The sequence below is a fragment of the Amphibalanus amphitrite genome, unplaced genomic scaffold (assembly GCF_019059575.1).
Source record: "Amphibalanus amphitrite isolate SeventyFive unplaced genomic scaffold, NRLGWU_Aamphi_draft 000090F_arrow, whole genome shotgun sequence".
NCBI classification, from domain to species: Eukaryota; Metazoa; Arthropoda; class Thecostraca; order Balanomorpha; family Balanidae; genus Amphibalanus; species Amphibalanus amphitrite.
In genome coordinates this window covers 594,721-663,501 of record NW_024881586.1, presented here as the reverse complement: position 1 = coordinate 663,501, position 68,781 = coordinate 594,721, and the positions used below count along the sequence as shown (strand labels likewise).

The following is a 68,781-nucleotide window of genomic DNA, read 5'->3' as shown; positions in this document are numbered from 1 at the left end:
ACAACATGTGTAGAATTGATGCATTATAAGGTGTACCAAAAACGGCGGCGCTCCGCGCCGCCGTTTTTGAGATATTCGCGAAAAACCACAAGGGGGGGGTGTTCAAACACCCCCCCCCCCCCAGCAGGGCGCGGGTTAAGCTAAAAGCCTTGCAAACAAAAACAACACCCAGCGATTCACAATCAAGTTAAAAGTGTCAGATCAGCATGTGACCTCTGAGGTCAGGTCACGTGCACAAGTGCAGGGTGTTCATTAGCGAATGACGTAAAGTAAGCCCCCGCTGGAGCCCCAAATGATCGCCGGCCATCGTGTAGACGAAGCCTTCGACGACTCACGGCAGCGTTCAGTTCATCAAGGGTCTTGGACTCTTGAGTTCGCTCAGCAATTTGAGTTGCTTGAGGTTAAACGGTGAAGTCCAAGCAGGAAAAATCCAGACTGCAGAGTGACCAGGGCGGGTGCTGGGATCTTGTTCAGTTGCTCGAAGGTGAAGAGAGTCTAGCAATTCTTCAGTAATCTGTCCAGTATTCACGTTCACAATGGCTTAAGAAACCTGGGAAGGCATTTTTAATATATGGACTTGTGATGTCAATTACAGAAAGTCGTGATACCGATACCAAACCAAATACCAACAGGAACCGTGGGAAAATACCGAAACCGAGCCGACTTGGGAATATCAGGGAAATGCCAATTTTTTACCAAAGTCACAGTCTCTTTTACAGTAGCGAGGATTCACAATACCAACAAAATACCAAATGTGTTAGCCTCGAAACGCCAAATACCAAGTTGGTATCGGTTTGGTACCTATCGGTATGCCAAAAAGTTGGTAGTTTATTGACATCTCTAATATGGACATCATCCACAAGAAGAAACTGAACTGGAAACATTATCGTCCGATCCTAATTACCGTCATCTCCCCTGACAGCATGGTGTCGAGGCTGGAAGCGTGCACCTTTCGGCGCACGGCTCAGTGAAGCGGAAGAATGGTTCGAAAGGGTGATATTGAGTGACGAAAAGTGGCTCGCGCTACAGCAAGCAACCGCAAGAATAATACAGGCTCCTTCGCCGAAGAATCCACAAAAGTTGATTCCATACAAGGATGTGCACGGAGCAAAGGTCTTGGCCGAGGTCTGCCGCACGGAGAAGCAAGTTTTCTTCGAGCGGCACAACTGATTTCTGTTTGTGCTATGTAAAATGTCTAAGATTTATCATTCCAACGGTGAGCTGTTTATGCAATATGTCGTACGCCTTTGGCGGGGCTGACTTTATGTCATCTTTTAATGATGACCCTGTAATTTAGAGGATAGCGCGTGGATGTTTAAATGCGGTTATCCCGCACCGTAGACAGTGTTTACAATTGCTTCACGTGCAAAGAGCCAAAGAAAGAAACTTATCAGATGTGGTGTAACTGATTTTTTAAACGTCTAGACGATTAACAAACTGTTAAACGTCTAGTAAACATTTCGTCTAGTCTGAAATATGTCGTATTTTTATATAAAATGTATTCTTTATCATTAAGCGCCCGAAAGATATCGGCGGTACGGGATAACATTATTTAACCGCTCGTAAGTAGAAAAATATTTCAAACGTCTCGCCTAACCGCTCGACGTTTAAAATATTTGTTCTACCTACTCGCGGTTTAATATATAACCACCTTGTATTTCAGTTGGAACGGTAGTATTTCAGTTGGAACGGTAGTATTTCAGTTGGAGCGGTAGTTAATATATATTAGGTAAACCGCGTTAAACGTCGAGTCGATAGGCGAGACGTTTAAAATATTTGTCTACCTACGAGTGGTTTAATAATTTTATCTTTCTAGTTGAGGTTTATTTGCCATTGGGTCTACAGTGCAGGGATATTTCTATCTCGCACTCCTCTGAGATGCAAAGATAAGAATTTGTTATCTCTGCATCCCTCTGAGATGCAAAGATAAGGTCTCGAGGGTTCATATCGAAAAATCAAGAGTTCAAGTGATGATGGGTCAACAACCGAACGACATTGTTAATGGATGAAACTTACCAAATACCTAAGAACAAACTACTCTGAATCTATTTTTACATAGATGAATGCATTTAAATATAACATTTTAGTAATTAAGAATAAACCTCAACATAGAAAGATATAGGATTCCTCATGGCTCACTCGTGGAAGATCGGATATCTTTTCCTCGCGTGTTACAGAAAAACCTCGCTCCTTCGTCGCTCGGTTTTCAGTAACCCGCTTGGAAAAGATATCCTTATCTTCCACTCGGAGCCATGAAGAATCCTCTATATCCCGTACCGCCGGCATCTTTCGGTCACCTAAGTTAAAAAATACATTTTATGTAAAAATACGGCATATTTCAGACTAGACAAACTTCTAGACGTTTCACAAATCAGGTAAACGACATCTGACAATTTTCTCTCTTTGCACGTGAAACAGTTGTAAACACTGTCTACGGTGCGGAATAATGACAACAAAAAAAAAACTCCAATATCTATGTAACGTCGTTTATGACGTTGCACATGGTTCACAACGCAAAAGTTGAGCATCGATCTTGCAAGGAGTTCAGTGAAGCAACACGAGCACGACTCCATGTGCAAACGATAGTCGTAAATCATTTTTGTCATCAACATAAATTTTAATATTTCCTTTGTTGAATTATGATGGTGAGGGAGGTCACGTCATTGACCTAGCTTTACGTGAACTTCTAGAAACCAGTAAAACGCCTTTTGGGCGAAGAACGAGCGAGCGAGGTAGTGAGCCCTGCACGTGCGGAAGAGCGAGAGGGTGCTTCCAATGGGCTTGTGCAAAGCACCCTTCTAACCGGTCGCTAGCGGTGTGCCAAATTTAAACGCAATCGGCCCAGCCGTTCCTGAGATCTGGAAGCGGCATTTTGCACGTGCGCACGTGCAAACGGGGTCCAAAATGACTTTTGCACGGCACCCTACTAACTGGTCCCCAACCGTGTACCAAATTTGAGCGCAATCGGCCCAGCCGTTCTCGAGATCTGGAAACGCCCCCTGCACGTGCGCACGTGCAGTAGCACCCTAACCGCAACACATGGGAATGCATTGCCTGGTGGGTGCCTACCTGTATGCCAAGTTTCAGCGAAATCGCCCCAGTAATTACCGGGTTACTGAAATGGGAACAAATTTGGCACCTCTTATTGTTGTATTTTGCACGTGCACTGGGGGTGACCCACATACATCGAGAGTATCCTATTTTGGGTAGAAGGGATGCTGCTACCCTACAAAAATTACCGCAAGTCAATCGCCCAAGCGGCTGCTGAGATATGAGCCTCTCAAAATCACTACTTTTGCAAAACAGCTTGAACACCCTTGACTATTCACGTGGCACGTGCCACGACGGTCACTGAGATGCATCAAAAGTAGTCAATTACGGGGTAGAAGGGATGGCGCTACCCAACAAAAAAGACCGCAGGCTAATCGGTCCAGTGGTTGCTGAGATATAAGCCTCTCAAAAGCGTTACAGGCCGGGCCGGGCCGGGCCGGGCCGGGCCGGGCCGCTCATACTGAGATTTTTCCGTTATATTGAAAAGACTCACTTCGCTCGCTGCGCTCGCTCGCTCGTAATTACGAGACATAAAAGTTGCATGGTCTCGGAAGAATATGAAGTCCTGTGAGTTTTATTTATCTGCAGAAGTTGACCTAGCAATGGCGGAGCTGCCAAGCCGCAATATTTTGGGACCGAGTGAAGTCTTTTATGACGTCATAGGTCAGTGACTCGACAAGAATTGAAAATGTAATTGGTCGTTGGTGTCACCAGAGAATCGGCTTGAATCAAATCAGGTGTGCTATTTTTCAGCTTTCAGGTTTCCTTGTTGAGAGCAATCGCAAGAAGTCTGGGGTAGGTAACACCCGTCACCCTCATCTATGGAAAGTAATGCTTTTGCGGAGCGACCTTCAAAGCTAGTGCGCCCCATGCACTGTCGTGTTTTCAGCTTGCTGTCGGTTTTCCAATATATGGAAGCCAGTTACAGGCGTCTCTTACATAGTCTCTCATTGGTCAATCGCACACACCACGTGTGGTTCATCAACGACCAATGAGAAGATGAGAAACGCCAGCAAACTGACAGCATGCTGATTTGGTGATCAAACAGCGCCCTGACCACACCCCTCCCCATCTATCGCTGACACCCTGCTCGGTAACTCGTCTCGAGACGCGGCTGAGCCAGGCCCTTCGACCGGCTACCGCCGCCGGCATAATTCCGCCTGATTCCGACTGCACCGCTGGACACCACACTGCGGCGAGCGACCCCGCTGTCAGACTCGGGCCGAACGCACCCCCTCCCCTACCCCCACTCCAGCTGTGGCGAGGGTGAGGGTATTCACCGCATCAAACCTACAGGCCGCCTGGACCCTTATCTTGAGACCAATAGTACCTAACGTTGTATTGCGTCTGAAATAAAAGGGCACAGAATCGCCCATCATTGTGCTATTTCATGCAGCAATGGACAGCCTGCCCAGCATGCCATTTTTTTTTTATTAGCCTCAGACGGCGAAATTATGAGGTTGCACGGGGTATTGACAATATTGTAGTGTCAATAAATTTATTTCATCACGCTATACAGAATACATACCATTGCGTGAAAATCCGTCACGTAACTTGATCATCATTGATGAGTCTGTTACAGAGAACAGCGGCATTGACATAACAGCTGCCGTTGCGATTAAATATCAAATATCGATGGAAAACGTTCCAGTATATCATATACCGGGAGTTCCTAAATAAACAGACGAATTTAATTTCCCTCTGGCGGTGGCTGTGATTAAAATTATGTTAATAAAAGTGTACGTGCTGAAAGCACGTTCATTGCTTTTTTGTGTGATCCAGTTTCAATCACTTGTCACCATGAAACCATACAGTACAGACGAAAAAACAAAAGTCATACGCTTATATATTGAGACAAAATCTATCGTCGGTACACAACGTAAATATCGGCGGTTTTTTAAGACCCGGAAAGCACCATCGAGAAATGTTATTTTGAGTTTGGTGGAGAAGTTTCTGGCCCATGGCAGTGTTGAGAACCTCAGGAAGGGTCGATGCGGCCGAAAGAAGACAAAACGAACACCTGACAACGTGGAAAAGACCCAGAAGGCTCTCCAGCGGAGTCCCAACAAGTCCCTGAGGCGGCTGAGCCAGGAGCTGGGCTGCAGCAAGACAACGGCTCAACGGCTGCCCAGGACTGACTGTCAGCTGTTTTCTTATAAGGTGTCTGTTCACCAAACACTGACGGAGTCCGACAAACAGGCATGAATGCTGTACAGCGGCTGGTTTCTGAGGAACTGCGACGACGATAGCTACTTTCTCCACCAGATCTGGTTCACTGATGAAGCGAATTTTCACCTCGATGGACGTGTTAACTCTCAAAACTTTCGGTTCTGGTCGACCGACCTGCCAGATGTCGTCGCTGAAGCCCCTCTGCACAGCGCCAAGTGCACTGCGTTTTGTGCGATCAGCAGCAAGGGCGTGATTGGCCCTTTCTGGTTCGAGGACAGCGCTGGGGCCACTGTAACGGTTAACGCACAGCGGTACCGGAAGGTCATCAGCAGGTTTTGGACTGCGCTGAGGCGGAAGCTGGGCGGCGCTACACAGCAGCTGGACAGCCAGTGGTTCCAGCAGGACGGCGCCACCGCGCACACGGCCGGCGCCACCCGGAAATGGCTGCGCGACCGCTTTGGTCAGAGGCTGATCTCACGGGGAGAGGTGCACAGCTGGCCCGCGCGCTCACCCGACTTGACGCCATGTGACTTCTTCCTCTGGGGTCACCTTAAGGACCAGGTGTACAGGAACAACCCGGGAACCTTAGAGGAGCTCAAAGAAGCTGTGACCTGTGCAGTCCGCCGAGTGCGACCCGAGATATGCCGGGCCGCGCTGGAGTCGGCACGGAGCCGCGCCGTTCTGTGCCTGGAGCGGAAGGGAGAGCATCTGGAGCATGTGCTCTGCCGCCATCAGTGAGTGGCCAGTGAGACAGTGACCAGACCAATATAAAATAGCATTGACTGTGCTATACAACAGTTATGGTTTTCATTGGATTTTGTCATTGGAACTGGAAATAAATGACTTTTAAAATCGTCTGTTTATTTAGGAACTCCCGGTACATATATTCATATCTGGATTACTATAGCTACTCCAAAATGCATCCACTATCCACCATTAAATCACTTCACATTACTGTTAACATATTGCGGGCTAGATCCATCGAGCTAATGGCGTCCACTATGGCCTTGCGCCCACTACTCAGTACTCAATGCCTTCAACGTTAGGTCAAATGGTTGCGAAAGTGACAAAATAGACGTTGTGATGCCACTGACATTAACGAATGCCGGGATACTGAGAAAAGCTTCCTTTTACGCAGAAGACCCTCTGCCAGCATAAAACAACTTTCAAGACATTGCAGAAGCTCCCTTAGGAGAATGAAAATCGACCTCCACTTGCAATCATCATCATCCCAAACCTCTCATATAAAAGGGCAGTGCTTCAAGCAAATTTTCAGTAAGTCACAACAGAATAAACATTACTGCACCCCTACAAAAGCGTCCCCAAACCACTATACCCGGATCAGTCCTCCCTACCCAGTGCCCACCTCGCACAGCTCATCAACCACTTACTTAGCTGTCGGTGAACTTGGGCTTGCGCTTCTCAACAAATGCCGTCATGCCCTCGCGCCTGTCGTCTGTGGCAAATGTGGTGTGGAATAGGCGCTTCTCGAAGTGGAGTCCCTCCTGGAGGGTGGTCTCGTAGGCAGCGTTGACGGCCTCCTTGCACATGGCCACCGTGAGTTGCGAGTGCGAGGCGATCTTGTCAGCGGCCTGGATAGCGGCATCCACCAGCTCCCCCACGGGCACCACGCGGCTCACCAGGCCCGCGCGCTCGGCCGTCTGCGCGTCGATCATGTCGCCCGTCAGGCACATCTCCATGGCCTTGGACTTGCCGACGGCGCGCGTCAGCCGCTGGGTGCCGCCGGCGCCCGGGATCGTGCCCAGCGCGATCTCCGGCTGCCCGAAGCGGGCCTTCTCGCCGGCGTAGATGATGTCGCACATCATGGCCAGCTCGCAGCCGCCGCCCAGCGCGTACCCGTTCACGGCGGCAATCACCGGCTTGGAGCAGTCGGCCACGCCACCCCAGAAGGCCAGAAAGCGTCCGCGGTACACGTCGGCAAACTTTTTGTCCTGCATCTCCTTGATGTCGGCGCCGGCGGCGAACGCCTTGTCGCTGCCGGTGAGAACGACGGCACCGACGGCCGGGTCGCGCTCGGCGGCCGTCACCGCCTCCAGCAGCTCGCTCATCAGCGGGCTACAGAGCGCGTTCAGCGACTTGGGCCGGTTTAGCTGGATGAGGGTGACCCGGCCGCCGTCGCCGCGCTGCGAGACGATAATGTGCTCATAGGCGGGCGGTGCAGAGCTGGCCAGGCGCCGGGCCGCCGAGACAGAAGCAGTCAGTGGCCCCAGCCGACTGGCTCCCAGACGAGACACGTGGCCCAGTATGAAAGACATGACTTCTGGATGGTACCTGCGGGGCCGGGGACAGAGAATGGAGATAATAAAGGCTAATTGCCTCACATAGAATGAGTCGCACCAACAATGAGTGGTTTTTCATAGTTTTATTTTATGATTTCATTGAAGAAACACAATAAATAAGTTGTGTTAGTGTTTAATATAAACAATGTAATGAAAAAAAATAATAGGTCAAAATACAAATATATTTCAATTTATAGCAACAATCTACACAGCATGATACTGCGGTGCTCGTTTAATAGCACTATCTGGGAAAAACCTGCCTCAACGGTCTGAGGAATATTCCCTGATGGAGAAAAAACAAAACAGCCCCTCCAAACTCAGGCAATTCTGCACATCATGCCAATGCTTCTTTGACTAACGACGCAAAAGAACCCTTAAAATCAAATAAAAATTAAAGAACTTGTTATTTTATATTGGCTTGCGATAAATAGGGCTCCAGTGACCAGCTCAGCCAATAAAATTAAAACTTGAACATAAGCCCCATGGGATGCTGTGGGAATGGCTTTGGATATTCTAAGAATTAGTCATTATAGCCCTTTCAATTTTCAGGTCAACGTGGCGGCGTGGCCGTCTGCGGTGCATTGGTATTTATTTTCTCGTGCGAAGCATTGCACAGAAATGTAATGCAAACGACGTACGTATAAAACTAGAAAACGGAAACAAGAATTATTTTAACTAACGTTTTCAAAATCAACTTTTATCGTAGGGTGAAATCAATTATAATCATGCAAAGTACCCTGTATCACAAGCTTCACCGCCGCGACGCAAAAGAGAGTTTAAACGGACTTGAAACGGACGACCCAAGGACGACCAACACGGCCGAGAAGAAACACACGCGCAGGAATAGCCGCACTGCGCAGCATTGAGAAACCTTTTCTATTGGGATACGCTCACTAAATCAAAACTTTTCGCATGCATTGCACAGCATCGAGCGACCGAACGATAGGAGTGTCCAAAAACGAGACGAAATGATCATAGTCCAAATCATATCAGCATCTACTATTCCACGCCCAAAGATTCAGAACCAAATCCGTCAGAACGACCAGTGGCTATTCCAAGAACACCGGCCAACCGTCCACAGGCTCTCCCGATAGCTCTACAGGGTGCTCTCGTCATAGCCTTGCTTTCGCCACTGTCGCAAGGATCTGCCAGATGCTCGAGTCCACCATAGCGTATATTTAAAGCGATTCAGAGAGAGTTGGAGGACGTCAGCCTCAGCAGCAGTCTGGTAGGCGCGTGTGCGTCCCCAAATCACCTTTGAGCTCAATTCAATCATATTGGAGCTGATCAGTCTGACACCGGTCGCGGTGGGCGACACTATCAATCACAGTAGGTGAAAGAGGCGTCACTTTGGACAGGTAAGTCCTTCAGTCGCGGCAGGTGACTCCGCCGCTCACCTGACAGGTGACGTAGTTCCTGATGTTGGGGTTGAGCATGTTGGCATATACCCCCGGGATGCCGGGCCGGTTGCAGCCCTCGCCCCAGCTGACCAGACCAATGATGTGGTACCGTTCGGTGGCTTCGTTGTACCACATGAGCGGCCCGCCCGAGTCCCCTTGACAAGTATCCTCGTCATCGCCGAGCGCGCAGAGCTGCCTGTCTGTCAGCGGCAGCGGGTACCGCCGCAACACCTGGCGCATCGCCGGCACCCGCGAGCACTCCTTGTAGTCCATGATCTTGAGCGTCTTGGAGGTGCGTTTCACCTTGTCCGGCTGCCCACCGCCCTCCACGAAGCGTCCCCAGCCGGTGAGCACGCCCGTCTTCACCTTGGCCAGGGTGAGATCGGCCGGGGGCAGGCAGATGGGGTAGGCCGTCGGGTTCAGCTCCACCGGCTGCTCCAGTTCCATAATCGCCACATCGCCCTCGGGGATGTGGCCCTCGGCATAATCGAACGTGCTGATCGGGCGACCCTCATACACCTTGACGATCTGTGAGCGGCGAGCTGTGAAGCGGTCCGTCCAGTCCCAGGCGCCAACCAGGGCGTACGTCGTGTCCGGGAAGAGACCCGAGTGGCGCAGCAGACAGTGGCCGGCGGTCACCACGTGTCTGTCCGTGATGAGCGAGCCGCCACAGATGGGCGCGCTGCTGTAACCCTTAGTGCGCGTCAGGCCCACGAACCAGGGGAACTCTTCAACGCGCGCCGGCTGGCCGTTGACGATCCGCGTGGCTATGTCCCACTTCTCGCCGACAGGGTACATGGGCACGCCGCAGGAGCAGTTGTGGTAGCGAACGCCGCCTAGAGGTCCCAGCGCTGAGGCGACCACATCGGCGACAGCCAATGGGGGAACCAGCAGCAGAAGCAGGGTCAGTAGCAGGGCCGGCAGTAGCGTCGGACAGTGAAACGAACTGACGATACGCTTCGCTGGGCGCCATTTCAAAGCCGCTAGGTGACATCCACTTTGTCTGGCGTTGATGCCTGTCTGATTGTAAAGGTGAAAACTAGGGTAAAAGAGACTAGCATTTTCGTTCATTTGTGGAGATTTGTTACTGCTGTTCCATGTTGTAGATAAACGATAGCGCAATGTCGAGATTGCAGAAATAATTTATTTTTGGCAAGTTTCAATAGAGAATAGCCATAAAACTTTTCCAGGTGCGACATATGCAATTTTTAGGGGAATAAACCAAGGAATAAACTGCAGGCCACGCAGGCTTGGCAGGCGGTGAAGAAAAATTTATTTTACCTTCTTGAATTAAAATCCCGGTAGAAACGTGAGAAGCATAACGATATGCTTTCGACGAAGAAGTTCTCTTACGACACATCCCTGCATTGGATGTCTTTGTTTATGTACCAGGACACTGTCATCACATCGCTACAGACTCGTTGTTATCAAAGATTTATTGCATGCCTCTCATTCATAACAAATATATCTTTATGAATATCAATATATGTTAAGTATACGTCTAGCGTACCTACCCGTTAAAGTTCTTTGAAAAGTTGTGTCAAAAGTAGGCAATTCGGCACATGGAATTATGTCATGGAATGCGCGTTATCCGAGGTAACATACATAAACCATGTAACAAATATATAATGAGCATTTGTTCCTGTAATACGCCTACACCCGAGTCCGGGACAATATAATCGTTAATATTTGCATTCGTCTACATTTACACAGTAGGTAATAACATCATTGAGCAGGGTCATAACTGGCCCGTATAATATCAACGATTCAACTCGCACTGAGTGCGTTACTCTTATGACATTTACCCTATCACTGCTCGCAGTGTCGCACTACCTTCTCAACAATGCGCCCGAGTGCGCGCTCCGTAGTCGACTCCGGGCCGAGGCAGTTGTGAGCCGATCCACTCTCGCAGCGGGTAGCCAGCGCCGGGTCGAGGGGCAGCGTGCCGAGCAGGGGTATGCCCAGATCGGCGGCCAGTCGCTCCGCGGCGCCCGTGCCGCCCAGCACCGGGTAGCGCTCCTGGGAGCAGGAGGGGATAATGTGAGAGTACAGGCTGCTCTGAATCCAACGGAAATTACATTACGTGGATATGATAAATGTCTGAGCTTGTTCGCATGCAATTCATAAAAGTTACAGCACTCGCTGGCAAATCTCAAGCTGTCAACAGCTGAATGAGAGCTAAATGTTTTCTAAAACACAATTTTACGTATAAAATGAAACACACTTTATAATACCGAGGGGTGTTCACGGGCGCCGCAAACTGCTGAGTGCGGTGTGTGCGGTGTGTGCAGCAGGCGTGGGGGTAGGGGATGGGTAAGCGGTAATGACAACAGGTTGGGTGTGGTCCCTTGTGGCCGGTCCTGGCCGACCACAGCGATCGCTGTGTGCGATGACGGAAGGATGACGTAGGGACGCAGTGGGCGGAGCTTACAGCCTGTGTACGGTCCGACCGCACAAAGGGCCCGTGAACAGCCCTCCGGTGTCGGCATGAACACAGAACCACAAAGGTTTTCATTCTCCCTCACCTTACAGCAGGGACACTCGAATTCGGCCATGTTCTCCACCATGCCAATGATGTTCAGACCGACCTTGCGACAGAACGTCACCTGTCTCCGTACCACGCCTGTGGTGGAGGTCACACGCTCAGTCGGACAGGACAGGCCTGGACAGTCACGGTAGCCGGACAGGACAGTCCATGTGTTATCCAGACAGGACAATCCACATGTCCGCTGGATAGGACAGCCCATAATATAGCCGGACAGGACAGTCCACACAAAAGCCGGAAAGAACAGTCAACAAGGAAGCCAAACAGGACAGCTCACCAAGGCCCAAGCGGTCGGATAGGACAGCCAACACTGCAGCCAGACAGAACAGGGCAGTAACTAGACTGGACAGCAGAAGCCTCGGCACAGTGGTGGCCCAAAAACCTCTGATAGGGACTCAAACCCGATCCTGAAAAAACATGTAAAAAAAAAACACTAACGTTGAAGAATGCCTACACAAGCAAACCTGCCTAAAATATTGATGCTACTGAAAGCAGGCCTATACACCTGCATTCAATATCACACTAGGAACGACGCGGTGGGGGTACTGACCGCAGACCAGATCCTGGGGAGTGGTCACCAGCACAACTCCGTCGGGCCGCGTGTCTCGCAGAAGTCTGGCCAGGCTCAGGTGCTCGTCACTGGTACCTGGCCGAGAGGAAGGCGGTTCTCAACGGTCGGAAAATGACAGAACACACATCACTGGTTGTCGGCTCGCGATTAACATTCAGCGGTCAATTTTGCCACTTTCACATCACCAGACTGGACATCAGGTCAACAGACTGGTCTATATACATCCGGCATGACAGGTTACAGTTATGTGAACAGGTAAGCTGGTCAGTGGTGGAGCAATATGGGCCACAAGAGACGGAACCCTTCGGTAGATTAGAAGCTCATCCCTGACTTTTCGACAGGAACTTAGTTAGACACTCACCGGGCGGAGTATCTATAACCAAGTAGTTCAGGCGTCCCCAGAGCGTGTCCCTCAGCATGGATCGCACCAGGTGAGTTTTTCGCGGACCGCGCAGAGCCACTGCGGCGTCAGCACTGGGCAGCATTGAGCCAACCGAGAGCACCTTCACACCGCAGGGCGACCTGAGGGGGAACGAGACATATTAGACTGAAGACCTGAGGGGGAACAAGACATTAGAATGGAGACCTGAGGGGGAACAAGACATGTTAGAATCAAGACCTGAGGGCAGTGGCGTATCTAGGATTTCTCTCAGGGGGGGGGGGGGGGGGGTCCGCAGTCAAAAGGGCCCTTGACTGACTGGGTTGAAAGGGCCCTTAAGTGGCAAAAGGGCCCTTGTAGCCTGAGTTGAAAGGGCGTTCAACCCGCGTCCCGTGGGGGGGGGGGGCGAAACGGCCCCCTGTCCTCTTCCGTAGCTATCTCCTAAATGACTGCAGATATCCCCACCGAACTTTCAGGACCTCTACGGGCATCCATTTTACACATTGTGACCAATTTTTTTTTCCAGAGGCTATGATAGGTTGGCCGCAAATGACGCCATGTTCTGCCATTTTCGACCCAAAAAAGGTTTCGCAGGAAGAGCTGTCAGCCCTACAGAGCTGTAGAAACGTAAAAATGTTCCGAGATAAAAGGTGTACAATTAACAGGCCTAGGTCAAATCTGAGCACAGTTTAGCCCCGCCTTGGGTTGGGCCCAGGCTGGAGCGTTGACCCTAGGTCAAAGCTGAGCACAAATTACAGAAAGAGTGTCAAAAGAGTTTTGTTTGTTTTGTTGGGCTATACCCTTTCGGTCTGACCAGACCATTTCAGGGCCGGAAGGATGATAGGAATTGAGGGAGACATTGGTCTGGGCGGGCACCTTGGTGAGTCACCGGGGCTGAGCCTGTTCAACAGGACAGGCCGACCAGCCCCAAAGTGCTCACTGCACCCGGTTACGAGTGTGCTTCCTTAGGAGCTGCAGTGCACTCCAATGGGAGCCGCCCGCATGGTATAAAGTTGCCCGTCCAGGTCCAGCCTGGATCATGGGTTGCGGCATGGAGGAGAAGGATTTGAATGTCCTGAGGATGGAAACGGCGAAACGGGTGTTAACTGTTAACCCGCGCCGGGCCGGGGGCTGTTTGAACACCCCCCCCCCCCCTGCGGTTTTTCGCAGATATCTCAAAAACGGCGGCGCGTTTCTGGCACACCTGTTTTTGCATCTTTTCCACACATGTTGTGAAAATTTCAGACCCAGGTCGCCTTAGGTCAGGTCACCAGGTCACGCCAGGTGACCTCACCTCAGAAAAAAATAAGAATGCTCTTCATAGCTACACCGATTGATCGATTGCCTTGAAACTTTCAGCGATTGATAAGAGCAACATTATCTATAAAACGTTAATCTCGGAATTTTGATATCGGTGACCTAAGGTCAGGTCAATATCGCGGCCTCTCCCTTACCTATCAGTCAATGGGAGAAAATTTAAAAGCGTCTGATTTGCACGAACGCTATTCTAGACACTCTCTAACATCGAGATGTAAGTAAAATTGGCACACTGAATCGGAAAATGGCAACTGTGACCCCTCGTTATGTCCCCGAGGTCATCTCAGGTCACGAACAGAATCTAACAGTTTTTCGCCAATAACTTCTGATAGAGGCGTGCTAGAGCGCTGAAAACGCCTTAGATGTGTTCGACTCGACGTTGCGGATCGACTGATATGCAACATGACCTTTTCCGGTCAGGTCATGACCTTGACCTGAGGTCAAATTTTCAAGTTGACCTTTCAAGGTCCAATTATAGTTCATTCGACGCGTCTCGACGAGAGGAACACGATGCTGGCAAAATTAATGTCATGACTCTTTTAAGTCAAAAGTTATTGCCGAAAAAACGCTTTTCGTAAAAACGGCTATTTTTGGAGTTTTTGCCCTCTGGAGGCTTAACCGTTGACCTGAGGTCAAATCTGAGAACATTACTCAGAAAGGTCTGTAAAAGGGCTATTGAATGCCCTTTTTTCTGGCGCTGTAGCTCTATCGGTTCCCGAGATAGTCGTTGGCAGTTTCCAAAATGTTGAAATAGTCAACATTTTACCTTTGGTGACCCCTGGTGACCTGACCTTTGACCTGACCCAAAAAATGACCTTAGTGTTTTCGTCCTTATTTTGGACGTTCTTTCGATTGCCGCTTTTCGCGTGTCGCTACGTGGCCCAGGAGCCGAGTTAGAAGGGGGGGGGGGTGTTCAGACAGGGTGTTTACCCTGGAGACCCCATTCTCCAGGGGCGGAATCTCAGAGCACCGGCCCGGCGCGGGTTAAAAGAGCTATTAACTACGCTTTTCCCCGACACGGCATTCATTTCCGAGTGATGCGGTGGTTTGTTGAAAATTGTCGAAATTGGACCAGAAAATTGGCGAAATTTAGCCTTGGATGACCTATGTGAACTGACCTTTGACCTGATCTAAAAAGTGATCAGAGTAATTTCGTCATTATTGTTTGCGTCCTTTCGAACGCTGCCTTTGGCGTGCTGGTACGTGGCTCAAAAGCCGAGTTAGAAGCAGGGGTGTGGAGCCGGAGCTGGAGCCGGAGCCGCCGGAGCCGGCATATATTGCCCGGAGCCGGAGCCGGAGCCGGAGCCGTCCAAAAAGGCGGCGACTCCGGCTGCTTTTTTGAAGAGGAAAAAATTATTGACCTACCTAGTTCGGTTTGACAGTACAAGGCAGTAAAACATGTGGTACCTATTCAAAATAGCCTTGTTATGCAAATACATAAGCAACGTGAACCAATCCTTCATCTTTTCTCTTCCACCCGTATTTAATTATATAGAGGATGTACTGAGTATTGGAGCCGGACCATTTTACTCGGAGCCGGAGCCGGAGCCGAATCCGATTTTTTCTCCAGAGCTGGAGCCGGAGACGTCTGAAATTTCCACGGCTCCGCATCCCTGGTTAGAAGGACCCTGGCCGGCCGAGTGGGAGGGTGGGTGCCACCACATCGTTTTTTTTTTTGCGACAGCTCGGAACACGTCGGCAACAGAGAGCCAAAACTGGGCATAGCTACCTGACCTTTGATGCAAACCGGGCCTTGTGACACCTGCATTTTCAAGGGGGGCCTCTGGTCGTCTTAAGGACCCTCTGTTACCCTCAGAGGGACCCTCTGATGGCCTCTGCAGACCATCACTGGCCTCAAAGGGCACTCTAGTGGCCTCCATGGACCTTCTGGGTACCTGAAAGGGCCCTTTGTTTTCTCTCCAGGGGCCCTTGTTTACCTCAAAAGGTCCTCTTTTACTTCAGATGGCCGTATGTTTGTCTAATACATGAGGCCCCTGGTGGCCTGAGAGGCCCTGTTTGTGTCCCAAAGGGCCCTTTGTTGACCTCTTAAGGCCCCTAGTTGGCCTCAAAAGTCCTCTGATTGTCCTAAAGGGCCCTCTGTTCCCTTCAGAGGGCCAGCCTTTTCCTCAGAGTGCCTGCTGACCTCATAGAGCCCATAGTGGCCTGACATAGCCTTCATATCACCTCAGAGGGCCCTCTGGTGTAAGGCTCAAGTGACCTTCTCAGAGGGCTCCGGCTGCCCTGTGACTGACAATTGTCCACTCTTATCCCCCTTTTGGGTGACCTATTTCCCCCTCTGACACCCAAGCCAAAATACAATTTTGGGACACTGACTCCGAGGGCCAGTTGATTTTCAGAGGGCCCTCTTTGAAGTGGATGTGAGGACCCGCTATTCGCCTCAGAGGGCCCTCTGGTGGCTTCAGACTTCAGAGGACCCTATTTTGGTATCAGCGGGCGCCTCTCTGTGGCATCAGAGGGCCCTCAGAGGCCTCAAATGGCCCTATTACATCTCAGAGAGCTGTCTTTGAACTCAGAGGGATCTTTTTTACTTCTTTGTGGTGTCTAAGGGGGCCCTCTGGCCTTTGTTCGCCTCAAGGGGCCTCAAGGGGTCCTCCGATGACTTCCAAGGACCCTCTTTGATCTCAGAGGGCCTGATGACCTCATAGGGCTCATGGTGGTCTGACATAGCATCATATCACCTCAGAAGGCCCTCCAGTGGCCTGAGAGGGCACTTTGTGGCCTTTGAAGGCCCTCCGTTCGCCTTAGAGGGCCCTCTTTGATCTCTTTGATCTCTTCGATCTCAGAGGGCCCTCTTTGAGGTGGCTGTGAGGGCCCTTTGTTCACCTCAGAGGGCCCTCTGGTGACCTCCAGGGACCATCTTTGATCTAAGAGGGCCGTCTGGTGGCCTCATAGGATACCTTGTGGCCTGAAATTGACCCTCGTACCTCAGAGGCCCTTCTGTTCGTCTTAACAGGCCCTCTGCTGGTCTTAGCGGACCCTTTGTGTGCCTGGGAGGGCCCCCCTGAGTACCTGAGAGGGCCCTCTGTGTGTTCGAGAGGGCCCTCTGTGTGCCTGAAAGGGCCCTCTGTGTAGTTTGCCTGAGAGGGCCCTCTGTGTGCCTGAGGGGGCCCTATGTGTACCTGAGAGGGTCCTCTGTGTGGCTGAGAGGGCCCTCTGTGTGTCTCAGAGGACCATATGTGTACCTGAGAGGGCCCTCTGTGTGTCTGAGAGGGCCCTTTGTGTGTCTCAGAGGGCCTTTGTGTGCCTGAGAGGGCCTCCTGTGTGCCTGAGAGGGCCCTCTGTGTGTTTGAGAGGGCCCTCTATGTGCCTGAAAGGGCCCTCTGTGTACCTGAGAGGGCCCTCCGTGTGTTTTAGAGGGCCCTCTGTGTGCCTGAAAGGGCCCTCTGTGTACCTGAGAGGGCCCTCTGTTTGCCTGAGAGGGCCCTCTGTTTGCCTGAGAGGGCCCTCTGTGTGCCTGAGGGGGTCCTATGTGTGCCTGAGAGGGCCCTCTGTGAGCCTGAGAGGGCCCTCTGTGTACCTGAGAGGGCCCTCTGTGTGTCTCAGAGGACCATATGTGTACCTGAGAGGGCCCTCTGTGTGCCTGAGGGGGCCCTATGTGTGCCTGAGAGGGCCCTCTGTGAGCCTGAGAGGGCCCTCTGTGTGCCTGATAGGGCCCTCTGTGTACCTGAGAGGGCCCTCTGAGTGCCTGATAGGGCCCTCTGAGTACCTGAGAGGGCCCTCTGAGTGCCTGAGAGGGCCCTCTGGGCTCTGGCCCCCGTTCGTCTCAGAGGGTCCCTTTATTCGCCCCTTCAGAGGGCCCTCTGTTTGCCTCAAAGGGCCCTCTGCTTGCCTAAAAGGACCCCCTATTCGCCTCAGAGGGCCCTTTGGTGACCACAGGGGGCTCTATTGTTGCATCGGAGGGCCCTCTGTTGCCTCCGAGGGCCCTTTTTTATCTCAGAGGACCCTCTTTGACCTCAGAGGGCTCTTTTCGACCTCTTCGAGATGTCTGAGAGGGCCCTCGGGCCTGAGAGGGCCCTCTGAGTGCTCTGAGAGCCTGAGAGGGCCCTCTGAGTGCCTGAGAGGGCCCTCTGAGTACCTGAGAGGGCCCTCTGAAAGCCTGAGAGGGCCCTCTGAGTGCCTGAGAGGGCCCTCTGAGTGCCTGAGAGGGCCCTCTGTGTGTCTGAGAGGGCCCTCTGTGTGCCTGAGAAGGTCCTGTTCGTTGTAAAGGGCCCTTAATTTACTCTACAAGGTCCCTCGTTGGCCTAAAGGGGTCCTCTGATAGTCCTAAAAGGGTCCCTAAAAATGTAATTGATACTTTTCATTATGTAAAAAATGTAAGTGGTGAAAAGGGCCCTCAAAGTGTTTTCATTTTTTTCGAGTAAAAAAAAAATTTTGCTCCAGGGGGGATCCTAGGACCCCCAGGGTCCCCCCTTGGATACGCCACTGCCTGAGGGGGGGGGGCAGCATGGATACCTGGGAGAACGGGGCATGCCAGGAAGAAGACCTGAGGGGGACGGGTCATGTCAGCAGGGCGACCTGGGGTGGAACGGGACCTATTATCGGTACAGCGTCCTAATATGGACCAAAACGCCTCAGCAAGAAGACTGCGCCGACTTCGGTAGATGTAAGCACAGGGATCTGAGATGGGCCATGGAATGCTAATACCGAGACCTAGACCTGGATCGCGACATGACAAAGCATCCCATGGGCCATGGCAGGGAACGTGATACGTTTGTAACGCGAACACGTAACGATTTTTGTTACGTAACATGACAGGGAACGTAACAAAAACGTAACACAAAGGCTTCACCGTGGAAATCTGACAAGAATACTGTTACTGAGCATCGAAACCTATGCAAGTCAGCCTACTCAGATAATCCGACTGCGGATCGGGTCCGAGACCCAGCCACTCATCCTCAGGAGATCCCCGACAGTCGGTCGGTCGAACCACTCACACGGGCGGCAGCCAACCCCACTGGCTGTTGGTGATCTCCTGATCGCTGACAGCCAGCAGCGTCGGCAGGCTGGGACCACAGATGTCGGTATCCAGAGCGGCCACTGTGGCGCCGCGCAGAGCCAGCCGGGCAGCCAGGCAGGCAGCGACGGTCGACTTTCCTGAGCGGAACGGCGGCCGTACCATGAGTGGGCTACGAGACTAATGCGACAAGAAAGGTAGAATAATTTACGGCACAGTACTCTGAATTTAAGTAATGCAAAATTAAATCGATTCATGAGAATCATCAGGGCATAAGATATGTCAATAGGCACCACAACGAATGTACCATGAGCACTTGAATGGTACTATAAGCACCGTCAGACGACACAACACAACTCTATCGTTTTTTTTTCCAGAGGACCGGACGTCTCACACTCAGCCATCGCTCGGTTCCTGACCGATGACATCCACTCACCGACGCCTCCCTTGCCGGACATCACGATCACCTTGTGTTTGATGGCTCTCATGCGGATATTGAGTGCGTCCTGCGCCGGATCACGACCAGCTGATGACGGTGACGTCAGATGGACATACAGTCAGACATACAATCAGCACAACAATACACATACAGCATATACAGACATATGGCCAGTAGCAGTGGGGTAAACGATTTACGTGAATATGACAACAGCGGAGTAAAGTAAGTATTAGTAGCCGATACACAAACCGTGATAAAAAGTGAGCTGATGAATGACTTATAGCGAATTGCGAAACTTGCAACTAATACCAAGGAGAGATAACGAAGTTTGGTCCGAGCGAATGGGAAAACAATGTCAAATATTATATTTGAACTGATGCGAGCTCACCCTGTGACTGGCAGAGCGCCTGTCCCGGACAGCCCTGGCAGCCGGACGCCCGTCCCGCCTCCTCCTGCGGTGGAAGAAGACCGATTAGCTCACCATACCGCAGCAGAGGGCGCGTCCATCGACACCTGCTCCGACCTCACCTCAACATAGACACAGGCTGGGATCAGGGTGGTTTGGTATTCTGCATAAATTCATATCTAATATCGCATATCACATGACGGCATACCAATTTAAAACAAGACACATTACACCAGCGAACAATTAACTTGATTGTTAACAACACTCACCAAATTTTCGGGACAAGATGAAACTTTGGACTCCTCCATCTTCACATGCAAAGGGAGTAAGCCGAGACTCTGAAAAAGACATGAGTCCACTCCGGAACATTACACATGTTTGACGGATTGGTGAGCCAGAGGCCCAGTGCCGGCGCTACGACGCGAAAAACTGATCCCGACCGTCCAATCGGACCGATCACTGTGTTGCCGAAAAATTTAGAAACTGACGGCCGATTTGAGATCAGCGCCTATGAATGCAATACCGATCAACCATCACGTTAGAACGCTCAGTGCCGATAGGTCGTGTACCTACTGGTAGTCGGAATGTAGGTACGGGGACCCGCAGTTACTACTGTACACGAACCCCAAGTCTCACCGTCTGTCCTGTCCAGTAACGACCGATAACATTGATAATATGATATCGACTGCCGGTCCCTGTACGAGCAGCTGAGGTTTTCAGTGCGTGCCCTCTGACAGCTTATCGTTGTTCCCTGTGAGAGTGCTGGGACAATTTACTCAGGGTCGCTGTACAGTAGCAACTGCGGCTCCCCGTACATTCCAACCGTTTCGTCTGTGATTGCGAGCGAGTAATCGCGAACGATTACCTACTCGTCCCGTGTGATATTATCTCGAAACTCGATGAGAACGATCCCACCAATCTTGATGATAATCAATCTAGACCTACGCGCCTATGGACCGCGATCTTTTTCGTCATTCTTTTTCGCGGATCTTCGTCCACCTCGCCCCACTGCGGACCAGTATCCCGCCATCATCGCCCCTTACCCTGATCCCAAGTTCACTAGGAAACGACTCGCCCTTAGCTATTGTCGCCCAAAGGCCCCAGAGGCCCACTCCTAACTCAGACCCCACTCCACCCTATAACGACCAGTGACCACACTCCCCATCTATTTGTGTGAGATAGCACATTCCATCTCCGAACCTCATATCGTAAGCTCCGATGAAACGATTTAGGTAACAGAGTACGATCTAAGGAAAAAAGTCCACTGTTTATGGAAATGAAAACGTTGCGTCTGACGCCCCGACAGCGACCTGACATCCGCACGATTCGATACCCTTCCCTGTCGGCCCGCTTTATCGGGACTAGGTACAATCCTCGGCTGCATATGAACAAGAGCAAAGTGTGTGTGGTTCTAAGTTCGACCGATGTGCAATGAGTTGCAGGCTGTGGACCGATCAACTTTAGATGGCGACGCCCGACAGTTATAGGTGCTGTATGGTGCTCGATGGTGAGTATGGTGAGCGTAGTCCTTAGTTGGTGAGTATCTTCAAGGCCATGAAAATGAGCGTGGGGCCTAGTGAATCGTTTTGCAAACGAATAAATATGTAGAGTTCCGCTACCAAATGTTATCCGCGAGCCGGAGTCAGCCCAACGCAAGATTCCGCCCAGGATCCCTATAAAACAGCCTCATCGAAGGCTCTTGCTATCCCACCTAACACTACATCAAATATGAAATGTGCCAGCGAATGGCATAAAAGCCACAGTATTAGGCATTCTAATTTATTATAGCACGCACACCTGCACTGATATGAGTGGAAGCCAAGTAAGCCGAAGTTGAGACGCAAAAAAATACCCAGTAAACAATCTAAAAAAGGCGAAATGCGGGTTTGATGAGCCAATACATTGTGCCAACGCTCTAACATGTTGCATATTTTTTTAACATTCATTTACCTTTATTCTTCTGCTGGTTTTCTTAAAAATGACACCTTGACACCTCAAAACTCACAAAAAGCCCACAGGAAAGGCTCACCAGCGATATAACAAAGTGCACTGCGCAAAGTAGTGCGCACAGTCATCACTCATAGTAAGTGCATGCCACATCGTAAAAGGGCGGCTTACTCTTCGCTTGCGAGTTGATGTACTTAACAAAGTGGACCGTCTCGTCGTCCCGGTACACTAACGAGAGGGCGTTCGGTACGGGGCTGACCGACAGCAGCTCAGTATCCTCGCCGCGCGCCAGGTAGGACGTGAAACCGCCCAGGTGGTCCGACCAATCCTCCACGCCCAGGAACAGGCGCGCGTCCAGCGCCTCCTCGCGCTGCGACGCGTCGTGGTCGTGCACGAGCGTGTAGCAGCCGGGTCTCCAGCGGCGCACCTCGGTCCGGCACACTGCCGTGCTGCCGTCTTTGTCGTCGTCGGCGCTGTCGGCGGAGGAGGCCGGCCCCTCCTCCGGTGTCGGCTCAGCGGCCAGTCGGTGCAGCGTCAGACCGGTCAGCTGGCTGAGCACCAGGAACAGCGCCTCGGACTCCAGCAGCGCCAGACACTGCGCCGCCTCGGCGGGCAGCTGGTCCAGCCGACACCGCTCGACGCGCCGCCGGTTGGCCGGCCCGACCGCCTCCCACTGGGGCAGCTCGCGCAGCGCGGCAGTCACGGCCGCGTACTTGTCCGGCAGCAGGAAGTCCTCCAGCTGGATTTGCGAGTCGGCCTCGAACTGGCGCCGGATGTCCAGCTGTGTCTCCTCAGCCAGGTAGATGGGGTTGATCCAGGCGTACACAGTCTCCTCCTCCACGGACTTCGGCGGCCGGGGTGGCGGCCGGGCCTCGACGTGTGGAGGCGGACGGGCCACCGGTGGGCCGTGAAACCAGCCGTTTACCGAGAGCCGACACTTGTCGTCAGACAGTACTTCGGAGACCTGGTGAAACGACTCCGGCGTCACCTCGAACAGGACCAGCGTGTTGTCGGCCGGGACCAGGGAGCGCACTACAGCGCGAGGCTGGCCGCTCTCGTCCCTATCGAACAGATCCAGCAGACCTCCATCGCCCTGCTCCCAGGGCGGCACCAGGTACAGCACGAAGGCGATCCGGCGGCCCTCGAGCTCGTCGTCGTGACAGAGCAGGCCGTCCGTGAACTGGTACCGGGAGCAGGTGCTCGCGACGGTATCCGTCAGCGCGATACCGGTGAGCTCGCGGAGCCAGGCGAGCAGGGGGCCGGTCAGCAGCCGGCGCAGGCCCGCCACGGCCGGAAACGACGCGTTCTTCAGATCATCCGACTGCTCGAACTTGTACAGGTCGTTGTTCTTCTCGATGAACTCCAGGTCGAGCAGTTGATCTCGGAGATCCCGTAGGAGTCCCGCTGGATCTTGGACGAAGTTCCGCAGCTGGCAGCAGCGGAATGGCTCATTGTAGCCAACTGCTGAGCTGTCTGTCAGATCGGCGGCTTCGCCCTTCCAGAACTTCGAGAACAGCTGCTTGAAAGCATCAGACACGTAGTCTTCGTTCATTGAAAAATCAACTTGACATTTCTTCAAGTCTCCTTTTGACTTTTTAGAGACACTTTTGCCTTTTCCTGAACCTTTCCTCTTATCTGACTTACTATTCATCTTCAAGAATGACCGAGTTCCCTAAGTTGCGGGAGGCTTAGGTCAAGTCAAAATACTTGTTGAATATCAACACTGGACACAAAGATAGGAAAGCAGAACTTTGAACGGTAATCTTCCAGCAAGGTACCTCATTTGGTGTTGGGAAAGTCACCAATGGACTTGAGGAAGAACTGCAAAATCGAATGATTGCGATATGACCTCCTTTGACCAACTTAGCGACCTGAGTGGCTCACCTCGATCTGAAGTCAACACTTTAACCTGCGACGGGCCGGTGCTCGGCGCCAATCGCACCGGGCCGAAGGTGTTTGAAAACCCCCTCTAACTCGGCTTTGCGCCACGCAGCAACTACCTAATGAGCCACGGAAAGGCGCATTCAATAGCTCTTTCAACCCTCGCCAGATCTAACCCAATTGGTTATTGGCTTTCTACACAGTCCCAACTCCCAGCCGAAGAGGGGGGAGGGAGAGGGGGGCGGGTGGGACCCCCCTCACCGTTTCGCATGCAATTGAACTAGAGCCTCGTAGAAAAAAGGGCGTGTACACCGTTGCGAGACGCCTGACGCAGCGACTGGTGCCAAATTTTAAAATCTCACCCAATGCAAGCCGCGACCCCTGTGATCAGGTCAAGAGCCTCAAAGTACGGGTTCGGTTTTTGGTAAAAAAAAAACTTCGCAAAAAAAGTCGCAGAGCCGCGATTCAGGCACAATCACGTTTTACATGCTGATGTGCGTCGTACGATTTTTTGTTTGGGTGATGTCAACTTAACCCGCGCCCTGCTCGGGGGGGGGGTGTTTGAACCCTTGTGGTTTTTCGCGAATATCTCAAAAACGGCGGCGCGGAGCGCCGCCGTTTTTGGTACAACTTATCATACATCAGTTCTACACATGTGAAAATTTCAGACCAAGGTCATTCAAGGTCAGGTCACCAGGTCACTTGAAGTGACCTCACCTCATAAAAAGTTTCAATGTCTGCCATAGCTACACCGAGTGACCGATCGCTTTGAAACTTTCAGTGATTGCCAAGAGCAATAGCATGTACAAAATGTGTATCTCAGAATTTTGATATCGATGACCTAAGGTCAGGTCAATTTTGCGACCTCCCCATTATAAGTCAATGGGAGAAAATTGAAATGCGCCTCTTTTGAACAAATGACATTGTAAACACTCCCAAACACTGAATTACAAGTGGTTTAGACACACTGAACTTGAAAATGATGTCCGTGACCCCTGTTTATGCCCCTGAGGTCATCTTAGGTCACGAATGGTATCTAACAGTTTTTCGCAAATAACTTTTGATAGAGGCAGCTAGAGCGATGAAAACGCCTAAGATGTGTTCAGCTCGACGATACAGATCGACTGATATGCAGCATGACCCTTTCCGGTCAGGTCATGACCTTGACCTGAGGTCAAATTTTCAAGTTGACTTTTCAAGGTCAAGTTATAGTTCATTCGATGCGTCTTGACGAGAGGAACACGATGTCGGTAAAAGTAAGCTCGTACAAGGCTTTGGTCAAAAGTTATTGCAGAGAAACTGTTTCCGAAAAAATCGGCTATTTTTGCAGTTTTTGTCCCCTGCAGGCAAAACCGTTGACGTTAGGTCAAATCTGAGAGAATTACTCAGAAAGGGCGTTAATAGGGCTACCGAATGCACTTTTCCGCGGCGCTGTAGCTCTATTGGTTCCCGAGTTATGCGTTGGCTTCTTGGAAATTGTCGACATTCGACCTGGAAATCGGCAAAATTTTGCCTTCAATGACCTCTGGTGACCTGACCTTTGACCTGACCAAAAAATTGACCGAAGTGATTACGTCATTATTTTTGACGCTCTTTCGAACGCCGCCTTCCGCGTATCGCTACGTGGCCCAGGAGCCGAGTTAGAAGGGGGGGGGGTCAGACACCCCCACCCCAGCAGGGCGTGGAAATCCAGGACCCCCAGCCGGGCGCGGGTTAAGGTGCATGAAATTACGATTCCTTGTGCTTGAGGTCTTTAAGATCATTTCTGGCACCAAAGTAACAGTTTCCATATTTCCCCATTAACTTACAATGGCGAGGTCACGTGACCGACCGACCTGACCCGAAAAATCCGAGATACACAAGTTGTCAGATCTTAGAAGGATACTAGGTAATGTAAATTTCATTTATCTGTGAAAAGTCCTCTGGCACTGAAGACACTGCAAAGTCGCAATATTTTCGGACTGTGCAAAGATTCACTTAGCCATATGTCAGTGACCTGACATTGACAAGACCTTAGAATGCGGTTGGTGTCACAAGATCCGGCTTGAATCAACGATCAGGCATGCAAAATGTAAGCTCTCTATCGCCGATCGTGGCGCCCCTGTATTCGGAGCTATCACGGGAGAAACTATTTTCTAAGGCAGGGGGGGGGGGGCAACAGCCACCTCCCTCTCTCAGCCAGCAAGGGTTAAAGGGACCCTCCCACCTTCAAAAATGTTAATGAATTGGCATGAAAGTGATGTCGCTCGGTTCAGAAAGAGCGAAAACGAATATCTACCAAATTTCATCGAAAAATATTCACCGATTTTCAAGGTATTAGACTTTTACTATTGTTTACTTTTTGGGATCTCCGCTGTTCCTAGCGACTTTATTTGAAAGTGCGGCATTTGTTGCGCGCAAAGCAGCATATACCACCGCGTGCTACCAAACGTTTTAGTAAAAGATTTAAAAATCGTTATATCTCCGCTGACGTCACAAATTCTAAGGGGGCACACCAATGCATTAGCCCCTTAGAATCCGAAAACTGCAAGTTTGAAATTCCATATCTCCGAATTAAAGCATTTTTCGATGTTATGAGTGCCCAAACCGGTATTTTCAGGCCATGGCCACCAATTTGGCTATCTCAACTCAAAACTAATGTTAAGGTGGGATGGTCACTTTAACCCTCGCCGGACCTATTGGTTTTCTACATACGCGCCGGCCGAGGGGGGGGGGGGGGGGGTACGAACGACCCCCTCGCCGTTTCGCCCCTGGTGGAGCTAGCGCGTCACGAAAAAAAACGAGCGTGTGCGCCGTTACGAGACGCAGAGATTGGTACCCGATTTTAAGGTCCTAGGTCAACCGGTGGCCTCTGAGTTCAGGTCAAGGGCCCCAGGGTACGGTTCAGTTTTTGGCGAATAACTTCGCAAAAAAAACGGCCGCAGAGCAACGATTTTGGCAGCATCGTGTTCACCTCGCTCAGGCGCGTCGAATGATATACTTTTTGTTTGGGTCAGGTCAACTTAGGGTGTTGACCTCAGGTCACGGTCAGGTCAGCGCCCCCAGGTCACGAAGTTGGTCGAAAGAGGTCATGTCGCATATCATTCGATTCGGCAGGTCTTCCTGAGTCCATTGGTGGCTTTCCCGACTCGCTAGCTCAATTGGATCGGGAGTTATTGACGAAAAGCTAATATGACCTTGATGACGTCATAAATGACGTCACGCAAGGTCAACATTGCAAAAGTGACGCATCTAACCTTGCAAGGAGTGCATCAAATCACGATTCTGTGTGCTTTAGATAGTTGGAGATCGTTCCCGGCGCCATAATAGCAGTTTTTGTTTTTCCCTATTGACTTATAATGGTGAGGTCACGAAAATGATCTGACCTCATATGAACTTTAGGAAAAATCCGAGATAAACAAGTTGTGAGACTCGTAATGGATACTAGATCCTGCAAGTTTCATTTCCCTGTGAAAGCTCCTCTGGCAGTGAGGGCGTTGCGAATTTGCGACATCTGAACACTGTGCAGATGTTCACTTATGACGTCATAGGTCAGTGACCTGACCTGACCCAAAAATGCGGTTGGTGTCAAAAGATCTGGCTTGAATCAAAGGTCAGGTATGCCAAGTTTCAGCTCTCTATCGCCAGCGTGTTCGGAGTTATCGCGAAAAAAACCCTATGGGGGGCGGCACCCGCCCCCCGCCCTCGGCCGGCGAGGGTTAACAATGCATACTCTAGAATAAGTTCTCAGATTTGACCTAGGATCAAATGTTGAGCCTTAAGTTCCTCCTTGCCAGTTCCTCATGTTGAAATGAGACAAATAAACTACAATTTGACCTAGAAAAGCATTTTTTTAAATCGCATAAGGTTAAGGTCATGACCTGACCAGAGAGGGCCATGTTGCGTATCAGTTGATCAAATTAGTTAATCCTTATTGTCTGCCTGAACACATCTAAGATGTTTTTGTTCAGCCCGTCTCCAGCAACTCAAGTTATTGCCAAAAAACTGCTGGTGACGTCTCATGACCTGAGATGACCTCAGGGACATAAGAAAGGGTCACAGGTGCCATTTTTCAGTTCAGCGTGTCATGCTCACTTATGAGTCTGTGCATGATTGTTTAGAATGACGCTCATCCAAAAAAGACACCATTCAATTTTCTCCCATTGAGTTATGATGGATTGGCATGAGTGGAGCACTGTTTTATCAACTGCTGAAAGTTTCAAGGCAATCATTCAGGCAGTAGGTACTCAGTGTAACTATGAAAAACATTCTAACTTTGTTTGAGGTGAGGTGAGGTCACTTGATGACTTGATCTTATCTGACCTGGTGACCTGCCCTTTAGGGACCTGTCCTGGTGTCTAAATTTTCAAAACATGTGCAGGAAACATGCTTCAGCAGGTGTGCCAAAAAAGACCACTCTGTGCTGCCTTTTCTGACATACCTACCTTAACCTGCAAAAACACAGGTGTCCGTCATCCGATTGGCGAGGTGAACACCCCGTGATGGGGATCAAGGGATCTTAGGGGGCCGATCAGGGGCAAATAGGTGGATAAGGAGCGGCTGGCAGATAGTGGGGGGCAGGTATGAGGTAGGGGTGGGTAGGGGCAGGTAGTGGGCGGGTAAAGGGGCAGATAGGGGGGCACTGGGCGGGTATCCCCTCGTCAGCGCGAGGTTGTGGCTCGAATCCAACCTGAGCCCCCGTTGCCACTTGCCCATAAGTGCGCAGCCGCAGGCTACTGGAAGATCATCCCTGAAGAGATCAAAGACACCTTAGTAACTCAAGATTTGTTCGACGAAAATTTGTCCCGAAATGTACCTTACTGGAAGATAAACATCCAACAAATATCTTACACCGGCGCGCCGCCCCCGCGGCCCGCAGCACACGGTATATACTGTATATAGCACGGACCAAGGCCCTACATGTGCTGACCGAGGCGTGAGTAGTGCGCAAGTAGTGTTTAGTGTATTTATAGTCACCGTGGTGTGTAGTTGGTGTGTAGTACTCGTAGTACCAACCAGGCACGTACCAACGAAGTACTCAAGCACGAGAAGCATGCGGACGGCGTGCTCCTCATTGCTTACTTTTTATAAGGTGACGTCATAGTTTTAACTGCCGGTAGCTGACAGCCAGAAATTATACAGTCATAGTTGGTCAGTGATTGCTTCTGTTATCATTGCATACAATATTTTATTGAACCTCTGACCATCTTGCATATATTTTCACTTTCAATTTGATTTCTTTGACGGCCGAATGTATGTAAGCACTAGCTTTCTTGTGACGTCAATCAAATCATATTGAAATTGCGTAATGCAAGCGACGCAGTTGAGACGATCATTTTGTTCTGTTATTTTCGTTTCTGAACGCTAGTGACAAAGACCTGGCCAGGATTGGTCAGAAAAATGGTTTTTGCTTCGCTACCGACCAAAAGCAGCAATTCCAGAATAGGAGTACCAACGGGCTTGATTGCATTGCGGTTCAACTGCGCGTTGACTGCGCGAGCGTGGGTATTGGGTAACTTGGGTCTGCTTGGGTCTTTGCTTGGGTCACTTGGGTAATCTCAATCATACCTTGATGTTTGATTGTGTCAGTGATGTCATTGTTTTTATATACCTTGATCTCAATCTTGATCAAGATCCCTGTGTAGATAGATCGTTAACTAGCCAGTCTGCAAAACATGGCAGGGAGGTCGACAAGATTTTCGGGGCAGACAAAATCCTGCCCCGAATCAGAATGCTGAGTCCAGGGGCAGCCCAATTCCTGCCCCTAATGATGCAAATAATGTAACGATATAATGATGGAGGAAGCAGTGAGAACTGAGAAGCTGAGAAAATCACTTCTGTGTCAATTTTTTAGCTTCAGCTTCTGCACCAGATTTTCCTGTTTCTGCCCCAATCTTCCTGAAACCTGCCCCTATTTCTGCCCCAACCTGTGGTGTCTGCCCCGACGAGATTTCGTCGAAGCCTGCCACGTTTTGCAGACTGGTTTACTAGGATGGTATGATTATTTTATTTAGTTGCTGGTATTTTTTTTATAAGCTTGGAGTCCCAGACTGCAAAGTATGGCAATTTCGACGAGGTGGACTAGACAATTGGGTATCGGTAACCCTGGCGTCACCGGTAGTGTTTTCGTGCAAGGCTAAGGTTTCCTGTATTAGGCCGCCGTGCCAAGCCGAAGCATGATGTGACGTCACTGGGTAAGAGATGATAACGTACCACGCTATCAGTATCGACCGACTCAGAACGACTCAAACTGACTCAGACTGACTCAACTGACTTAAATTGATTCCGATCGACTCAGACAGACTCAAAACGACTCAGGCAGACTCTAACCGACTCAGGCAGACTCAAGGTGACTCGACCGACTCAAACCGATTCGGATCGACTCAGACCGACTCAAACTAACTCAGACCGACTCAAACTAACTCAGACTGACTCAACCGACTCAAATTGATTCCGATCGACTCACATCGATTCCGATCGACTCAGACAGACTCAGAACGACTCAAACCGGTTCAGGCAGACTCAAACCGACTCAGGCAGACTCAGACCGATTAAGATCGATTCAGGCCGACTCAGATAGACTCAGAACGACTCAAACTGACTCAGACGACTCAACCGACTCAAATCGATTCCGGTCGACTCAGTAAGACTCAGAACTATTCAAACCGACTCGGGCAGACTCAAACTGACTCGACCAACTCAAACCGATTCAGGTCGACTCAGACAGACTCAGATAGACTCAGAACGACTCAAAATGACTCAGACCGACTCAACTAACTCAAATCGATTCCGATCGACTCAGAGACTCAGAACGACTCAAACCGACTCAGGCAGACTCTCACTGATTCGACCGACTCAAACCGATTCAGATCGACTCAGATATACTCAAATCGATTCCGATCGACTCAGAGAGACTCGGAACGACTCAGGCAGACTCAAACCGACTCAGGCACACTCAAACTGACTCGACCGACTCAAACCGATTCATATCGACTCAATCCGACTCAGCTAGACTCAGAACGACTCAACCTGACTCAGACCGAATCAACCGACTCAACTCGATTCCGATCGACTCAGACAGACTCAGAACGACTCAGACAGACTCAGTCAGACTCTAACAGACTCAACCGACTCAAACCGATTTAGACCGACTCAGACAGACCCAGCGGTGACCTGAATCATCAGACCTGAATCGGTTTGAGTCGGTCGAGTCAGTTTGAGTGTGCTGAGTCTACATGAGTCTGTCTGAGTCTGCCTGAGTCTGTCTGAGTCGATCGGAATCAATTTGAGTCGGTTGAGTCGTTCTGAGTCAGTTTGAGTCGTTCTGAGTCTATCTGAGTCGGTCTGAGTCGATCTGAATCGGTCTTCGAGTCTGCCTGCGTCAGTTTGAGTCTGCCTGAGTTGGTTTGAATCTGCCTGAGTCTCTCTGAGTCGTTCTGAGTCTGTCTGAGTCGATCGGAACGATTTTAGTCAGTTTGAGTCGTTCTGAGTTTATCTGAGTCGGTCTGAGTCGATCTGAATCGGTCTGAGTCTTCCTGAGTCTGTCTGAGTCGTTCTGAGTCTGTCTGAGTCGTTCTGAGTCTGTCTGAGTCGATCGGAATCGACTTGAGTCGGTTGAGTCGGTCTGACTTAGTTTGAGTCGGTCTGATTCGATCTGAATCAGTTTGAGTCGGTCGAGTCAGTTTGAGTCTGCCTGAGTCGTCCCGAGTCTGTCCAAGTCGATCGGAATCGATTCGGTTGTCGGTTGAGTCGGTCTGAGTCAATTTGAGTCGTCCTGAGTCGGACTGAGTCGATCTGAATCGGTTTGAGTCGGTCGAGTCAGTTTGAGTCTGCCTGAGTCGGTCTGAGTCTATCTGAGTCTCAGTCGATACTGATAGCGTGGTAAGTTACCTTCTCCTACCCAGTGACGTCACAGCATGCTTCGGCTTGGCACGGCGGCCTAATACAGGAAACCTTAACTTTGAACGAAAACGCTACCGGTGACGCCAGGGTTACCGATACCGACAATTGGACATTGCTACTTTGACATGGGTCTGGTCTGACTTTAACCCTCGCCCGCACATGTCATTTTCCCATCCTAGAACGCACATGGGGGGGGGGGGGGGTTGCCACCCCGCGCCATTTTGTTCCTGTTGAAGATAGAGCTTAGCGGTAAAGACCAAACCAAAAGGTTCTTGGGGAAGAGACGAATCCAATGATACCCAGTTTTACCTTCCAGGTCAGGTCAAACTAAAAAATGTTGCTGTTTTGGGTCACCGTTGGATATCAAGTGCGCTGCTTATCATATACCGATGACGATGCTGTTTTCTGGTGCCAAGCCAGCTAGAACCTCTTTGTCACACTACCCGACCAGATTTTTGCTGCTGAGGTCATTTCAGGTTAAGTTAGGTCAGGGTTAATTATATGTGTTTGTATGTCTGTTTGTGTCTGTCTGTGTGTATACTGATGTGTGCACCGATTGTTTTTGTGTCCACATTACATGAAATCATGATCTGAGAAGCTTTTACCAAAAATGCGGTCAAAAAACTTCACAAAAAGTAAATTCAGCTTGCCTAAAATGCAATTATCTTAGATGATCTAGGTTGACCTTGACCCTGACCTTGACACCCTGTACTGTACAGTCCAACATGTTCCATGATAGGTGGGAGGTAAGACTGGCAAAAAGGCCAAAATCAAGATGTCAAAAGCTCACAAGGCCCATGGCAAACGCAAGATGTTGAGAATTGGCCATTTGGGTCATGACATGACCTGAAAAAAACAAGGTCATATCTCCGAAACCGAAAATCACAGAAATTTGAAATTTTCAGTGGACATCAAGAAAGGATAGAAGAGCAGCTATACGAAAAATCAGCCTTCTAGCTCTAAAAATGTTGAGTGCAAAGCAGAAAGACTACCTGGGGGGGGGGGGGGGGGTGGCAACCCCCCTCCATGTGTGGGCGAGGGTTAACCTAGGTCTAATTCTGGTTGAGACTATCTGTAAGAATCTTGGTTGATAGGTACTTCTGACTCCCTCTCCTCTTGATAGGTAGGTGATAAAAAATAATATGATTGCTAGGTCAAGGTAGTAGGCAGGTAGTAGGTTAGGTACCCACTTGTAATATTCCTGCTTTGCAGGTACTTTTCACCAATGTTTCTCCATGGTGAATATTATGGGGCCATTCATTGTTTCCATGTATCTGTTTGTAGAAAATTCATTCTGTGAAAATTGTGTCTTGCAAAAAACTTACTTGTGAGCAGGACCCTGGATCAGTAAATTAATATAATATTTTTGGAAAGTGACACTTGAAAAAAAAAGATTGTGACAGATGATTCAAAGTACTACAGAAAGAAGAATTGCAAATGGGCATATTTTCTTGCTTAAAATAGCAATAATACTGAAATTATGATGAAGCAATGAAATTGGTTAACTATATTGTCAATCATATGGAGAAAGTACCATGCAATTTAATAATTTCTAGGTACCTATTCAATACAGTCTGAAACTATGTATTTGTTCTGCTCTTAAGATGTAAGTAAGGAGTAAGGACCTCTCCTGCTTAGGTATTTCAGTGTAAAAAGTTAAAAGTATTTGCTTGAAATGTTTGATTTCTTTTCAGATACTGATATATTCAGCTAGAGATGCCACAAGTTGACAAGGATGGCTTCATTCTTGTTCGACACAAGAATTCAAGTAGTGCTGCTGCTTCACTGGCTGCAAAAGGCATTGCTCCACCTGTAGATCTGAAGCCAGAGTCTATTGATCTTGCAGCAATAATACAGTGAGCATAAATCACATGGACCACAGGCATTGAAGCATGCTGTTCAGTATTGTGCAGCGTTTTATTGTGTGCATGTTATTGCATGAATAAAAACCTGACAGGTCAGAGTCAGCCATTCTAATCACTCCATTTCTCTCCTTCGCCCTGCAGAAAGGTGGAGCGGCTGCAGGAGCGCCTGGCCTCGTCCCAGTACCTAGCCAGTTTCCTCTCGGCTGTGGACGAGGGTCTGAGTCGGCAGCGGCGGCCGTCTGGAGGCGACGCTCCGCGCCCGCACATCGTCTGCTACGGGCTGGGCCACGCGGCGAGCAGCCCGGCGCCGCAGCGGCAGCTGGCACTGCTGCTCCAGCTGCGCGAGCACCTCTCCGCGCCGTCAGTCGAGGTGTTCGACCCCGTCTTCTGGCCCGAGGAGAAGCAGCTGCTGCGCGAGCTGCGTCTGCACGTGCTGGAGACGGACGAGCAGTGCGCGCGGCGGCTGAGCGCGCCGGCCGTTCTCTACATGCCGCACTGTGAGAACGCCCACTACGACAACCTGCTGCGGGCCAACTGGCACCCGGACCTGCTTCCCCGCCTGCTGCTGGTCGGTAACAGCTTGGCGTCAATCGCGCTCCGGCTGCCTTCCAGCCAGCTGCGACTCGTGTCGTTCGTGGAGCGCGCCGCACCGCACGTCACGGAACGCTCCGAACGGATTGCCGAGGCCGATCTGCTTCCCGCCTTCAACGACACAGCCGTGCAGTGGTTCGAGGCGGGAGTGTTGCGCGCGCTGCCCGCGTACTTTTGGGACGAGGCGCCACAGGAGGCGTTCGTCCCGCCACAGGAGGGGGACTCGAGCGATGACGGCAGGGGAAAGCCGCGCAGGAGGCGACGGAAAAAGTCGCGTAACCACAGCTAGCATCGCCAGTGTTCTGCCGTCCAAAGGCAAAAACGCATATGTCGGGTCATGACCTGACCCGACATATGCGGTTTTGCCTTTGGACGGCAGTGTTGGTTCTACCGGAATTGAGGATGTGTGCGAGGCTAACGGCTCGTGCTCGCCCGCCGCCGGGGACCGTGGCTCGGTGGGGAGCGCTGCAGTACGCTGTCGACTGCCGTGGCTGGCCGTAGCCGTAGCCGTGGCCGCTGCCGCTGCCGCTGTAGCTGTGCCGTGGTGGCGCAGCCAGAACCCGTCTCCTTGCGGCAGCGGAGAGTTTCGCCTGCCGGGAATGTCAGCCTGTACACCGCTGCTCGGCTGTCCCGAGCTGGCCGAGGTCGAGATCCTAGAGCAGGTCGGCCAGGGCAGCACTAAGAGCGTGTACCGCGGCCTGTGGCGGGGTCACCAGGTGGCTCTGGCGGCACTGGCCGAACCCTCCCTGCGAGCAGACTTCCACCACGGCCTGCAGATGCTGCGCTCGCTCAGTCCCTCGGAGCACGTGGTACAGCTGGTCGGCTTCTGCGGGGATGTGATTGTGACTGAATTTCACCGGCGAGGTGACGCCAGCGCGGCCGCAGACCTGGTGAGGACAGCCGGCGGCGCGACGGCCGCCCGCCTAGCACTGCGCCTGTGTCGCAGCTACGCGGAAGCTCTGGCGTTCCTGCATAACTCGCCAGCGGGCCGACGTGTCATGTGTGACTCGAATGACCTCCAGAAGACGCTGCAGCAGTGGCTGCTGACCGCTGATGACTGGCTGGTGGTCGCTGATCTGGACGCACTGCCCGACGCTAGCGCCGGGCCCGTGCGCTGCGGACGGCGTCCCATCGAAGGAGAGTTTGCTGCCCCAGAACAGAGGTGGCGCGACGGGCGTGAGCCGCCCGGCTACGACGAGAAGACTGACGTTTGGAAGCTGGCTGCAGTGTGTGATCATTTTCTGTCGGCGGCGCCTGATGGCGAGTATTTGAAACTTGAACTTCACGGGATACACAAGAGATGTCGCTCTGTCCCTGCGCGGCTGCGTCCATCAGCCGCGGAAGTGGTGGAAGAGTATGATCGTGTTGTCCACGGATTTAGCGAGTCAGAATATGTGTCACCGTCTATGGTGTCACGGATACTATGATGGTGCCTGCTTTTTGACACATTGACGGATTTAGCGAGTCAGAATATGTGTCACCGACACTATGATGGTGCCTGCTTTTTGACACATTGTGATATCTAAATAATAATGTAAAAGGAACATTAATTTCATAGCTGTCAATGTGAAAGAGCTTTGATCATTCTTACTGTCTAAACCCTCATGAGTTCACATTACCAAAATCAGCTTCAAGAGCGGGTTCCGAGTGGACCTTGCTGTTTGTCTGTATGAACCTAAGGAGCGATGTTATTTTTTTTTGCATTTTTAGTTGTTTTCTCCGAAAATCCTAGTCGAAATTTTATGGCTCCGTTGGCCGTCATCCATCATTTGAGGGAGGCATTGTGATTTACTTCATTTCCATCACCTACATGTGTCGTAGTATTTCCGTTCGACTCCTAAAACCTACGCATGTTGGGTACCTATGCTTAACCCGCGCCCCAGTGGCGGTCTCAGCCAACTTCGCCCTAGTGGGGAGGGGGGGGGGGCATATGTTACCACCCACCTCTAACTCAAAAACTAAGAGGGCTAGAAAGACGCGGTAAAAAGCAGTCGATAGCTCTCAATGCGTACGTTTGAAAGTATTTCGGTCATTTTTCACCTTAGAGCAATATTGGGGTCACCAGAGGTCATCAAAGGTCAAAATTTGCCAATTTTCATTATATTTTTCAGAAAACATGCCGCTATCTCAGGAACTATGGTAGCTAGAAAAACGCATGGAACAGCAATCGATAGCTTTTGAACTCTTCTTTTGAAAAGGCCATTATCAATATTGACCTCAGGTCAACAGTTCAGCCTCCAGAGGGCAAAAACTCGAAAAATAGCTGTTTTTACGAAAAGTGTTTTTCGACAATAAGTTTCGACTACAAAAAGCCACGACATTTCTATTGCTAGCATCGTGTTCCCCTCGCCGAGACGCGTCGAATGAACTATAATTTGACCTCGAAAGGTCAACTTGAAAATTTGACCTCAGGTCAAGGTCATGACCTGACCGGAAAAGGTCATGTTGCATATCAGTCGATGCGTCTCAACAAGACAAACACAATGAGACCATCCCCAGCGTTCTATCTCTTTCCAATCGCGAGTTATTGGTACAAAACTGTTTGTAGCCTCAAATGACCTCGGATGACCTTCCTAGAGGCTATCAGCAAAAATGACACCTTGGTCATCACGAGTGAACTAAATCATTGTGATTCTGAAATATTTGGACTGTTCCTATGCGTACACACGGATCTAGAGGCATTTTCATTTTTCTCCATTGACTTGTAATGAAAAGGTCACGCCACTGACCTGACCTTAGGTCACGGATATAAAAAATCCGAGATATACAAATTGTAGGCGCCCATAACAGCATACAATCCGCCAAGTTTAAAACCTTTCTGACAAACACTGCAGGCTGGACATGATTGCAAACTTTTTTTTAGGCTTGGTCAGTTAACTTGACCTGGTGACCTGACCTGACATGACCTGGGGTCAAAAATCTCACACATTGTCCAAAATTGATGTACCAAAAGCTACCCCAAGCGGCGCGGCGGTACGCGCCCCCCCCCCCCCCCCCCCACTGGGGCGAAGGTTAATTGTATAACGATTGTATCACTCAACGTTTTCTTGTGAGTCCAGGTCCAGGCTGTAGGTGACATTCCACCGTCTGCTCGTAATGGCATCGGATCGCTCCAATTTCCTAATAATGCAAAAATACTTATCTAAAGTGTCAAAACAACAACAACGGACAACAACGGTGACGATATTTATTGGCTATGACAAGAGGGTCGTAAGTCGTGACGCGACAAAATTCGTCGCCTCGCACATGTCCTGAACTTTACACGGTATAGGCAGGTCGGCACAGTTGGCACTCGGGTGGCCGACGAACATTATATGGCTTTAACTCGTCCACTGCATGGCGGGCGGCTAGAAGACTGGTCGTATGTTTAATTCCCTTAAAAACTAGTAACCACTGACCACTGGCAAACATGTCTTTCGACTGTCACTGCCACTGGCGCAGACTATGCTGGAGGACTTCACGTGGACTCGACATTTTGTCCACGCTTGGTTGGATAGAATAGGCGCACTAGTCGTCGTCATCCACTGTTGTTTTTATGGGTCATGGCCTTTCGCCCTAGCGAGACCATTTTTGGGCCACGGGATTAGAGATGAGAGATTTGTTAGATATGAGGGGGCGGGCATGGGCGTCTATCGTACGCCGTCTCGGCTGAGTCAGTTCCTAGGGAGTAGGGACAGGCCATCCAGCCACTCAGACGGTCACCCCACAGCCTGCTCCGAAGGGGGCTTACCCGAGATTGGTGTTGGTTTCCGTCCCGCCCGGAACAGCTGTTCCCGGCTCAGAGAAGGATGCGAGTGTTTGGAGATTCAGCTTCAGCTGGAGCTGATCTGACGGATCAGCTCCATGGCTGGCGACTGCCGGGGGGTCGTCTCAGTTGCTCCTTCTCTAAGCTCCTCGGAGTCCGCGGCGCCGGCCGGCTCCTGCTCGGGCCTGGTGACCATGGCGCGGTCTGTGACTGTCTCTGGAGTCTGTGTCACACCCTCCTCCTCGGGAGCGGGCTCGGTAGCGTCCTCCGTCGGATCTCTCTCCTGAGCGGGCAGGTACGCTCCCTCGGCCAGTGCCAGCAGCGCCACCTCGCGCTCCAGCTTGCTCAGCCGCTGCTGGGTGCTGTTCTGGTCAGCCAGCAGCTGGCGCTGGCCCATCAGCAGGGTCTCCAGCTCGGCGCGCAGTGCGGCCATGCTGCGCTCGTGCTGCTCGCCCAGCCGCATGGCCACCACGCGGATATCGGTCTCGGAGACACAGGAGACGTGTCCGAGCGACCAGAGGCTGTCCGAGCCGCATGTCGAGGTAGTGTTCTGTTCGGACGGGTACAGGGTGTAACCGGTGGAGCAGCTATACTCGACCACAGAGCGCCAGCCGGTGCCGTCCTTCGGGCCGGTCTTGGTGTTGGGGATGGCGGGCGGGGACGGACATTTTGCGGCCAAGCAACTAAGGCGGGCGGTACCGCTCTGTAGGTCGTAGCACCGGACAGGGTCGGAACAGGACGGGCTGTAGCCTGGGTCGCACGAGAGTTTGACAGTGCCCGTCTGTGCTGGCTCGTAACGTCCGTGCGCTGGTTGACCAAGAAGTGCACATTCGCCCCCTTCATCATCGTCGGACCTCTCCAGTACTACGATGTCTGCCACTGAGAGCGCCAGGAAGGCGCCCTTCTCGGCCGACACCCGCACCTGGAGCCGCTCGACGTTCGACGCTGGCTCGGGGCAGACGCAGACTCGCACTCCGGAGACTGTTGGCGTTATCTTGCCGCTGTTCAGGTCCCGACACGAACACTCCACCTCACCATCGGTCTGGTTTACCGGCTGCAGCGCCACGGTGTAGCGTGTACCAAGGGCACGCACCAGCACCCTATCTACAGTCGCGTTATCCTCCAGGTGGACAGTCAGCGCCTGGGGGCCGTCGCTGGGTGCCAGCATGCACCAGGTGTCCAGCGAGCCATCCACGGCGGTTTTGCAGTCCGTCATCGGCAAGCCAGTGACGGTGATGAGCTGTCCCAGGGCGACATTGCGCCGGCAGACGGGCGCGACCCCGTCCCACCGGCCGGCGCGGCACGTCCTTCGCAGCCCGCTCAGAGACTCGGCCAGATTGAAGCCGCTCTCGCAGGTGTAAGTGGCATGACTGCCGTCCGGATACTCCTCCTTTGGATCGGAGAGCCTGGTGTGCTCGCTCACAAATGGTGGTCCACAGGGCGGCGAGCAGTGCCATTCGTCTTCACCTTTGCCACAGTGTCTGGTACCATCACACGCCTTGCTTTTGAGAATGATGGTGCCCGACCGCGAGCATAGGAACGTCGAGGGCTTGCGGTTCCATCGAGTCTCTCCATTGTAGTCCCAATATTGATTTTGGCGTCTGTAGTAGTAACGACGGCGGTCGTAATCAGAGACGTGGGTGTGTTCGACCTGCTGATTTTTCGGGTTTTTCAGTGTGATCGCGCCGCACGTCTCCTCTCCGCGAACACACCGTATCGTGCCCCGCTCAGTGGTGCTCAGACGACACTCGGTGCCCAGCTCTCTGGAGTCCTTCAGCCACCGACAGCCGCCGGCCTGGGACGGCCGGCAGTGGAGCTCGACCTTCTGCTCAGGCCAGGCGTAAACCGTGGGCGTCTCGGCAGAGGTGACCAGCAGAGGCGGAAGCCGGCCGTGCTCCTGCTCGCCACAGGCGCCAGCCCATGCTCCGCCTGTGACACGGGTCGCAGGTCACTGATGGGTCACTGGGTCAAGCCCTCAGTGACCGAATAGGTCACTAGCAATCAGGAAACACGGTTGAATTATTTCACTGTGCGACCTATGGTATGTCACGGGGTCACGGTCACTGACAAGGTCACGGGATCAATGTCACAGCTGTGTCACGATTCAAAGTCCCTGATTTGACATGCGGTCAAAGTCATTGATTTGTTAGGTGTGACGGTTACTGCCACGTCACGGGTCAAGGTCACTCCCATACCACAGGTCAAAGTCACTGATTTGTCACGGAGTCACGTTTATTGCTTAAACGCGGGGTCACGGTCACTGCCTGTGTCATGGGGTCAATCAGGGTCACTGCCTGTGTCATGGGGTCAATCAGGGTCACTGCCTGTGTCATAGGGTCAATCAGGGTCACTGCCTGTGTCATAGGGTCAATCAGGGTCACTGCCTGTGTCATGGGGTCAATCAGGGTCACTGCTAGATATATCTATCACGGGGTCGCGATCGTCGTCACGATGGTCGCGATGATCGTCACGGGGTCGTTCTCATCGTTTTTTAACCGGGCCATTGCTGTGACAGTGTGGCATTCAGTCAAAGTCACTGTCTGGGAAAGGCGCAGTCTTGAAGGCATCTTACGACCTTCTTTACGCGTAGAGTGCACATCTTCGCGAGTAAGGTAAGAAATCAGCTTTTGTAGGTATAGGTAAGCCGAATTTTCCGAGACGTCAGGCCATATATGTAATGGTATGATAGTCGAACTCCTATCAAGCTCTCACTGCTAGAGGCTTACCGAGCGTGGCGGCAATTATCAGGAGGGGAGGCAGTCTCATCTTCTGTTTGGCTCTCACAGCCTGCGTTCCAGATGCTTCCTGCAGCTGGCGATGAGCGGTTCTACCCACCACGGCACCACCCTGGACGGCGCTGGGTGGCAGACTGTCCCCTCAGTCGGGAGTGCTCTCCTTTACAGTGCCCATGACGCGCCTGTTCGTGTTGATACGACTGGAAGTGGTCAGTGACACAGACCAGCCCCCTCGCTATCAGCACTATTGCGAGTTAGCCCGTCTGCATCCGGGAGCGCGGTCCGCTCCGTCCGTCAACAGACGCTCGGCTCAGATGTTTGGCTCGGGTCGGCAGATCAGCTAATTCTTAGACATTCATACATTATTCACAGACCTTTCTGAGCATTGGTCTCAGATTTGACCTCAGGTCAACGGTTTTAGCCTCTAGAGGGTATAAACTAAAAATTATCCGTTTTTACGAAAAAAAAAATGTTTTTTTAATAACTTGACTCAAGAGAGCCACGAGATTACGCTTGCCAGCATCATGTTCCTCTCGTCGAGACGCGTCGAATGAGCTATAAGCTGACCTTAAAAGGTCATTTTTAAAAGTTGACCTTAGTTCAAGGTCATGATCTGACCGGAAAGGGTCATATTTCATATCAGTCCATCCGTATCGTTGAGCTGAACACATGTGACGGCTCGATCTACATCTTCATTGAATTTCACGCATTCACAAATCGAAGCTATCGAATGAGCTCACCCTCGGCCTCACGGAACCCATCCCAATGGCCATTTCCGCTCAGTGTCACAGCGCAAACGTCGGGGATCTGCCGGGTTTCCCCTCCACGTCTCGTCCAATCATGGTCAACAGAGGTGAATAAAACTCAAAAGCTGTCACCTACGCGATGTCTAGCTGTCACGATTTTTTTTTTACAAGTCATCTTGAAACAGTAGGTACCATATTTTTACGTCTTCTCATCACCTTTGAAGGCCTAAAAAATTGAAAATGAGGCTAGAGTGTTAGAAACTAAAACGGCCTCTGGGCATTACAAAGCATCAACACATTTCAGTGACACAACAACACAAAATAAATCACTATTATCCAACTTACCTATAGGTCTGATCGACTTCCTTGCTCAGGAAGCCAGGACGGATCGATCCAGTTCAATCAGAACTCACGAAAGGATTGTCGGTTGTCACTGATTCACTTGCCTTTGCTTCAGTAGTCAGAACCAATTATCAACGCTCCTACCAAGTTTCTGGGACCGATGGTCATGGACCTCGCCCCAGTTGTGGCCCAGATGTGACGTATGTCCGTGAACTTAGCGACGTATACGTATACGTATTCAGCGACGAATTCCAAATCACTTCAGATTCATGGCATGGGTTAAGTTGACCATGCTGAACACGAATATGACATTTATTTTAACTTTTGAGCTGATCTTCATGGTTAAAATCCGGTTTAAATGACGGGGAACCGCATAACGTCGCGAAAATAAAAACCCACGAATTCCAAAGTATACGCAAAATGTAGAGCTCATCCAGATCTAACGTCCGTGGAAGAATCTAAGCTCGTGGCTCTTTAACTTCATGGTTAAAATCCGGTTTAAATGACGGGGAACCGCATAACGTCGCGAAAATAAAAACCCACGAATTCAAAAGTATGTGCAAAATGTAGAGCTCATCGAGATCTAACGTCCGTGGAAGAATCCAAGCTCGTGGCTCTTTAACTTCATGGTTAAAATCCGGTTTAAATGACGGGGAACCGCATAACGTCGCGAAAATAAAAACCCACGAATTCCAAAGTATGTGCAAAATGTAGAGCTCATCCAGATCTAACGTCCGTGGCAGAATCCAAGCTCGTGGCTCTTTAACTTCATGGTTAATATCTGGTTTAAATGACGGGGAACCGCATAACGTCGCGAAAATAAAAACCCACGAATTCCAAAGTATGTGCAAAATGTAGAGCTCATCGAGATCTAACGTCCGTGGAAGAATCCAAGTTCGTGGCTCTTTAACTTCATGGTTAATATCTGGTTTAAATGACGGGGAACCGCATAACGTCGCGAAAATAAAAACCCACGAATTCCAAAGTATATGCAAAATGTAGAGCTCATCCAGATCTAACGTCCGTGGAAGAATCCAAGCTCGTGGCTCATCGCCTTCATGGTTAAAATCCGGTTTAAATGACGGGGAACCGCATAACGTCGCGAAAATAAAAACCCACGGATTCCAAAGTATGTGCAAAATGTAGAGCTCATCCAGATCTAACGTCCGTGGCAGAATCCAAGCTCGTGGCTCTTTAATTTCATGGTTAAAATCCGGTTTAAATGACGGGGAACCGCATAACGTCGCGAAAATAAAAACCCACGAATTCCAAAGTATGTGCGAAATGTAGAGCTCATCGAGATCTAACGTCCGTGGAAGAATCCAAGCTCGTGGCTCTTTAACTTCATGGTTAAAATCCGGTTTAAATGACGGGGAACCGCATAACGTCGCGAAAATAAAAACCCACGAATTCCAAAGTATGTGCAAAATGTAGAGCTCATCCAGATCTAACGTCCGTGTGATAATCCAAGTTCGTGGCTCTTTAACTTCATGGTTAATATCTGGTTTAAATAACGGGGAACCGCATAACGTCGCGAAAATAAAAAACCACGAATTCCAAAGTATGTGCAAAATGTAGAGCTCATCCAGATCTAACGTCCGTGGCAGAATCCAAGCTCGTGGCTCTTTAATTTCATGGTTAAAATCCGGTTTAAATGACGGGGAACCGCATAACGTCGCGAAAATAAAAACCCACGAATTCCAAAGTATGTGCGAAATGTAGAGCTCATCGAGATCTAACGTCCGTGGAAGAATCCAAGCTCGTGGCTCTTTAACTTCATGGTTAAAATCCGGTTTAAATGACGGGGAACCGCATAACGTCGCGAAAATAAAAACCCACGAATTCCAAAGTATGTGCAAAATGTAGAGCTCATCCAGATCTAACGTCCGTGTGATAATCCAAGTTCGTGGCTCTTTAACTTCATGGTTAATATCTGGTTTAAATAACGGGGAACCGCATAACGTCGCGAAAATAAAAAACCACGAATTCCAAAGTATGTGCAAAATGTAGAGCTCATCCAGATCTAACGTCCGTGGAATAATCCAAGTTCGTGGCTCTTTAACTTCATGGTTAATATCTGGTTTAAATGACGGGGAACCGCATAACGTCGCGAAAATAAAAACCCACGAATTCCAAAGTATGCGCAAAATGTAGAGCTCATCCAGATCTAACGTCCGTGGAAGAAACCAAGTTCGTGGCTCTTTAACTTCATGGTTAATATCTGGTTTGAATGACGGGGAACCGCATAACGTCGCGAAAATAAAAACCCACGAATTCCAAAGTATATGCAATATGTAGAGCTCATCCAGATCTAACGTCCGTGGCAGAATCCAAGCTCGTGGCTCTTTAATTTCATGGTTAAAATCCGGTTTAAATGACGGGGAACCGCATAACGTCGCGAAAATAAAAACCCACGAATTCCAAAGTATGTGCGAAATGTAGAGCTCATCGAGATCTAACGTCCGTGGAAGAATCCAAGCTCGTGGCTCTTTAACTTCATGGTTAAAATCCGGTTTAAATGACGGGGAACCGCATAACGTCGCGAAAATAAAAACCCACGAATTCCAAAGTATGTGCAAAATGTAGAGCTCATCCAGATCTAACGTCCGTGTGATAATCCAAGTTCGTGGCTCTTTAACTTCATGGTTAATATCTGGTTTAAATAACGGGGAACCGCATAACGTCGCGAAAATAAAAAACCACGAATTCCAAAGTATGTGCAAAATGTAGAGCTCATCCAGATCTAACGTCCGTGGAATAATCCAAGTTCGTGGCTCTTTAACTTCATGGTTAATATCTGGTTTAAATGACGGGGAACCGCATAACGTCGCGAAAATAAAAACCCACGAATTCCAAAGTATGCGCAAAATGTAGAGCTCATCCAGATCTAACGTCCGTGGAAGAAACCAAGTTCGTGGCTCTTTAACTTCATGGTTAATATCTGGTTTGAATGACGGGGAACCGCATAACGTCGCGAAAATAAAAACCCACGAATTCCAAAGTATATGCAATATGTAGAGCTCATCCAGATCTAACGTCCGTGGAAGAATCCAAGCTCGTGGCTCAACGCCTTCATGGTTAAAATCCGGTTTAAATGACGGGGAACCGCATAACGTCACGAAAATAAAAACCCACGAATTCCAAAGTATGTGCAAAATGTAGAGCTCATCCAGATCTAACGTCCGTGGCAGAATCCAAGCTCGTGGGTCTTTAACTTCATGGTTAAAATCCGGTTTAAATGACGGGGAACCGCATACCGTCGCGAAAATAAAAACCCACGAATTCCAAAGTATATGCAAAATGTAGAGCTCATCCAGATCTAACGTCCGTGGAAGAATCCAAGCTCGTGGCTCAACGCCTTCATGGTTAAAATCCGGTTTAAATGACGGGGAACCGCATAACGTCGCGAAAATAAAAACCCACGAATTCCAAAGTATGTGCAAAATGTAGAGCTCATCCAGATCTAACGTCCGTGGCAGAATCCAAGCTCTTGGCTCTCTAACTTCATGGTTAAAATCCGATTTAAATGACGGGGAACCGCATATTGTCGCGAAAATAAAAACCGACGAATTCCAAAATATGTGCCATGAATATGTGCCATGCCATTTAAACCGGATTTTAACCATGAAGTTAAAGAGCCACGAACTTGGATTCTTCCACGGACGTTAGATCTCGATGAGCTCTACATTTTGCACATACTTTGGAATTCTTGGGTTTTTATTTTCGCGACGTTATGCGGTTCCCCGTCATTTGAACCGGATTTTAACCATGAAGTTAAAGAGCCACGAGCTTGGATTCTTCCACGGACGTTAGATCTCGATGAGCTCTACATTTTGCACATATTTTGGAATTCGTCGGTTTTTATTTTCGCGACGTTATGCGGTTCCCCGTCATTTAAATCGGATTTTAACCATGAAGTTAAAGAGCCAAGAGCTTGGATTCTGCCACGGACGTTAGATCTGGATGAGCTCTACATTTTGCACATACTTTGGAATTCGTGGGTTTTTATTTTCGCGACGTTATGCGGTTCCCCGTCATTTAAACCGGATTTTAACCATGAAGGCGTTGAGCCACGAGCTTGGATTCTTCCACGGACGTTAGATCTGGATGAGCTCTACATTTTGCATATACTTTGGAATTCGTGGGTTTTTATTTTTGCGACGGTATGCGGTTCCCCGTCATTTAAACCGGATTTTAACCATGAAGTTAAAGACCCACGAGCTTGGATTCTGCCACGGACGCTAGATCTGGATGAGCTCTACATTTTGCACATACTTTGGAATTCGTGGGTTTTTATTTTCGTAACGTTATGCGGTTCCCCGTCATTTAAACCGGATTTTAACCATGAAGGCGTTGAGCCACGAGCTTGGATTCTTCCACGGACGTTAGATCTGGATTAGCTCTACATTTTGGATATACTTTGGAATTCGTGGGTTTTTATATTCGCGAAGTTATGCGGTTCCCCGTCATTTAAACCAGATATTAACCATGAAGTTAAAGAGCCACGAACTTGGTTTCTTCCATGGACGTTAGAACTGGATGAGCTCTACATTTTGCACATACTGTGGAATTCGTGGGTTTTTATTTTCGCGACGTTATGCGGTTCCCCGTCATTTAAACCAGATATTAACCATGAAGTTAAAGAGCCACGAACTTGGTTTCTTCCACGGACGTTAGATCTGGATGACCTCTACATTTTGCACATACTTTGGAATTCGTGGGTTTTTATTTTCGTGACGTTATGCGGTTCCCCGTCATTTAAACCAGATATTAACCATGAAGTTAAAGAGCCACGAACTTGGATTCTTCCACGGACGTTAGATCTCGATGAGCTCTACATTTTGCACATACTTTTGAATTCGTGGGTTTTTATTTTCGCGACGTTATGCGGTTCCCCGTCATTTAAACCGGATTTTAACCATGAAGTTAAAGAGCCACGAGCTTGGATTCTGCCACATACGTTAGATCTGGATGAGCTCTACATTTTGCACATACTTTGGAATTCGTGGGTTTTTATTTTCGTGACGTTATGCGGTTCCCCGTCATTTAAACCGGATTTTAACCATGAAGGCGTTGAGCCACGAGCTTGGATTCTTCCACGGACGTTAGATCTGGATTAGCTCTACATTTTTGTTATACTTTGGAATTCGTGGGTTTTTATTTTCGCGACGTTATGCGGTTCCCCGTCATTTAAACCAGATATTAACCATGAAGTTAAAGAGCCACGAACATGGTTTCTTCCACGGACGTTAGAACTGGATGAGCTCTACATTTTGCACATACTGTGGAATTCGTGGGTTTTTATTTTCGCGACGTTATGCGGTTCCCAGTCATTTAAACCAGATATTAACCATGAAGTTAAAGAGCCACGAACTTGGATTCTTCCACGGACGTTAGATCTGGATGAGCTCTACATTTTGCACATACTTTGGAATTCGTGGGTTTTTATTTTCGCGACGTTATGCGGTTCCCCGTCATTTAAACCGGATTTTAACCATGAAGTTAAAGAGCCACGAGCTTGGATTCTGCCACGGACGTTAGATCTGGATGAGCTCTACATTTTGCACATACTTTGGAATCCGTTGGTTTTTATTTTCGCGACGTTATGCGGTTCCCCGTCATTTAAACCGGATTTTAACCATCAAGTTAAAGAGCCACGAGCTTGGATTCTTCCACGGACGTTAGATCTGGATGAGCTCTACATTTTGCATATACTTTGGAATTCGTGGGTTTTTATTTTCGCGACGTTATGCGGTTCCCCGTCATTTAAACCGGATTTTAACCATGAAGATCAGCTCAAAAGTTAAAATAAACGTCATATTCGTATTCAGCATGGTCAACTTAACCCATGCCATGAATCTGAAGTGATTTGGAATTCGTCGCTGAATACGTATACGTATACGTCGCTAAGTTCACGGACATATGTGACGTCCCCCGTCCCAGTCGCCCGGTCCTTCCCTACTCCGGCGGCGGCCAAGGCCGCGCCGGTCCCCGCCACCGCTCAACCGGCGACGAGCGGGGACGAGCTGTCGCGCTGTCGCCGTTTTTCCTGCGTTGTCTATGGCGCTTCACAACGCACCGGCTGTCGCACCGGCGGGATTTTTCAGCCCCAGCTGTCTACACAGAGATGACGCTGTTAAATTTTTGTGCCGTGGTCCATAGTGGCCCTCTATGTGAAGACAGCTCTGATTTTAGCGGAAACGGCTTAGTTATCAATTTTAGATGCATCAACTGAGATGCTCGAATCTGTCTCTGTATTCCTATGGCTGTCACCTACGCACGCAGGCGAGTAGCAGGTATTTTTCACCTCTGATGGTCAAGCTTAGTGGATAGTCTCGTCCTCTAAATCATATAAACACGGACAACTCGTGGCGACATTGGTACTGCAACACATCACTACCCTGTTTGCAGGCTAACAGCATAAACAAGTTGAAGCACACAGTACGGGCAACACAGACACGTGTGGTTTGTTGAACTTATGTTCAGCATCAGCCTGTAATGAGTCCATGCCTCAGGCGACTTCGTAGGTACTATAGGTTATAGGAATTAGGAGTATAGGTATGCATGTACTATATTACGTACCATGCATTATGGAAACGTCTCAGTAATTGTTAGTCATTCAACTCAACGCATTTATCGATCAAATATGTGTTAAAAGGAACTTATTTTTGTTTATCAGCGAGTTTTTCCATATGATGCATATACCTAAATCATCCATATTTTACGCGAAGTGGGTTTCCAGTGATCATGCCATAGTCAGAGTGTCTGAGCCAGAATGTCAGCAGAGCGTGGTGTTCACCCCGTCAGCAGTTGTGACGTACGCTGTTCTCGTCAGCAGTGTAGGTACACTGTCCCCGTCAGCAGCTGTACACTGTTCCCCGTCAGCAACTGTACACTGTAAACTCATTTCAACAAACGTTTGTTACTTTTACAAGGAAAATTATTTAGCGCAAATCCCCGCACCCTTTGCCATGTCATCGAACGACCCTATTGTTTGTCATGGTAGTTTTTCTTACAACCCACTCACATGTAGTTCGTTAGACTAGCTACCAAAGTTTGCTTTGTCATTGTTGTGTGAACGACTGTTTTCCTAGTTATAATCATGCGGCTACTAGGAAAAGACCTGCGCATGTTTGCATTTAACAGGGCTGAGCCGTGTACTTGTTAAGTCAAATCAATGCAAATCTTAGTTAGCATAGTAGTCTACGTGTAGCAAACCTGTACTTGTAAGCAATCTACTAGTCTCAGGTTTGTAAAGTTTTACAAAGACCTCCCTTGTATTCGTCAGTTTTCTCCACAAATCGCAGGTCGCCGCTCTGCAGTCTCATTATTACAGCAAAACAGCATTACTGAAAGTAGGTCATGTATTTAAAATGGTACATACACATTACACACACAATGGTGATGACACTCATGACCCAAGGGGCAAGGGCAATAACGCATGCGAAAAGGCAATGAGCGTTATCACTTATCGAGTACACTGTAGAATCACACGTTTACATGCATTAGGTTTGAGTTGATAGTCAACTTGGGTTCCCTGCCTCGCAATAACTGGTTTGGGGACTCGCAACATCGAGGAACATGCCTTGATTCGGAAATATGTTATTTCTAAGTCTGCGGAACACGAATTTTAAGGGGCAAACCCATTCGAATCTAAGGGGCATTCAAATTCATTAACCGCTTGGAATTCAGGTGCTTTTTCATTTTTAGAATTCTTGAGTTTCTGCAGTTTGCTGTCTTCAGTGTAGCGGCCCTTGCTTGCAAGCTGGAGCTTTCGCTCCTGATGAAAGCCTGAAAGAAAGCATCGCTATATTATAGCATATGCAGAACAATATGGCCGGGAGCAGAACACATTGTGCTTGCTTCCATACATCACGCACTTATTTAGCAAATTTCTCTGATTCAATCTGCATTACTATCAGTTGAAAGACATACATTTCATTAAAAAATGACAAAAACGACCGAACACTGTTATCACCTACCATTTTCACGGAAGTGCGCAGGAGGCCACATCACTGCACGGCGGCTGGTGCGCAACTGAAACTTTCAAAATGAAACGGCCGGAAACGTTTTTGGCGCCACCTATATAACAAGTAACAGCTTTGTATATGTTACTACTAACACGTCTAACTAGCGTAACCAGGGGCGCGGGAACTACTTTCCGACTGGGGGGGCACACCATAATAGAGCTCAACCTAGGGTACCCCCAAATCTAGTTTTATCACCGGTTTTAGGCCACTTGTTTTTCATCCCTCGGCTTTTTCAACAAAAAAGAAAACATTTGCAAAAAAAGTGTGGTATTCCGTCTCAAAGCTGTGGGGGCACCGCCCCCACGGCCCCAGAGTTGGGGGGCAAGCTGCCCCCACTGCCCCCCCGGCTCCCGCGCCTATGAGCGTAACTAAGTCCGTGTTGCAAAGGTGTAGCTCAGGGGTCGGCAAATGGTGGGGCATGCCCCCTTTGGGGGTAATGGAGCCCCTCGGCGGGGGGTAATGGGGGCCTCTGAGAAAGCCTTATCTTAGAATTAATGTCTCCCTTGATGGGACAGACATCACGCTTGTTTGGTCTCAGGGTTCAAAGATCGAACGCTAACCGTCGCCCCTCTATTGGCGTTTTCATAACAGCTAACGTAAACGGGGAGGGGCCGGTCGGACCCCAGCCTCTCGGCCTCTGAAATCTGAACTGGAGCTTTGCGGTAGGAAAATGAACGTGCTACTTGTGACGATAGGAAGACGCTGCTACCCAATTTTAACCTTCGCACTTTAGGGGACCCCCCTTTTCCTCGGGTTTTCGCGAATAACTCGCGCAAAAAGCGGCCGATCGCGATGACATTTTCAGTACAGGTTTATCAATTTTATACATTGTAGCTAGAATTTCGCAACCATTTGAGCATATACCAAGTAATTTTGGTGCCTTCGTAACATGTTACGAAGCTGTCAGTGGTTGTTGATGCCTACTATAAATACCCGACAGGACGTCTATTGGTTGATCTGACCTGACCCGACCTGGCCTAAATGCACGAAGACATCTGTGATCAAAACTTAGATAAAATTCGTGATCAGTACCCCGACAAACTCCACAACATCCTCACTTTACGAAGTTCTGACAGGTCTCGATTTTCCGACTTTTTGGGTCATTGAGCCGACCTGCAAGGTCAATCAATGACCTAGGACCTTAAAATCGCGTATCATCAGCTTCCTCTCGTCACGGGCAACACGCTCGTTTTTTTCGAGAAGCTCATGCTTGATCAGGGGCCGAACGACAAAGAGGGGTCCAACGAATTTCTCCCCCCATAAATTAGCGGCTGGCAAAACACCAATACGGGTGACGGTTAACTTCTTTGGCCATTGGGTGACTTAAGACTTTCAAAGGGTCAATGACAATTGTGTAGTAGATCAGAACCCGCTGTACCTTCTAGAATTGAAATTTTATGACCTTCCATGATCTCAAGAAACAACTGCCTAACAAGTCAACAGTTATTTCTGTCAATGTATGACATGTTTTATGGCAGATAAAAAAAAATGATCGGCTCGAGGGTAAAATTGTGTCGTGATCCGACGTTTTTACATAATAATACCCGAAATACCCAAAGAGTCACGAAAAGGTATGACATTTCAGTGAGCTCGGTTGTGTATGCAATGGTGTCTGGTAGGGTGGGGGTAATGGCCCTGCCTGGCGCCCGAAAAGGGGGCACGACCCCGGAGGGCCTGCCGACCACTGGTGTAGCTGATACCTTTGACAAGGACATAGATTACATAAGTATGTATCAGTATTGTTGCAATGGTGTAGCTGGTTCTTTCGACAAGGATATAAATTACAAATCATAAGCAAATCTATGTTCCATATTACGAATAAGACCCTGGTAGTTTTCACAATAGCCTCCATAATCCTTGTCAATTTTATGAATGGTCGACTAGGTGCTGGGGCTGATACTAATATTTGCCCTGTTGATTCAACCAACTATGACAAGATATTCGTCGTTCGACATAACCTTTATTAGTATTTTTGACAAACGCTCGTCGTTGTACGACAACCCCTTGTCAAAATGAGTTTACAGTGTACAGTGTCCCCGTCAGCAGCTGTACAGTGTCCCCGTCAGCAGCTGTACAGTGTCCCCGTCAGCAGCTGTAGGGGAAGCCGGGGGAAGCCCGGGCGCGGGGGAAGCCCGGCCACCCCGTTTCCGGCTAAACTATTCACAATAAAATGCTCAACTGTTTGTCCTTTCAGCGTGGCAGCTAAGGTGACGCCAGCAAAAAAGTTAAGGCTGACAAAAATTGCATATTGTTAAAGTTATAGCGCAAAAATGATATTTTAAGGGTTTTTAGCTAAAAAGTGAGATATGTTGCACTGTTAATGTTATACCATACAGTACTAATATTTATACGAATGTTATGTAAGGACCGTTTAAGTGTTTGTAGTGAGGGGTGACTAGGCAGGCTGGCTTAAGTATGACATTTTTTCGAATATCGCTGTTCTAAAATAAAAATTAGCACACTGGGGTAACCCCGGGCGAGTGGCCAAGCTTAGGTACCCCCAACCGAGAGCAATGCCACTAAACCACTGTTTTCCATGAGATAATAGGTTCTGAGCAGGTTTGGTTTACACCTAGATCAAAGATAAATTTCGAAAATAAACATGTTATCATAGACAAAGCCAGTCATGTCACTTAAGGTCAACTAAGGTCAAACTACGTTTTTGCAGATAACGCGACAGACAATGAAGCTAGAGCTTCAAAAATGGTGTCGTTGTGTTCTTCTTCATCAGCCGAGTCGAATGATATGCAATATGATGCATTAACCCTATTAGTGGCAGGCTCCTAGTCCTGGCTACCCCTATTAGTGGCAGGGGGGGGGGGCTGTTTACGACCCCCCTTGATATCTCGAGATCTAACGGGCCGATTTTCAAAATTCAAACGGCATTCGATTTCACTCAACGTGATCTACATTTCTAAAAAATAAAAATTAAAAAATGTCAATAGGGGGGGGGGGTAGAGGTGGGTAAAAACGGGCGAATTGCAGATACATTTTAGACTGTTTATCACGGCCAGGTTTCTCAACCAATCTAAACGCAACTTTTGCCGATCGATAGAGAATGAACCAGGAATTCACATGGATCCTAAAAATATGCATTTTCAAAAATCATAGGCGGATACAGATCATTGAGATTGGGGGTACACAAAAAGTATAGTAAATAAGGTTTTTGTTGGTAGGGTAGCCTGGGGCAAGACGCCCCAGATAATTTATTTTGCTACATAACTTTTGTCCTACATCACCTGGGTGGCCAAATTTGTGCTCAATGCGTTCTTTGGACATTTTACTTTAAATTCCACCCCTCAAATTCATTCACTTATGATCGGACTCCCTGCTATGAAGTGATTTGTGAAGCAACTGCAAATGGGGCATTTTGCCCCAACCCCAGGGCAAAATGCCCCACGGCCCGGGGCAAGAAGCCCCATACTCTAGATTAAAGATTTAACATGCTAGTTGACCAAATCTTATATGAGAGGTCCGTTAGACCTTGGGAGGCACGGCACTGAAGTTAGCACCTTCCATCCTATCAGGTGTTCAGCTATGACACTATTGTATGAGCAGGTTTTTCACCTGCCTCATAAGGCCAAATAATAAATTATTGCCATGCAACTGTCAACCAAATACTTCCTTTGCCATCCGGTTGCTGAGAAAACTACACATAAATGCATAGAAACTTACTGTTTGCCAGCTACCGAACATTAGGAAGTGGGTAGTACGAACAACACATGAGGCAAAACGCCCCATGGGGCTTTTTGCCCCGCGACCTACTGGGGCGTTTTACCCCATCACGTAGTTCGGTCAGGAAACAACGCCCTGCACTCCAGCAAGACATAATTTAACACGAACCAACCCGGCATTATAAGCCTTAGATAATAGTTGTTCAAAATACATAAAAGTCGTTAACCTGATGTGGACCATAAAAGAACGCCATGATGCATAACCTGACAACAAAACATAAAAATCACTCCAAAAACACATTTTTGGCTATATCTCCCTAAGGAGTCATCACAATTTCTTTCCAGTCTGGTCATATAATGATCATATAGTGCACGTTTTATAGAAGAGAGAATATTTCCCCAGGTCCTTGCCAGTTCCGAGAAACATCGGTGAGGCGTTTTACCTCGGCGGGGCGACTTGCCCCGGTCTACCCTACTGTTTCTAAAAAGGGTGGCAATGGTCTTGTTATGTTACAATTTTCTTATGAGAGAACGACAACAATTGTATTGGTCATGCATAGGCGGTGTCAGGGCACCTATGTTGGGAGGTAAAACATAACCCCCCTTTTTGGACGCCTGGATCCGCCTACGGCCTATTATAGCAAAAACGTGTCAAAAGGGGATGCACAATAACTTTGTATATGTTATCACATGATACCTTTCATTCCCTGTTCGTAAAACTGGTGTATACAGTTATAATACATCAGCATCGTGATCTTCGCCCAAATGACTCGCTTCACGAATAGGACCCCCCAATTCCCAGTGCTCTGGAGCCGCCCCTGGTAAAGGTATGAACTTGAAATTTTCAGGGAATGTGCCCCATTTAGTTTTAGGAAAAGTCAGAAAATTTCAGCATCGTAGCTTCAGCGGTTTCGGAGATATTCCCGAAAAACCTGAGGGGTGGATGAATAACAACCCCCCCCTGCCACTAATAGGGTCAGGGTAAAAAGAAAAATAAATTTTCAGGAATTTTGAAATACACATTTTTTGTCAATTTCGCATCACGATTTTCATCGACCTGTACTGTATATGTAGTAGACGCTAGCTAAAATACCAGTAGTGACATAAACTCTAAGATGTCCAGAGCTAATCAGTACCTTAATATTTCACTTTCCGTTAATATTTGGAAAACACATAATGGTTTCATCAACTCGTTGTAAAGCGCTGGGGAGGTGGCCGGCGTTACCCCTATGCCGGGCTTACCCCAGAAAAATCAACACTTTTTTAAAACTCGATTTTCTCAACCTTATACTTATTCCACGAAACCGAATATTTGGGAAGACACGGCCAATGAACTTAGCTAGCTAGCAGGATATCAACATTTTATACAGCACGTATGGTATGTAATAAAAATGAAAAAGAGCTTACTATGCCGGGCTTCCCCCGGCTTCCCCTACACTGTTCCCGTCAGCAGCTGTACACTGTTTCCCGTCAGCAGCTGTACACTGTTCCCCGTCAGCAGCTGTACAGTGTCCCCGTCAGCAGTGTACACTGTTCCCCGTCAGCAGCTGTACAGTGTCCCCGTCAGCAGCTGAACACTGTTCTCGTCAGCAGTGTACACTGTTCCCCGTCAGCAACGGTACACTGTCCCCGTCAGCATCTGTACACTGTTCCCCGTCAGCAGCTGTACGGTACGCTGTTCCCCGTCAGCAGCTGTTACACTGTTCCCCGTCAGCACAGCTGGCGCCTGGCCCCGTCAGAGCGTCAGCTGTGCTCCATTCGCCCGCCGCTCGGTAACCAGATGGCGCGACATGGCGACGGAGGACACCGGGCGTCTGATGGCCCATCCGCGGCGACCAAGGTGACGACTATGGTGTGCCATCTGGTCTCTGGAGACCCTGACAGCGCACTGCGGGTCCGTTCAGCATGCCTTGCCTAGTTCATCTCCGTTTCCAATCCCATGGGACGTATCTGTGTAGTGAGCACCCCAATGCCAGACTCCCGTTGCTCTTATAGCGTTCACTGGTGGATCCAGAAAGATGGTTTTGGACGCTGCAGGGGGGGGGGGGGGTAGACCCAAAAAAGGTTCTCCAAGTTCCAAAAACTCAGCGCTGTTCAATTTCTTACGGCCTGCTGTGCAGTTAAATTAACCCGCGCCCCGTGGGGGGGGGGGGGGGCGAAACGGCCCCCCCGCTGTCCTTTTCCGTCGATATCTCCTAAACGGCTGGAGATATCGCCACCAAACTTAAAGGTCCCCTCCGAGCATCAATTTTACACATTGGGACAAAAATTTTTCCAGAGGCTATTGTAGGTTGGCCACAATTGACGTCAGAATGACGTCATGTTCTGCCATTTTCGACCGAAAAAAGACCTTCGCGAGAAGAGCTGTCATGCCTACAGCTTTGAAGATACAGAAAAATGGTCAAGACATGAAAGGTGTATAATTGACAGGGCTACAAAACTGCTATCTCGGATTTTCGAAATTTTTGAGTTTTGACCCCCAAAAATCAAAAATACGATTTTTCGGATATATTAGCCAAAAAATCCAGAAAGTTTTTTGAGTTTCGAAAAAACCGGAATATATGTGATAGTACCTACCGTCTTCTATCTACATACCAAATTTCAGATCGATATCTCGTTTTTTGGCCAAGTTATAGCGAAAAAACTGTTCTAAAATGATGACGTCGAATATTCAAACTCAATTTTTGGCAATTCTAGACCACGTAGAGCAAAACAAAGACCATCATTGGACTCCCCGTGACAAGCTGCATCGAATCAATACCCATTTTATGCAAAAATATCAACTTTGAAATTCCTAATATGACCTGACCTTGACCTGACCTTCACCAAAACGTGACCTAAGCTGGCCCCAAAGGCTGCCTGACCCACATAATCGCATTTGTCATGTAAAATGGACCACAAAACATGTATCACACGACACTTTCATGTTGTGACCCCCAGGTGACCCCCAGTGACCTGACCTCTGTGACCTGACCTGGTATCAGTGACCTCAGATAGCGAAGTATGTGTTTGACGAACAATGTACCATCGATGGTTTTCAATAACTTACCAATTTACTCGATTTCACAACACATTTCTTGAAATGCCTGTGAACGGTGAAAATCCAACCTTTGACCTGACCTGTGACGTCATCGGTTTGACCTAGGTCAATGAAATTTGGTCACAAGGTAGCACCCGGGTGGGGCTATCGAACGCCGTTTGAATTTTGAAAATCGGCCGGTAAATTTCCGAGATCTTAGGGGGGGCCGAAACGGCCCCCCCCCCCCTACGGGTGGTAGGGTCCGCCGGTAGCCCTACGGGGCGCGGTTTAAAACAAATTTGTCCTGATAAAAGTTATTAAGTTTTCGTTCAGGATTCGAAAACGGCAAAGTTTCGTCGATTTCGGGCGATGCGGGGGAGCTTTGTGCCAAAGCCCCCCCCCCCGGAACAGCCAGTGATAGCGGTGCTAGTCACAAGGAGTGAGCAGCCGAGATGTCGCAAATAAAGATGGTTTTGGCTTATGGGTTGGTCTGGAAGCATTGAAAGAAACCGAACGGTTGCGGATGAACGTCACAATCGACATTATCTCGTGGGTACTGACTATTTAGAGGCAATTTAGCAGCGGGGAATAGCCTGCAAGGCTAAACGTTATTTTTTACTTTTCATTGCGTTCTATTGATAAATGCTTCACCTTTTGGCGTGCCCTCTAAAGGGCCAGAGACATTTTTGAATGAGAGATGCATGACCACAACTACTCACAGTTACCCCGCGGAGCCTGGGCCACCGCTCCGCACCGGGCGGGCCCGGAGTGTGCCGACCAGTCCCCGCCCCCCGGCCATTGTGGCATCTGTCACTGGGTCCAGAGACGAACGTCACCAAACCCCAATCAGTGGGTCTAATCAGCCGTGAGACCCTCTGCGTGCGGCAGTGGACAGAGACGGGCCAATGAATACAAATCACCGCCCGACCGACGGGCCCGACGGGTCCGGCCGGACCTAACCAGCGGGGGATGCCCGGTCTCATTTGGAGCCGGAAGAGTGACGCGGGACAGTGCAGAGAGTGAGAGAGAGAGAGAGAGAGAGAGAGAGAGAGAGAGAGAGAGAGAGAGAGAGAGAGAGAGAGAGAGAAAGAGAGAGAGAAAGAAAGAGAAAGAGAAAGAGAAAGAGAAAGAGAGAGAGAGAGAGAGAGAGAGAGAGAGAGAGAGAGAGAGAGAGAGAGAGAGAGAGAGGCGAGTCAGCGCCGGAAGAGTGACGCGAGCCACTAGCCAGCTCGGCCGCCGACACAAGTCCCAGTTTCATGGAGAGGAGGGGGAGGTGTTATGAGCATCACATATCCTACGACGTAAATATTCACAAAATACTGCCAGTCTAGTTATCACTGGGCTGCTGGTCGATCTCAGAGCTCAATTACCTGCAGAGATGGGTCCGTACTCGTGTGATGAGCTGCATGGTTATACCTAGGGCGACGTGAAATAAGCGTAGGAAAGTAACTGTAAGGAAACTATTTGTTCGCGTGAAGGTCATGAGTCTTCAAACTCTAATCGAGAGGGAAAACGTTTAGAGCGCAAGGGCGTTTGCTGTGTGAGCAATGAGACCAACTGTCCTGCAACCGTGGTCCGTATGGATATCCTTTACGTTTCAGTAGTCAGTTGTGAGCTACCACTTCTCTCTCACACGCCTCATATCTCGTACTCTCGCGTTACGTGAGCTGCAGCTGCGGCTGCGTGCGGTCATACACCATCGTCTCTAATGTCCTCACTCACGCGCCGGCTGTCAGCACGGTGTGCACAACCCACCGAGATCTATTTAAACGCGTGATTGCTCACGGAAGCCGTGACAGATCCTTCTGTGTGTGCTCTGTAAACAGACGGAGGAGCGGGAACGGGCGAGGCGGGACACTCGCCCGCCCGCCCCCGCCCCCGCCCTGGCTGCGCCGCCTCCCTGCCACGTTCTCTAAAATCACGCCGGCACGCGGTCGGCCGCCGCTCCAGGCTCGTTCCCACGCTCTGGGGTCAGCGGGGATGGGTGAGGGGCTGACCCCGGGCGGGGAGGCGCGCGTCCGAGCCGTGCCGGCGGACTAACGCAATTAGCGCACACGGACCGTCGTCAGGGAGGGAATAATTTGGGGATTTAGGGAGGGAGGGAAGGAGGGAGAGAGAGGGAGAGAGAGAGAGAGAGTGAGAGAGAGAGAGAGAAAGAGAGACAGAGAAAGAGAGAGAGAGAGAGAGAGAGAGAGAGAGAGAGAGAGAGAGAGAGAGAGAGAGAGAGAGGAGAGACGTGCTTTCGCTCAATATATCCCTACTTTACTTCCTTTTGGTCTCCGCATTTTGAGAATTTGAAGTGTGATACCATGCCCAATGTCCATGCTTATCTTTTTATGTATGATGCGGTTACATACACCCATACACCGAATGATCACGGATTGTCACAAATTGTCAAGGATAATCAAGGGTCGTCACAGATCGTCACGGGCTAGCAAAGTTTATTTACTGGCGATTACGGGGTATCATGAACGGGTCTGTTACGAGCTATCACCTGCTCAGCTACTTATTGTCCAAAACAGTCATTGATAGACACAGGTTGTCACGGATCATCACAGGCTGTCACGGATCGTGACGGTTCGTTTGATTTCGCTACGTATGATCCCTGGTCGTCCTATATCGCCACAGATGGCTATAAGACGTCATCATATCCGTCTTATATCTTCACAGATCATCACGGGTCGTCTTCTGTTGCTGCAGAATCTCACTGGTCGTCCCTGGCTATCTCAGATCGTCACAGATCGTCACCACCTCTCCTGTGAAACCGTTACGGCCCGCCGAGACACCATCCGTGACGCCTCGTCACGGGGCAGGCCTGGAGGTCATCACGGGTGGTCGGGTTACCGATCCGCGCCGCTCCGGTCGCGTTTGTCCCCGGACCGTTCCTTCAGCGCGGTATCTGAATGTTGGCAGCTCAATGGGAGACGGAGGCTCCCAAATTCCGCAGAGCGCGTGCGCTGAAACGGCGCAGATAGGACGTGATGGATGGAGTTTGGAGGAATTTGGGGAAAGGAATTTGGAGTGGAACGCATTGGAGAGTGTTCCAACAGTTGCCCGGTTGATATGCCTGTAAAAATATGCAATAAATAAATGACGAACTACTTGAAACGATGCACTGTTTACGTCTATGAGGAACGGATGACGCTTGTCGCTTGATGTTTGAAACCACTACACGGCAACCGGCGTTTCAGTTTTCACATCACTGATCAATTAAAAGCGGACCACTCAACGCGCTTATTTATTGGTAGCTGTGAATTACGAAAACCAATTCAAACATGGTTTGCTATCGTGATTAGTGGTCAGTGGTCGATTTTAACCAACGAACTAAATAGAACTAGGGATCAAGCACACTTATAAACCGTTGAAGCGCATCGTGTGTGTATATAATATAAACATAGACTGAAAAAATAAATTACCGAATCGCATGGCCGGGAAGTAGCCATCCGAATCGCATGTATAAAATTCGACACTTGCGACCAATATCGCAGAAACAAATACATCGACACACTAGTGCGCGTTGATGTGGTGAACCGGCTTTCGAGAGATGCTTATCAATCTCAGAATATAGTGCCAATTATTGTACTTAGATGGAAGATGTGTATTTTACGCCTATTTTTTAAACAAAGTAGTGAGTAAAATGCGTTTGTGCTCGCTAGACAAGCTCTTAAGCCCATTCCCGTTTCCAGACGAGGAAAAACTGACTCCGAGTTACATCATGTGACACCGGACATTGCCATTGAATCTCCAAGCAGTTCCGCTGTGAGCCGGACACAAGTCAGCGCAATGCGGTGAGCACGCGCCCACCATCCCGCCGCCTCCCTCCCGCGAGGCGCCTCCCCCACCCCTGGGACTTGGGAGACCCTCGTCCGTTCTAAATCTGTCCTCCTTCCGTTTCCTCCGCGCAGGCGACTCGCTGACGGCGCCACACACAGGAGTGCAGCCCCGGCTGGAGTGCGGACCAGACCACCGGACCATCGGATCGTCGTACCTTCGTCCGTCCCACCCCAGCGGCTCTCAGTCGCGCACTGTGAGCCGTTTCTCACGCTGGTTCCCACACCGGCGTCGCGTTCCCACGTCGGCCGCCTTCTCCGGGCGCGCGCGCCGCCGCCGCCGCCGCGCCAGTCCGCGCGCGCCGCTGTTCCTTACCTGTTGGCGTGACGTCACTGGTCGCCCAGCCATTGGAGATTGTGTCGCAGAGGTGTGCAGGTCGCTCTCCGAGGTGCTCGCCATAATTTCTGGTAAGTGGATCGATTTGTGCCACCCTGAGGAAGCCCTGGTCTCGGCGGCTCGTGCTGGGGTGCGAGAGGACTATTTTTAATCCCGGTGGGAGGTGTCCCTGGAAGTTTGGGGAGTGCTGCCCTGCCCAGCTGTGAGGATGACACACTCGCTCGTCGCCATGTTGAGGGTCGATGGCATACCGAAAAATGGCAAAATAAAATCGATGATCATTCTTCAAGGCGTTGTTTGAACCATTCTCAGTGTTTTTGGAGGTATTTAGACGAAATTTCTGCGGTAATTTGGCCACCGACGACAGCTCCGGGGGCGGAGGAGGGGGGACGCTGCTGGTCACGTGACCAGTGGAGCAGACGTCACCCGATCGATGCTCGTTGGTTGGTCGGCCGTGGCCGGCGGCGTGGCACGAGCCTCCGAGAGACCTGGACTCTGCCGTCTGCCCGAGCGGGCCGTGCAACAATGGCAGGCCGCGAGGCGCCCGCTCATGAACGGAAGCCCGCCGGGAGCGGTGGAAAAAGTTGAGCTAGGTTGATAGTGGTCATGGTTACATATTGGAAAACTGGGGAGCTGAAAATCACCCTCAGAGATGTGCCAAATTGATGGCTGCCATTGCATGCAATGTTGCACCGATGCCTTCTCCAGGGTGGTCGAGGGTGGCGCCACCTATGCTGAGATCCATCAGAGTCCTACAGTAATCGCAGTACGCAACTCCCATCGCTCTTGACATTGGAAGCGAGCTTTACGTTAGTAAACCCCGCATATGTTGCAAAAAAAGGTTGTCAATAGATTATGCTTCTCTACGCTATGAAATGCGATCTCATTTAACCTTTCATTTAGACTAAGCTTCCCTCCACAAGACAGTGGATTACCTACATTTACCAGAAGTTGTTTTATATCTAGAATTGAGGTAGGATGCCCATGCCATCCATCATAGGAAGGTGCGTTTTTTATTATTTCTTTCTCCTTAATACCTGAGTAATGACGTAAGCTGCAACTATTACGAATTTCTATCGATGCCTAAGCACTTCGCTTTTTTGTTGGATAAGATAAAGATACAGAAATGTAGCATCATTTCATTTTAATGGACCTTCTTAATCTTATCATCCAAACAAGAAAATGGCAGCCATACCCTAAAAAAATGAACATATTTGTCTCAGACAATGCCTCACCGCGTAAAAGTCGCTTGTCCTGTTTTTTTTTTTTTTGCGTTGATGTAAGATTCTGTTCCTTATAGACCTAAAGAAGAATGCCGGTATCATTGTCTGTCATAGTGTACTAAATAGGCAACTACTGGTTATTACATTTTAGTTGGTTATACAAACTCCAACTATCAGCCCTTCTTCCATACCACAGTCATACCTACAGTATTCTGGCAGCGCGTTTTGGCTGGCTCAGAAAACAATGGCCATTTTGTCGTCGTGACATTTATCACTGACTGTTATCTGATCATTGGATCGTTCCCCATGTGTTCAGCATTCCTTCCACGCGTTCTCCTTTCAACCCAAGCAGCCTGTAGTATTCACTTACCTATTCGCACAGTTATGCCATCGACCTTGTTTGCATCGTTTTTTTTTACGAATCATAAACATAGTCGTTGGCCCTTCTTTTCTCTGAATATTTTTTGTTACTTACGAGTATGCATAACTATCTAAAGCGATGCAATAAACATTTTCTACAGGAGTACACGATAGGCAACCGTTCCATATTCCGGCCTAATACCTTGAGCATAAAACACATTAGCAAACACCCAGTCTTGCATTTGCACTGAATTGAACAACACCGATGCAAGCAACCATACATTGAAAGGTTGGCTGCACCATCAGACCTGTTCTTCCACATTAGCATCTACCGCTGCTCATTGAAAGCCTGCCTAACGCACCATGAAACTCACCGCTCACACGTTTCGACACAGACGCACATCCAACGCGGCTGCGCCGAGTAAAATTTACATAATCACCCAAACACCACTCGGTATTGCTCAATGAAATGCTCCGCACCACATCGCCCTCCAATATCGGGTTATTTGCATATGGCGCGTGTACTGAATGTGCGCCGGGAATAATCGTGTCATTAATCGAGCCCCCAAACCATGAAATCGCTATTGGTTGGGAGAGGGCCGAAATGAAACATGCAATCAACCGGATTCCTGCTGTCTATCAATCCTGAACAGTGACATAAGCCAAGAGTGATCGAAATTGTTAACAACATCGGAAAAAAGCCTGAAAGATAGGGGACTGGGGAACGAAAATTGAAAATAGCTATAAACTAAATTAACAATATTTTGGTTGCCGCTGACACCAAAATAGCCTGCTGGTTAACCGTACTTTTAGTTTCCTATATCATCCAAAGAGCCTGCCTGGCTTATATGATGCTCGTATACCTGACGCTACATCTAAGAAGTACACCACTCTCCAGCGGTCGGTAAGCCGTGGGCTGCCGCTGAGGCCGGTATCAGGAGCACGCGACCGACCCGCGTCCTCAATCACACTTCCGCTTTGGCGATACGGTCCCTTGTTAGCGCAGTACCGAACCGCCGACCCAGTGGCTATCAAACCTGTGCGCCTAGCTCACCGTTCTTCCTGGCGTGTTGGATGACGCAGTGTCGGCTCGGCTGTCAAACGCCACTCCCTGAATTTCATACAGTTTATATTCCTAATGACGTGTGGGTTTGTACATACACCCAATACGATAAACAATTCAATACGGCACAGCTTTGCAGCGTTGTTCAGTATGGAACATCATTATGTAGTCATCTGTACAATACAATTACAACGCAATAACAGCTTAACATTTCACTCAATACCTATAATGTGTGTACATACAGGGTGTTTCACAATAAATGTTACTTTTGAATAGCTTAAATGAAAATCTTACTTGTTCGTAAGCGTGTAAATTTTATATGCATTTTGCTGCAAATTTGTTGCGGTTTTTAGTCCTTATATTTTTTTTACAAACCGTCAACGGTTCTATCAGTATGGACGTGCAATGCCAACACCGTCAAAACGGGTCAATTCGCCGTGTACGTACAGATGATAAGGCGGTATGGGTGGTCATGCATTACGGCGCTTTGCGGAGTCTGACCGCAGTGCGACGGAGTTTCGGTAGCCATTTTAAAAGGAGGAAGAATATTCCGTCAAAAATGTCTTTCAAACGGGTGGTAGAAAGGTTCCAGAAGACTGGAAACACGAGACCAGCCCCGCCTCCTGGCCGGACGGCGATCCCAGAAAATCTGGTTGAAAAAAGTCAGACGGAAGGGTGGCATAGTGGAGAACCCGTGAAGGGTGCTGAACTGAAAGTTATATGTTCATCAGTCCTACTGTTCTGTTGTCTATGTGGTAATACTCATGACTCATGAGCCATATTGTAATACATGTCACTGAAACATCGTCGTTTGAAAAGCAACATTCATTGTGAAGGACCCTGAAGCTTAACAGCAAATTGACCCGTTTTGATGGTGTGGACATTGCACGTACATAAAGAATGCAGTTGATGATTCGTCATAGTTTTTGTAAGGATAAAAAAACCGAAAGAATTTGCAACAAAATGAATATGGAATTTATGGGCATACGAATAGTTGAGGTCATTTTAAAAGCTTATCAAAAGTAACGTTTATTGTGAAACACCCTGTACATACAGTAGGTCCACAAAATAAGTCCCCGCCGAATGCGGGTCACCAGTGGGCAGTTAGCACCTGAGCGTTACTCGGGCGCCACCTGCCCGCATACGGAGAGGACTTATTTTGTAGACCTACTGTACAGCACCGCAGGTATAATGTTTCCTGGCAGCTGATCACTTTACGGACGACCCCACATTTCCAGACTGCAACCAATCACATCAGATAAAGCAACGCGTCCCTATGCGGTCTCTGAGCAGGCGATGCCTTGGTGGTCGCCGCGGCCCAACCACTGCGGTGTCGAATATCGTAGCGTTGTGTGACATCGGATCCCTCCTAGACGCTTGGTTCGAGTAATGCGTCGGACAGCAGTGTTCTTTGAAAGATATAAACCATCGCAGTCGCACGGTACATCTTTCATCGTCGTTTACCATCAACGATGGTGACGATTTCCGTCTTTGTCTTTGTAGTTTTACTCATGCGTAATGCTTCATAGTCCAGCAGCTTACCTACAACTCATTATTTCCGGTAGGTAATGCCAGTTCCGCAGGTGACATGGACGAACTGTTCCTATCGCAACTTAGTGGTAGTCGGGCCAGTGGCTCACTCAGGGAGTGTGGCTAAGTGTTAGGTGATTTCAGCTGCAGCGGAGTGACTCGAATCCAGTATCATCTCTCATCGTAAGAAGGTAATTTCTACTGAATCACCTCGCATATGTGAAACCACGGCCTCTTCCTTCATGTCCCCTTCATTTGCCGCAAAGCTTCTGCCTTTCCCTCGCACCAGATGGCCGAGCTTACACAGTCCTTCTAAATAGAACAGTTCTCCAACGCTGAACGCGCTGGCGACCCGCGGCCGAAATCCGACAGACAATCTCCTGATCGGACGCTCTCCTCCGTGCGTGGGCCTGTCAAATAGAACTGTAAAAACTCGTCGGCGGGCCCGTTCCATTGTTGTCTGTCTGTGGTGGTTGCGCGGCAGTGCGCATAGATCACCGACCGATGAAATCGCTCTCTGGGTGCTAATGGGAAGCCGCACACATGACGGGGAGCTCGGGCACCCTCCCCCCGGTAGCTGATTTCTATGGTAATCGGGTTAGAGCTCTGCGGGAGTGCGATGCGGGCTGAGCGGCGACTGGCGATGATTATCAGGCGGTCCGGATAGCTCCCACAGTGAGCACACCCAGAAACTGTTCGCTGTATTGTCCATGCAATTTTGCCTCTCCTTCGGGGAATTGGAAATATTGCAAAGTTGGCGGAAAATCTCTGCGACATGAGAAATACTTTTACGTTTACACCATAATCGCAAAAATTTATGGGAGCACCCTGCGTTGAAATACAGCATTCCGGCTCCTATCAGACCATTGAAAATAACGTGCCCAGCGTCCATCAGCACCCCGTGAGCTGCACCCATCAGTTGCACCCCCGCGCGGCATCCCACTCCCACCGCCTGCTGAGCGGCCGTCATCGGGCTGCGATCGACCTGTTTCCGCTCTGCGGACTCCGCCAGGTCGTCGGCACGTAGTTGTTCGGCCGCAGCGCTATTACGTCCGCGTTTGGCGCGCGCGCGCCGGCCGCTTTGATCGCGCCGCGTGGCCCTTTGATCGCGCCGCGTGCTGCGCGGGCGCGCGCGCACGTGCACGCGCGGGGAAACCATGGAAACGCGAGCGATTATCGGCCCCGGAGGCGTTGCACGTGAGCCGCACGTGTGTCGGCACGTGCCTCGTGCGTTGGCATTGTGTGGTGTTTTCCGTAATTTTGGCAAGCGACCGGCGGTGGTCACGTTTTTCCTTGGGAAAGGGGACCTCTTTGGAGGGGTGCGGCGATTGGGCAGTGGGGATTCGGGCTCCCAGTGACGAGCAAAAATCACCCCGTTCCGCTCTGATGGGGAGAGACGGGGAGGACCGCGGGAACGACTCATTTTCAGACAGCTTTCATGTGCCCGGGTAAACGTGCACATATTGTGCCGGTAGCATAGCTGTTTAGTGAATGTGTCATTTGCATCGGGTCAGTAATATATATGACTAGACCGATAGGCATTTTGATGATATTTGAACTACGTTTGTTTGATACATGTGCTCCAATCCTTTGTTTCAGACATGGGCAATGAATTGCTTTGAGTGCCTCAAATCTCGGACGGACTCTCCTGACCATCTGAAAGCCCAGGTGAGCAAATATAGGTACATATTGCGGCTGCCCCAAGGACTCTTGGAAACAAATAAATATTACATACCTACACATCTCATTACTGGTTCCAAGCTAATTACTGGTTCCAAGCTATTATAGCGATGTGTATGGCAAACACCAGCAAAATAACGCTCATTTTCAGTAATAAATGAATGGTCACCGTAACGGATGTAACATATATCCCTTTTTATAATTAATCTCGTATAAAAGTAAAGGATAAACCTCTTCCTCCTTGTCCGCTATCAGTACCGACAATCCAGACCTATATCTAGGTACTTGGAAAACTTATGCCGGCTCTGTTCCCCGTTTCTAGCCTGCACCTGTGAGCAGCGCTCCGGCGGCCGGGCCAGGTCAGACTGTCGTGGGGATCGAGCGGGCGTCCGGTGGCGTCAGCCAGCCCAAACGGCAGGCCAAGTTCGCTTACCTCGAGGAGGTGCTCAAGTCACAGAAAGGCATGGCGGCACTGAGGGAGTACATGGCCACTGTGCAGCAGGAGCACGTGCTCGACTTCCTGGAGGATGTACGTCGATATAGGTAAACTAAAAACAGACACTTTTTGGAATCCAGGTCAAGGCAAAGGGCACACACATGTGTCATTTTGTATGGCGATTATAGCCTCGCTGTAAAGTTGAAGACGATTTTTATAATATTGCACGCAATGTTGTTTATATATTATAACTTGCACTTTCTAGTCCTCTACCTAAAAATAGTTTTTTTTTTCTGGGGAAGCGCACTCAGGGGAGTCTTTAGCTTTGTTTCCGCTGTAGGTACCGATCAGTCCCCTTTTACACGCTCTAACCAGCCCTGACCCCTTCCTCTACGGCCAGGAGCGAGTCGGACGCGGCGGCACGCGCCAAGTCGGCGCAGACCATCTTCTCCAGCTACCTGGCCGTCTGTGCCGAACGGGAGCTGAGTCTGGACAAGCCGGTGCGGGACGCGGTGGTGGCCGGCCTCTCGGAGGCCCCGCCGCACCTGTTCGATGCTGCGGAGCGCGCCCAGCTGGAGGAGCTGCGACGGGACGTGTTTCCGCGCTTCCTGAAGACGCCGTTATTTGAGCGGCTGGCCGGCCTCGCCTGAGGGGTCTGCCGGGGGCTGGTCCGTGGTGGGAAGCGGGGGCCTGTCTGGGGAATCATTGGAAATGTGGTGATGATTCTCGCTTCTACGCTATACATATGCTATGTTCGAGCTCTCACGAAAAGATCAATCGTTTTTGATTGATTATGTTGCCAATGATGATGTATAACGAATTAAAGTAAGGCGACTGGAATAAGTGTCGAAAAAGGTTGCATAAAATGACCAGCGATGTTACCTAATGTCCAGTATTGGGAAAGCTGCTGCAGGCATCAAGGGCTATGGATGCGCTTCCCATCAAATGACGCAACCGCAATTACAGTGAGCATACTGAAACTGTATCGTTGTGTTGTATTCCGAAAGAACAGTCATTTATGATGTTTGGGGCGTTTTCAAAGTTTTTATTTGTATGCTTCTTTCAGAACAGTGCCATGTATGTACTTAGTAGTGACCTGTGCCGTCCAATTGAGTTTTATTAGTTTTCTATGAAAATTGTACTGACCATTGCTGTATCGAGCTCACCGCTACTGTTTGCTTCTGTAAATTGCAGAAGATCTCTAGGAACGAAATGATCCAGGCACTTGGAAAGAACGTACTCTGTTTTGTTTATTAGTTGCAGAGAAATGCGCAGAGTCGTTCAATAACTCAGATATTTGGCGTCTGATGTAAACAATCATGTAAGACCGATCCGATAACCAACTGTCGCGTTTGCTGCCTATAGAATGTATGCGATATGCCCTCGATGCATGCTTAATGCCTATTTTTGATATCCATTGCTGTCTGAAATGCAAAATAAAACGTGTAAAATCTAACCATAGTTTTATACGGGCTTTACTTACATCGCCAGCCGTCATATACTTCACAAGGGAAGAAACACGAACTATAAATATCGAACGTAAAAATGTTCGATGAATATTACATATTTCACATGTAATCAAATAATGACGTTGAATACCTGTACCTACCTAATGTAAATTGCCACGCATAAAAGTCAGTTTATTTTTTAAATCAATTTTCGATAGACATCAATTTTGGTGTACCTACTTAGCATTAGCGAAAAAAGAAGCTAGGTATAAGTTCGTTTTTCTTAAGTTTGCCCCTCACTGTAAACGTCTTTTTGAACACAGCACGAGAATTGCTAGCTGAATTACTGAGAAAACTGGTTGGCGCACATTGATTTGACCAGATTTGACAGACGATCAATTTCATCAAATTTGTTTACTATTTCACGGACTCATAGTTTCATAGTTTTAACTGTCATGTATAACTGTCAACTCACCTTGTCACCTCACATTGTGTGTGTGATGCAAATAAATGTGATGATGATGATGATGATGATGATGATAGCTCGTATTTACCCATACCTACAGCTCCAGTGATGACGACTTGACGACGAGTGAAGTGTGGTTCAGGCCGATCCAATGTGACGAGGTGACCTATACGACCTGGCCTGACCGAAGGTGACCTGGCCTGACCCAGTGTGACCAGGGATGACCACCTTGACCTGACTTGACTCCGTATGACCCAAATGTCATACAACTAAGCCCTCAGAATAGTTCTTATGTTCAAAATTTTCTTCTGCACGTTTCCGTCCATATCTCTGCTTCCAGACGACCGATCAGTTTAAATCAAACACCATTCGAAAGCAAATTGGCTGCTGCCGCATTTTG

General features: G+C 49.4%; 8 protein-coding genes across 17 annotated transcripts; 3 read left to right on the top strand and 5 right to left on the bottom strand.

Moving 5' to 3' along the window:
- Positions 1-4,511: 4,511 nt before the first annotated feature.
- On the bottom strand, positions 4,512-8,320 carry LOC122380062 (enoyl-CoA hydratase, mitochondrial-like). 3 transcript variants are annotated; one of them, XM_043362848.1, is made up of 2 exons: positions 8,257-8,320; positions 4,512-7,512 (listed from the first exon to the last, which is right to left on the bottom strand). In XM_043362848.1, the coding sequence occupies exon 2, from the start codon at positions 7,494-7,496 to the stop codon at positions 6,612-6,614; it is 885 nt and encodes a 294-aa protein (XP_043218783.1). In that variant the 5' UTR covers positions 7,497-7,512; positions 8,257-8,320; the 3' UTR covers positions 4,512-6,611. The 3 variants fall into 3 exon arrangements, with proteins under 3 accessions (XP_043218783.1, XP_043218782.1, XP_043218784.1); XM_043362847.1 differs by having other exon boundaries at positions 4,512-7,514; positions 8,199-8,283; XM_043362849.1 differs by lacking the exon at positions 8,257-8,320 and adding an exon at positions 7,781-7,995.
- A 361-nt stretch (positions 8,321-8,681) lies between these two features.
- Positions 8,682-10,192, bottom strand: LOC122380063 (clotting factor G beta subunit-like). The gene has a single exon (XM_043362850.1). The coding sequence runs from the start codon at positions 9,989-9,991 to the stop codon at positions 8,888-8,890; it is 1,104 nt and encodes a 367-aa protein (XP_043218785.1). The 5' UTR covers positions 9,992-10,192; the 3' UTR covers positions 8,682-8,887.
- Positions 10,193-10,334: 142 nt separating this feature from the next.
- Positions 10,335-20,186, bottom strand: LOC122380061 (cytosolic Fe-S cluster assembly factor nubp1-A-like). Its single transcript, XM_043362845.1, has 8 exons — positions 19,822-20,186; positions 19,535-19,598; positions 19,144-19,233; positions 18,688-18,847; positions 12,398-12,558; positions 12,016-12,111; positions 11,446-11,543; positions 10,335-10,939 (listed from the first exon to the last, which is right to left on the bottom strand). The coding sequence occupies exons 1-8, from the start codon at positions 19,858-19,860 to the stop codon at positions 10,730-10,732; spliced, it is 918 nt and encodes a 305-aa protein (XP_043218780.1). The 5' UTR covers positions 19,861-20,186; the 3' UTR covers positions 10,335-10,729.
- A 714-nt stretch (positions 20,187-20,900) lies between these two features.
- LOC122380060 (prolyl 3-hydroxylase OGFOD1-like) lies at positions 20,901-28,394 on the bottom strand. 4 transcript variants are annotated; one of them, XM_043362842.1, is made up of 2 exons: positions 28,337-28,394; positions 20,901-23,320 (listed from the first exon to the last, which is right to left on the bottom strand). In XM_043362842.1, the coding sequence occupies exon 2, from the start codon at positions 23,148-23,150 to the stop codon at positions 21,627-21,629; it is 1,524 nt and encodes a 507-aa protein (XP_043218777.1). In that variant the 5' UTR covers positions 23,151-23,320; positions 28,337-28,394; the 3' UTR covers positions 20,901-21,626. The 4 variants fall into 4 exon arrangements, with proteins under 4 accessions (XP_043218777.1, XP_043218778.1, XP_043218779.1 ...); XM_043362843.1 differs by having other exon boundaries at positions 20,901-23,171; positions 28,337-28,382; XM_043362844.1 differs by lacking the exon at positions 28,337-28,394 and adding an exon at positions 28,280-28,297 and having other exon boundaries at positions 20,901-23,171.
- Positions 28,395-28,725: 331 nt separating this feature from the next.
- On the top strand, positions 28,726-35,261 carry LOC122380059 (SRR1-like protein). Of its 5 annotated transcripts, none has more exons than XR_006256272.1 (5): positions 28,727-28,860; positions 32,956-33,117; positions 33,268-34,012; positions 34,094-35,111; positions 35,192-35,261. XR_006256272.1 is itself a non-coding variant. In XM_043362838.1 (4 exons), the coding sequence occupies exons 2-3, from the start codon at positions 32,978-32,980 to the stop codon at positions 34,004-34,006; spliced, it is 879 nt and encodes a 292-aa protein (XP_043218773.1). In that variant the 5' UTR covers positions 28,726-28,860; positions 32,956-32,977; the 3' UTR covers positions 34,007-34,012; positions 34,094-35,261. The 5 variants fall into 5 exon arrangements, 3 of the variants coding, with proteins under 3 accessions (XP_043218773.1, XP_043218774.1, XP_043218775.1); XR_006256273.1 differs by lacking the exon at positions 28,727-28,860 and adding an exon at positions 28,862-28,911; XM_043362838.1 differs by having other exon boundaries at positions 28,726-28,860; positions 34,094-35,261.
- On the top strand, positions 34,317-35,144 carry LOC122380029 (protein O-mannose kinase-like). The gene has a single exon (XM_043362763.1). The coding sequence runs from the start codon at positions 34,317-34,319 to the stop codon at positions 35,142-35,144; it is 828 nt and encodes a 275-aa protein (XP_043218698.1).
- Positions 35,262-36,887: 1,626 nt separating the features above from the next.
- On the bottom strand, positions 36,888-40,397 carry LOC122380058. Its single transcript, XM_043362836.1, has 2 exons — positions 40,189-40,397; positions 36,888-39,391 (listed from the first exon to the last, which is right to left on the bottom strand). Exons 1-2 carry the CDS (start codon positions 40,226-40,228, stop codon positions 37,530-37,532), a joined length of 1,902 nt encoding a protein of 633 aa, XP_043218771.1. The 5' UTR covers positions 40,229-40,397; the 3' UTR covers positions 36,888-37,529.
- Positions 40,398-59,887: 19,490 nt separating this feature from the next.
- Positions 59,888-67,923, top strand: LOC122380057 (regulator of G-protein signaling 19-like). The gene is made up of 4 exons (XM_043362835.1): positions 59,888-60,246; positions 65,951-66,019; positions 66,354-66,574; positions 66,868-67,923. The coding sequence occupies exons 2-4, from the start codon at positions 65,960-65,962 to the stop codon at positions 67,115-67,117; spliced, it is 531 nt and encodes a 176-aa protein (XP_043218770.1). The 5' UTR covers positions 59,888-60,246; positions 65,951-65,959; the 3' UTR covers positions 67,118-67,923.
- The last annotated feature ends 858 nt before the right edge of the window (positions 67,924-68,781 follow it).

Coding starts and splice junctions, on each gene's coding strand:
- LOC122380057 (XM_043362835.1), top strand. CDS start 65,960: ATGAATTGCTTTGAGTGCCTCAAATCTCGGACGGACTCTCCTGACCAT. Junction 66,020..66,353: donor CTGACCATCTGAAAGCCCAG/GTGAGCAAATAT, acceptor CCCCGTTTCTAG/CCTGCACCTGTGAGCAGCGC. Junction 66,575..66,867: donor GAGGATGTACGTCGATATAG/GTAAACTAAAAA, acceptor CTCTACGGCCAG/GAGCGAGTCGGACGCGGCGG.
- LOC122380059 (XM_043362838.1), top strand. CDS start 32,978: ATGCCACAAGTTGACAAGGATGGCTTCATTCTTGTTCGACACAAGAAT. Junction 33,118..33,267: donor GATCTTGCAGCAATAATACA/GTGAGCATAAAT, acceptor TTCGCCCTGCAG/AAAGGTGGAGCGGCTGCAGG.
- LOC122380062 (XM_043362848.1), bottom strand. CDS start 7,496: ATGTCTTTCATACTGGGCCACGTGTCTCGTCTGGGAGCCAGTCGGCTG.
- LOC122380061 (XM_043362845.1), bottom strand. CDS start 19,860: ATGGAGGAGTCCAAAGTTTCATCTTGTCCCGAAAATTTG. Junction 19,599..19,821: donor CATCTTGTCCCGAAAATTTG/GTGAGTGTTGTT, acceptor CTTCCACCGCAG/GAGGAGGCGGGACGGGCGTC. Junction 18,848..19,143: donor GTCCGGCAAGGGAGGCGTCG/GTGAGTGGATGT, acceptor CGTTCCGCTCAG/GAAAGTCGACCGTCGCTGCC.
- LOC122380029 (XM_043362763.1), top strand. CDS start 34,317: ATGTCAGCCTGTACACCGCTGCTCGGCTGTCCCGAGCTGGCCGAGGTC.
- LOC122380063 (XM_043362850.1), bottom strand. CDS start 9,991: ATGAACGAAAATGCTAGTCTCTTTTACCCTAGTTTTCACCTTTACAAT.
- LOC122380060 (XM_043362842.1), bottom strand. CDS start 23,150: ATGAATAGTAAGTCAGATAAGAGGAAAGGTTCAGGAAAAGGCAAAAGT.
- LOC122380058 (XM_043362836.1), bottom strand. CDS start 40,228: ATGAGACTGCCTCCCCTCCTGATAATTGCCGCCACGCTCG. Junction 39,392..40,188: donor GATAATTGCCGCCACGCTCG/GTAAGCCTCTAG, acceptor CCCGTGTCACAG/GCGGAGCATGGGCTGGCGCC.